Source organism: Tupaia chinensis, unplaced genomic scaffold, assembly GCF_000334495.1.
Source record: "Tupaia chinensis unplaced genomic scaffold, TupChi_1.0 Scaffold000429_1, whole genome shotgun sequence".
NCBI lineage: Eukaryota > Metazoa > Chordata > Mammalia > Scandentia > Tupaiidae > Tupaia > Tupaia belangeri.
Genome location: NW_006159934.1, coordinates 3,561,176 through 3,627,264, shown reverse-complemented (window position 1 = coordinate 3,627,264; position 66,089 = coordinate 3,561,176). Strand labels below are relative to the sequence as shown.

General features: G+C 39.0%; 1 long non-coding RNA gene across 1 annotated transcript; it reads right to left on the bottom strand.

The window, feature by feature from the left end:
• Positions 1–16,135: 16,135 nt before the first annotated feature.
• On the bottom strand, positions 16,136–35,549 carry LOC102470032 (uncharacterized). Its single transcript, XR_335505.1, has 3 exons — positions 35,403–35,549; positions 18,101–18,244; positions 16,136–16,230 (listed from the first exon to the last, which is right to left on the bottom strand). It is a non-coding gene; the product is annotated as an uncharacterized LOC102470032 (long non-coding RNA).
• Between the last annotated feature and the right edge of the window lie 30,540 nt (positions 35,550–66,089).

The window sequence follows — 66,089 nt, the reverse complement described above, 5'->3', positions numbered from 1 at the left end:
GCGAAGCTGGGCGGGGGCGTGGGGGGGCCACCCGCGTGGGGTAAGCCCTGGCCCCGCAGAGTTGGTGCGCGAGGGTGTGGAAGCTGTGGAAAGATCCCGCCAGTCGCACCGGGAACGCTTGCGAGCCCCTGTGCCCTTGTTGCTCGGCGCGCGCACCCCGACCCTTCTCCGGACACTTGCCCCTGACCCCCTACCCCGGCCCGCTAGGGACGCCGGGGACGCCTTCTCGGGAGATTCCCCTGAGTATTTCTGCTGGCGAACAGCGCACCGAGGGAAGAGGAGAATTCCGAGAAGGGACACAAGAGGTCTTCCCTGGGGAGGCGGGGGTCTTGACTACAGGCGACGGAAAAAGGAGCAAGTGCCAGAGTGCGGCCTCTGCTCCGCTGGACGCACCAGGAGGGCGGACTGGCAGAGTTGGAAACTTTTCCCCCCACGTGGTACCACAATGCGTGGCCGAGTGACCCCGCGCTCAGTTGACCCTGGTCCCTAACGCTTTCCAGCAGGGGCACCAGGGACGCGCGAGCCACTTCGGAGCCGGGAGCGGGAGGCCGAAAGGCCCGAGCGCCGAACTTGAACCTCGTCAGGCGCTGCAGGCGACGGGGCGGGGCTGGCGTGGCCAGGCCCGCCCCAGCCGGAGGACCCGTTAGAGCCGCTAACCGCAGTCGGTACTACCTCGGGCTTCCCCTGCATTTTGGGTGGGGGACTTCCCTGTTTTTCACACCATTGCCCCTCCTCTCGCCGCGTTGCAGCTGATGCTTATAAAAAGTTGTATTAAATAGCGGCTGCAGCCTAGACTCGATCAACAAAAGCCACCAGTCTTCTCTGGGTCAAAGAGCCGTGCTTTTTTCAGGGCACTGAAATTGATCTATTGGATCAAAAAGACGCCACAGCCATCTCTCACCAGCGTCTTAGATACTCTCTTCGCTTTCTGCCTTGGCCCATCGCCCTTCGCCCCCTAGTAGCCCGCACTTGGAGAAGGAAAGGAGAATAAACGGACATTTATTAATTACAATGGGCCAGGCACTGTGCTAGGTCGCATTGTACATAATACCTCTTTAGAATCCAAATCTTAATGTTTTAGTAGGACCACAGGAAGGAGATGGTAGAAAACAAAGTTAAGGAAATGTTTTCTCTCACAGGCTGGCATACCCAAGACTGATTTACCTCCCATTTGGGCTTACCATAGTTAGGGACACAGTTGGGAAGACAGTGGTACAGTACAAAACTGGAAAGGTCCTCCTCTCTTTTGGATCTTACGTTTTGTCAGGTAAACCTCACTGGTCTCAACGCTTCCTGACAACAATTTAATGACTTGTCATTCCCTTGTTTCACATCATACTCTCAGCTTCATTTCTGAATTCCAGGCCTGAATCTTTCTGAAATCAGGGTTTCGGGGTGGAGGAGTGGTGGGAAGCAAGGCTCCAAGAGCAGAGGGCAGCATCCACTGTGAATAAGACAAGCTTTATGCCTTCCCCCGGAGCAAGCCATTTGACCTTAGGCAATACTTTAAAGTAACTACTTTTCTTATCTGCAAAGCAAGTTCAATTAAATGATCCAAAAGTTCCCTTTCAGGTTTACTATCAGCCTCAGAAGATGACATCCTCTTAAGTACATTGTGTGCTTTATTTCTTGAGAATAGTGACTGGTATATGGGATTTATATCAATTTATTAGGAACACAGTGCCACCTTCCAAAATTACCTACCTAAAATGATTGAACCTGCTACCCTTGGAGCGACTAGCTGAAACAGTCCCTCTGTACAGAGTGTACCTGTATTAACATCTAGGTTGCTGTTCCTGCAGCTCAACCTATCAAGCTTATCCGAAAAAATGAAGACAAGTTCTCTGTCATTTAAAACAAGGATCTGGGCTCAATTTTAGGATATTTAGGGGTGTGAAAGCTGTCTTAGACAGTGATAAGATTCCAGGAAAACTAAGAATGAATATTGCAATTACAGTCACTTTTCCACAACTTTGGGGATTGGGTTGAAGAAGGTGTGAAATTGGCAAATAAAAGGTAATATATTAGTGACATTCCAGAGTAGCCCTTGGCAGTCCTGTCTTTAAAGAGTCATGTCTGGTAGGGGGAAAAAATGGATGGTAATACACTGTATCCAAGAACCTTGCCTCTGGCAAGAGTAATTTGCAAACGTATTTTGGGATAATGTTTAATTTTTTTTTTCCAGAATCTAAGTGTAATGCTCAGAATTGGTAGAACTGGTAATGCCTTTGGGGTCAGAGTTTCATAGTTTTCTTCCATCAGAAAATTAAAACTTGTGGATTATATTTGTCCATATTTGTTTCTAATTCTTCATTTTATCTATGTTCTAGTCACTTATAATTAATAACTAAGCATTTACTATATACTTAGGACAGTGCATTAAATTAATATCTTACTTAATTCCCACAGATTTTGAAAAAAGGTTTTATTATACCTGTTTTGCAGTTGAGTAAATTGAGACTTAAAGTTAGTCACCTTGTCCAAGGTAACATAACCATTTAGTGGTGACCTGAATTTGTAACTCCAGAACTTCTTCTTTTAATGGTTATGCCTCCCCTTAAAATGATTCTTCAAGAAGTCAAATGCTAGGTATACAGCACATCCACTTTGGAAAAATGTTTAGCAGTATCTACTGAAGTTAAGCACATGAAAATCCTGTGGCCCAGTAATTCCACTCTTAGGAATATACTAATGTTTAATAAATACCAAAAGACGTATTAAACTGCTCAGAGCAACACTATTTGTAATAGCCCCAAATTGGAAATGACTCAAATGTTCATTGACAGTAAAATGGACAAATAATTGGCAGTATCTTCCTACCATAGAATAAACTCTGCCACCCTAAGAAAGAACAATCTGCTTCCAAATGCAGTAACGTAAATGAATCTCACAAATATGCCAAGTAAAAGAAGTGAGACATATAAGAATACAACATATTGTATGTTTCCATTTATATAAAGTACAAAACAGGCAAAACTCATTTACATTATTAAAAGTCAGAAAAAGTTATCTTTGATGGGGGGTAATAACTGGGAGGGGTCACAGGTAGATCTTCTGGGGAGCTGGTTCTGTTTCTGAAACTAGGTGCTAGTATGTTCAGTGTGAAAATTTATCAAGCTCTACTATTGTGATATATACATCTCTCTGTATGTACACTCTATTTAACAAAAAGTTTTCCAATACAGTGCATGTATAAATGAATGTATGTGGGTATTGTTTGTATACATAATGACTACCTATTTAGTACTTATTCATGTATTAATGACAATACCCAAATGCTCATCAACATTGAAACAAATAAGCTGTACTTTATTCACATAATGCTGTACAATGTGAACATATAACGGCATACTATACAGTAAACCAAAATAAAGCAAAGCCTATCAGATTTCTTACTGGGATGAAAGAGAAAGCTTCAACTTGAAATGGGCAGTGTGAATAAGGTCACGATTTGTAACAACAACAAAAAAAGCTTGATGGATTCTTTGCCCAAAAGAGTATAGCTGATAAAGAATAAAGCTAAAAAAATATTCTAAAGGAGGTTGGTTCTTTAGCAGGGAAAACACTCAAGTGGTTCTGGAATACACAAAGCAAAAAAAACTTACATCTGTATTCAGGAATAAGCTACTTAACCCAGGAGAGCCTCTCCAGTCAGTCGTGCTATCTTTTATTTGAATCAATGATTAATACTCAAACTACATCTTGAACATTCAACCTTGACTAGTTAGAGAATACTATTATAACTCAATGACTGAACCAAACTCTGAGCCTTCCACTAGTGTAAGCTATTTTTGGTACCAGACTTTGTAAATTACTAAATTTTTATATCCCTCTGTCTTGCACTTTGCACCCTGCCAACATGGCAGTTATTAGCACATCATTCTTGATATTACATACTGGTATATAATATTTGAATTTAATTTATTAGGAAAATTGATTTTTAAACTCGAGGCAGCTAAGGTTTATGTTTTGGTCGTTTATAATTTTCAGTTATTTTGTGTGTATGTCTGTTCTGAGAGCAGAGTAGAACTAAGGTGGTTAATAGATCTATCTCTATTCCATTTGCAAATGAGCAAATAAGGAGACTACCACATTTAACATCACTTCTTTAACCCTCAGATGAAAAGTGATAACTTGCATTCACTGACAGGTAGCCCATCAGCAATAACATTATTGTAACTTTGCCCTAATTATCACCTGCTGTTTTAATTTTTTTTTCAAATTGAAAGTTGTTTTCCAAATTGCAGATTTAATGTTCAAAAAAAGGAAAGGGCACGTGTGGTTCAATTTGCTAAATGTTATGTCTCTTTCCATAATATCATAATATTGTATAATAAACTCTCATCATCTCTGCAGGTGTTTCTGATGAATGACACTATTGATCAACCCATATTCTTCAGACTCTGTCATATGAAGCCAGTGAAAGATATTGGCCAGTGACCAAATGATGCTCATATAAAAAAGATGGTTCTTTGTAAAAATAGCAACAACACACGCAAATACACAGTATTTCTATCCCTCCTCTGGACAATGTTTTCTATGTGAAGTTTCATTTTACATGATCAGGTAGAAAAATTGATGGTTAGTCGACAACAACAACAAAAAACCCTTAAGTGACTCTTTAAAGCTATCAGTGAGAGGTAGTATTTATTACTTATCATGAGCCTGAGGATCAATTTTTGCAATGGATTTGGTAGGAGACTTGTGATGAATTGTGATTTTTATTTTTATTTTTATTTGAAGAGCAGTATAAGGAAAATGATCGGATTCGGATAACATCCTGATTGAAGAAAGTACTAACCATTTAGAATTATGTTTAAAAATGTAATAAATTATGAACCAGACCTACTTGCAAGCTCCTATTTATAAAACCTAGTAATTAGGTTATATATCTGCTGTGCTCAAGGCCTTTCACGGTCTGGTCGCAGTTACCTTTGTACATGTTCTTTTACTCCAGCATGTATTTTTCTATGCATCTAAAGTGGAGTTTTCCCCAGAACACCTCCACACCTTTGCCCACCTGTTTCATCATTGCAGAATCTTTTCTTGCTATCTGATTTACTGAGTTTCCACTTCATGAAGGCCAATTTTAACCATTAAGGCAAAATCACCTAGAAAGCTTACTTTAGTTACTGCTTCTACTCAGAATTAACAGCCTCTTCTCTGCTTATGTTGCCCTTTAATTTTTATATTTATGTATATTTAAACGTATCATTAAATTTTTTTAAGAGAGACTTTTACTATAGGGCTCATGCACTAGCCAGAGACAGAAAGTAAGAAATCACCCTCCCACCACCAGGGGTGGAAGATGGCTATACCACAATCCTTTTTCCTCCATTCTCCTCTCTAGATTTTGGGGATACACACATACACACACACACACACACACACACACACACACACACACACACAGCTGGCATGAATTTTTAAGCCATCAGATCCCAAACTCGAACCATGGTCGACCACGTGGGAGTCCTATGATGCACCCACTATGCCATCTGCTGGTCCCGTCATTAAGTTTTTAAAAATACTATTATAAACAATTACATATTCTCCAGCAGCTTAAGACATAAAACATTTCCAAATACTTGAGCCCTCCTATGTACCTTCCCTGGGATCGTGTCCACCTTTCCTTTCTCCTTTCTTTCCCCTCCCTCCAGGGGCTCATTATCACCCTGTGTATTTCTTTATATTTTTACCACACATGGAAGTGTCCCTAAGCAATATACAATATTGTTTTACATGTTGTAAAATTTATATAGATGGTATCATATCTATATGTATTCTTCTTAAACTTGTTTTTTACAGTACTAGACTTGTCAGAGTTGGTTCCGATACATAGAGTTGAACTAATTTTCACCATTGCCCAGTATTCCATTGTATGAATATTCAACAACCATTTATTTACACCTCGTTGATACACATTAAAGTTGCTTACAATTTTTTGTTTTTCTAAATAACATATGTCCACAAGAGGTATGGCCACACACACTCTCCCTTTTCTTGAAACTACTGTTACAGGACTTATCGCACTATTCTGTCATTTTGTTATTATATACACAACCTGTCATTTGGTAAACTCTAGATGATAAGAACTGGGCAGGCAATGGCAGATGCTCAATAAGTGTTAACTGATGACTTTTCTTTCTATTTTTGAGTTTAGAGTTTGTAGACTCAGATGGTTGTGTTTTAATTATAGTATAGATGAAGACTTGAATTTTTGGATTTTCATATGTCTGCTTAAGAAATTCTAAAAAAAAAGTCTAAAGGACTAGTTTATTTGACTTGACTCAAATTTGGTATTGCAATGAGCTTCTATCAAGGCACCTGTCCTTAAAAGGTAAGTTGATAATATTTCTGAGTTCTTCAATGCCTTTGTCAATTTTGAAACAGTGGAGGTTTTTCTACAAAATTATGACTATCCAGTGATCTAATATTTCTCAAGTGTCATTATTCTTTTGAAAGTTACTAATATGTAGAAATAACATTTTCATGTGTGATAGAAATTTCTTAATTTTTAAACAAATATTTTGTTGTTTATACTATACAAATAAAAAATATTGCCCAGTATTTAGAATAAGCTCTTATTACCAAAAAGTTTCATAAGAGTTAACTGGCAAGGTAATTGGTTAGAAACTAGGTATCAGAAAAAAATATTAATAATTTATTTATATATTGTCAATACAAGTCCACTTCATGTATGTTTTTTCTGAAGTTCTTTATTTTTTTAATTTAAAGGAGGAATATCATATGTACGAAAGTGTATAAATAACATTATAATTGAAGGAAAAAACCTGAAAAACATTGATGTTCTTTTTTTTGGAGAGGTTTTTGCTATAGGGCACGTGCGCTCGTCAGAAAGACAGAGAGAGACAGAAAGCAGGAAATCACCCACCAGGGGGCATGGCCACACCGCAATCCCTTCTTCTCCATTCTATTCTCGGGATCTTGGGCAAGCACGCACATGCGCCCGGCGTGAGTTTAAGCTGCCGGGCCCAGGACTCAAACCATGGTCGACTACATGGGAGTCCAGCGACATAGCCATTATGCTAACTGCTGGTCCCTCAATGTTCTTTTTTAAAAAAGAAGTATTTATTTTTTAAAATGTACTATCGTTATTCTTCAATGTGATCAGAGAGAGAGGGCGGGGGGGAGGGCAAGCAAACTGCCAAGTCCAGGTCTTGAACCATGGTCAGCCACAAGGGAGTCCAGTGCCATAACCACCATGCCACCTGCCAGCCCCAAACATCAATGTTCTATAATGAAGGATGATTAAGTAACTTATAACATGGAAATATGTTGGATTTTATGAATTTTATGTATGATAATAAAATTATTGTTATATATTAGTATTAAAATTATGCATACAATTTTGTAAGGATACATATTTGTTGACTAATAAATACAGAATTGTACATACCTTGTGACTATAATTGCCTTTGTAATCGCTAAAGCATATATTGCTGTGGGTCAGCTCTGCGATACAGCTGTAATGCACTGCTCAAGAGAGGTTTGATCCCAGATTGCAACCATGGTTGATATTCCCAACCTGGTCAGCCCAAAATAGACCAGGTATCTTCAATAGTGCTCAAGACCCAATATGCCTGAGGACAGGAGGAAGCAGCATCCGGATCCTGTTCAGGGTGCTCATCTTCTTCTACCTTTCTCCCCTCTTTCCTCCTCATACATACATGGATTCAGATGCACTCTATCACGAAAAAGAAAAATAGTTTTTAACATTAAATATTGTTCATATCAAGTTTAGAAGTAATATAACACATATATAGTTGCTTTATAGTGGTGGGAGTGTAGATGAAAATTTATTTTTAAATTGTTTCTCATGTTAAAATTATTTAATAACAATGAAAGCTTTTCAAATATAGCATTTCTTTTAAAGAGTGAGATGTGGGGAACCAGCAGTTAGCGTAATGGCTATGTCGCTGGACTCCCACGTAGTCTACCGCAGTTCGCGTCCCGGACCTGGTGGCTTAAAACTCACGCCGGGTGTGTGTGCATGCGTGCCCAAGATCCCGAGAGGAGAATGGGGGAGAAGAGATTGCAGCGTGACATCCCCATGGGGGGTGATTTCTCGCTTTCTGTCTCTATGTCTCTCTCTGTCTGTCTGGCGAGCGGACGCGCCCTATAGCGAAAAACCTCTCCAAAAAAAAAAAAAAGAGTGAGATATGTACTACAGTTACCAACAGTCCCAATTTCCTTAGAATTAAAGAGTTTCTCAGGATGCAATTGTTCAGTGCTAAAACCAGATGAATCCTAGGCAAACTGAAATGGTTGATCACTCTAAAATGTGCCTTTGTTCAGTTGGGAAAGGTGATAAGAAATTGTAATTTAATTTCAATTGTTAAGAAAAGAAGTAGGGTCAGACAGTAATGCAACTGAATGCACATGGGACGCCCTTGAGCACATAGGATGCATGCATCCATGCCCATAACCAGGCTGACTGATGGTGGATTGTGATGCGAAGACCTTGGGGGTGGCTGTGTGTGTGTGTGTGTGTGTGTGTGTGTGTGTTTCTCATATGGAAGAAATAAACAAACACAGACACAGAAAGAAAAGGTAGAAGGACTAGAGGGAGGGAGGGAATGAGAGATGAAAGAAGTGAAGCAAATGACTAGATACCAGTTTGGCCACTAACCAGAAAGTCTTTATACTCAAAACTCTACTCTGCCATACTGCAACTCATCTTGGAAAATTGCACACAAGGTCTTCAAGAGACAACCTTCTACTAATTATATATTCACCTGGTATCCATTTCAACAAATGAAATTACTCTCAGCACACATTAATTGACATAATTACTTAAACACCAAAATCAGATTAGCCACTGTAGCTCAAAGAAAAAAAGAAAAGAAACCATTGCTCCAGGAAATTGCAAAAATGTTAGAAAAAGGCCTCAAAAAGATTGTTCAACTTGTAAAGAGTTTTAAATAAAGCTAGTAAAACATGGCTATTTCATTATTCATTCACTAGACAAGGCTGGGTTCTTAACAGTGTATTTTGGCTATAACGCAGCTTAAAAATCAGTCTTTGTAATACCCTGCATTTTGTTGATTGTTCTTGTAATCTCCATTATGCATGTTTTAGTGGCATAGCACTCCTGTTCTAAGAAAAACTGTCTACTACTATTTCTGCTTTTATAATTAACAATCATACAGTTATCCTAGAAGCATGACGACAGCAACAATGACATCATTGTATTTGCAAAAAAGCTTACTTTTCCACTTTTTGGCTCTTTTTCCTAAAACACTGACATCATAGTAAAACATTGTTTTCCCTACTTCGGGTTCTAATCATCTGATAAGTAAGAGAAACATGAAGATCACAAAAGAAGACATATATTAGTATAATTCACAAGTCCAAAACTTCTCTGCTAAGACCTTATTTCTATTGCTTGATTACACAATCTATTATTTCATGGTCTTAATACTTCATTTCCTATTCCAGATTGTTTTTTCCACTTAACATGTAATCTCTTTCACAATTCACCTTCAATGCTCTCTGTTCCAGTTACTATACTATTATTAGAATACCTTTGCTTTCCAGGATCTTTTTATCACAGCTCATTAGCATTTTTTATCATCATCATCATTATTATTTATTTTTGCTCTTCTCTGCAGAACATTTTCCCTTTACTGCAACATTTAGTTTAATCTCCCTATCATTTAATAAGTAGTCCCACACATTGGTATAGAATTCTGCTTTTGTTGGAAATTAGCTCTGTTATACATGAAGAGAAACATGAAGAAAACAAATGCAGATGTATTGTGGTACAATTCTTCAAGATAAAAGCAGAGACCTGTTTAGATTTTTTTGTTTCTCTTGTATATCACAGGGAATCAAGCACTCCCCTATCTGTAAAGTCTATTACAAACTTTTACATCTCTCACTTTGATTACTGTCTTTTTTACTGCTAAGCCTAAATTTTTTCTGCCAAAAATATAAGGAAATTACAACCAAAATGCCGTGTGTGTTTGTGTGTCGGGGGGGGGATAAATAAGGGAACCCATATTCATCATTATGAAAGATTTTAATACATTATTTGTATTATATGTACCTAATATTTTCAAGCTCTAGGTCTTATACTATAGAAAAACTGCAAAGATAGAAACAGTATAGTGTGTTTGGGCTGTTCAACACCTAACACAAATTTTAGTTTTCTTAGCTTATTATCCATATTAGGCATCCTAATATCCTCTACTTAACAGTGTTTAAAATGCTAACATATTGTCACTGTACCTTCTTATTTTACCTCAGTACCTCCACATCTCTCTCTCTTTCACCATCTCTCTTTCTTCAGGGTGTGTCCGTGTTCAAATTCCCACTAACCAATTGCTTCCTCCATTCTGCCAGAAATTACTTAACTATGCCAATTCACCTTTGTAGAGGGCAATTAAAGCATAGTAAACCATCGCCTAGTAGTTAAGGGAGTCAGATCGCGCACAGTGGATGATGGTTTGAACCCCAGCCGCTTGACTAACACCCGAGGTGCATAAGCATGCCCCCAGATCCCAACAGGATGGAGAAATGGAAAAGAAGGTATTAACATGTGACCAGCCCCACTGGGGGATTGCTTTCTCTCCCTGCTTCTATCTCTGACAAGCACTGATGCTGTCTGGCAATAAAATAAAACAAAACATAGGAGCCTTACAAAGCTAGCAATAATGAACGCCAAAAACTTTAAAGAACAGGATATTAACAATCTTTGTCACTCTCTAGATGACTTTTTTTTAAGAATTATTTTATTTAACTTTATTTATTTATTTATTTATTTATTTATTTATTTAGGGGAGCAGCAAAAGAGAGAGAGAGAAAGTGCAAAAGCAAACCCCAGGTCTAGGACTCAAACTGTGGTCTGCCATGGGAGAGTCCAGTTCCCTTAGCCACCATGCCACCTTCCAGCCCCAAGATAACTTATTAATTTTAAGGAGAAGTAGTATTTGACAAATACTACCTTAACCGAACGATTAAACTGCAATCACCAATTACAACGTCATATGCTTTTGAATGTGATGCATTGAAAAAGTCACAGTAGCTATCTGATATTCCTTACAAAAATATAAAACCTGAATCTAGCCATTCGAACACAGATAAATCCATATTGAGAGACATTCCACAAAACAACTGGTCTGAATTCTTTAATAGGGTTAATATTGTGGAAAACAAATGAAAATGGCTAGAAAGTTGTACCTCAAGAGAAGGTTGAGAGATAGAAAAATTAAATGCATTAGATAATCTTTGATTGAATCCTGGGATACCAAAAAAAAATTAAAGCTATAGAGCATTATTGGGACAATTGGGGAATTTTGAATATTGAGTATATTTTAGGTAATTGTATTAAATCAATGTTAAATACCTCAAGTAGAAGAATGTCCTTTTTCCTAGGAGACACATGCTAGTGATAATGAATGCCAAATACATAGTATTTAGGAATGAAGTGTCATGATGCCTACAATAAATTGTCAAACATACAACAAGGCTTATAAAATCAAAACAGAGAGTAAAGATAAAGAGAAAACGAACAGGGGAAAATATTAACAATTGGTAAATCTGAATGAATGATGTCAGGTTCTTTATTGTATTATGACTAGAACTTTTCTAAAGATATGAAGTGTTACAAAATAAAAACCTTGGGAGGACCTCTTACGCCAAAGAGTTGCATTTCTTAGGAAAAGAAGTCTTGGAGTTGAATATATTAAACCAAACATGCTTTGTTCTAAGTCTACAAAGTAATGTGAAGGACTCCAAATACATGGCAAAATGAGGCAGGGACAGCACTAGCAGGTCATAGGACATTGCTTTGAAGAGTTATTTCAAGATAAAATTTAATATGATAATAGAGATGCTGTGGTCCATTGACAGATAAGTAAACAGAGATAGGGTCCCTAGACCAATGTCACATAGCTACACAGTCATAGAGTTGAACTTAGAAGCCAGGAATCCTGGGTTTAATTTATAGTTATTTCAACAAACCAAAGACAACATTAACAGTTAATCTAGAATGTCCCAAACTATTTCAGTTTAATAAAAAGGTTATTGTTAGGATGAGTATTTTTGTGTGTGAATGAATACTGCACATTTCTCTTCTTTTTCTACTAATCTTCTGGGAAAATGAGACAATACAACAGATATTTACATGACTTCAAACCTAAAACATGTAAGATTACTGGAAGTTAACTAAAATCGAACTTACATCAGAAATTATTATAGACAGAAAGTAAAGTTTGAGGCTATGTATTTCATTATATAAAAGTGATGGGACAAAAACACTATTAACCTATATCAACTACAAAGAAATGATTCTTCATTTTCAAATTTGAATGAATTTTTATTAACTTTGGAGATGTGGTTTACTATTTAATAGAATTTCATATGATCAAAAAATTAGTAAAATTCTGGCCTGAAAACATGTTTCTACCACTGTGCTTAACATAATTTATGATTTTTTTATTTTAAGCACCTCAAGCAGTCTTGACATGAAAATGTTATTTAAGTACTCCCACTCTTATTTTTTTAAGAATTATTTTTATTTAACTTTATCTATTTATTTATTTATTTTTTGGAGATGTTTATGCTATAAGGTGCATGCGCTCGCCAGAGAGACAGAAAAGGAGAAATCACCCCCCTCCAGGTATTTATCTATTTATTTTTAATTTGACCAGAGAGGGACAGAGCAAGAGAGAGACCAAAAGTAAGAAAGTAAGCCTCCAGATTCAGGACTTGAACCATGGTCAGTCATGTGAGAGTCCAGCATCCCTAACCACCACTTCACCTGCCGGCCCCAAAGAATTATTTATTTATTATTATTATTTTATTTGACCAGAGAAACAGAGAGAGAGAGAGAGATAGAAAGAGAGAAGGAAAGTGAGAAAGCAAGCCACCAGGTCCGGGACTCAAATAGTCAGTCGTATGGGAGTCCAGTGCCTCAAACACCACGCCACCTGATAGCTCCACTTCCACTCTTATTTGTAACTAAATAAAGAATACCTAGGAATGGATTTTAGTTGTTATGTTGTGTTGTTGTATCCATATTGAAACCTAAGCTTTCAACCCTACTAAGACCACCGTTACATGCATGCTCGTCATTAGCAAGGAGATTCAGGATTGTAGGGAAAGGGTGACAGCAGTATTTTGCTCATGAATGAGTACTTGCCCTCTTTTTCTACCGGTCTTCTGTGAAAATGAGGAGGAGAAAGGACAATAACAACATTATAGCCCAAGTGACCTTAAAAGCAAGCAAACCCTATTATTTGAATGGAGTAATGGATAGCCTGAGTATTATCACTCACTTTGGATGTGACAGAAGTACACTTCTTGTTAGAGCATCAGAGTAAAAACCTTTTCAGAATTGCATTTGTCTCGAGCAAGCAAAGGAAGGAGATGCACAGTTAAAATGCTGCGTTCTGTACCACACTTTAAGAAACATTTCATATTGGTGAGTGGAATCTGAAATAAAATTAATTTGCTTCCTTAAACAGTCTTATTCCTCCTATCCCTTTAGGTTGCTTTTGTTTTGCACGCTATATGTGGAATGCCTTAGAGATCTTTTCTTACCCTTGGTAATAAGGGTCCTTGTTTTTTTTCCTTGATGTATTATGACCATCTTCTCTGGTAAAATGTGGACATACTGGATAGATGAACAGAGTATGTATTTCTTTGTTTGCTTCCTCAAATACTATCCTGGGACAACTTAATTGTACCTAGCTAAAATAATAAAACTACACTCAGGCATAAAGTGCCATGTATGGAAATACCTTCTGCCTGGTGCCAGTCTAAAAATTCATACTCTTTTTTTGGGGGAAAAAAAAAGACAGTTGTTTAGGCACATGTATGGTGCTAGAATTTTAAGGAAAAGAGAAAAGACAGTCTTGGCTATATTAAAAATAATTTTATTCACTCTCAGCTAGGCAAACCTGGAGGAAGATTAGGAGATAAGTTGCCCACATTTATCATCATACAGTCAATCAATACATTCACTAGACATTTCCCCTGACACTCTATTAAACCAACCCCCTCTACTAGGAAGATAAAACTCTTTAAATAGAAAATAAGTAGACAGTGATGAACAGCAATATTATCCCTGCCTACAATTTAAGTTCCCAGGACTTTGGTAAACTTTTGAATCCTTTCTTCTCTAGACATAAAATTGCATTTCCCAGCTCTCTAGGGAAAATAAATTGAGTGACTTGCTCTCTTGTTTGAGTTTTATATTACAGAGCAGAAGAATGTCTCCCATGCTTACAGTATGGATAGCAATGGACTAGGGCTATGGATATGGGCAATATAAACCTACTAAATAAGGAACCAGATGGTAACTGAAGCCCAGCTTTTAAATTTTGGACACTGAGTTAGAGGTGCATGAGTAAACCTGTGGGTTCTTACTTTAAGAGTTAATGTATTTGTTAGCCAGTGTGGTCCAGAAAAATGGAACCAATAGGATCTGTCTATTTATCCATCCATCCATCCATTCATCTATCCTATTGATTCTGTTTTACATATTTACAAAGAGAAGGACAGAGAGAGCTTAGTCATAGAAATTTGTGCAATTATGGAACTGAGCAATCCCATAATTTGCTGTCTGCAAGCCAGAGACCCAGAAACATCCAGTCGTGTGGTTCCACTCCAAGTCCAAAGGCCTGAGAACCAAGAAACTGATTGTATAATTTTTAGCACAAGTATAAAGGCCTAAGAACTAGGAGTGGCAATGGTGTAAGTCCCAGTATAAGGGCAGGAAGAAAACAATATCCTACTCAGGCAGTCAGGCTGAGAAAGGGATTTCCTTTTTCCCCTACCTGTTTTAACTGGGCTCCTAGTGGGTTGGATAATGCTTGCTCACACTGTGAAGGGCAATCGACTTCACTCAGTCCATTGATTCAGGTGCTAAAGTCTCCCAGAAACAGCTTACAGACATACCCAGAAATAATGATTAGCCAAATATCTGGGTAACGTGTGGTCCAGTCAGGTTGACACATAAAATTAGCCATCACAGTTAAAAAATTGATATTTATTAACATCTACTAATGTGCCAGGCACTGTTTTATGTGTTTTACATATGTAATCTACCTCACTTAACTGGAAGCTTTAGAAACGTATGGACCATGTCTCTGCAGAGCACTACATTCACAGCATCAAGTATAAATGATAAACACATAGTAAGTATTTGCTGAATGAATAAACAAATAGAAAGGTCTTATTTCTCAAAACAATGTAAAAATTAGCAAAGAAGATTATATCTTCTAATATATATGCAGAAGCATTCTTTTGATATAAGTTCACCTAGAAGTGAACTTGTTGAATCACATGATAATTTTATGTATAACTTTTTAGGGAACTGACAAATAACTCTTCACAGCTGCTGCACCATTTTACTTTCCCGCCAGCAATGCATGAAGGTTCCAGTTTCTCCACATCCTGGTGAAATCGTTTTGTTTTCCCTTTTTTTTTTTAGAGGATTTTTCTTTTTCTTTCTTTCTTTCTTTTTTCTTTTTTCTTTTTTTTTGTCCCCTAAGGGGATACACGTGCTGGGGATAGAGATACAGAAACAGTGAGAGGAAAAGTGAGAAATCATATCCCCCGCTCCCCTGTGGGGGATGGCCAAATCACAATCCCTTTACCTCTATTCTCCTAGGATCTTGGGCACGCATGCACATGCCGCCCAGAGTGTTTGTCAAGCCACCAGGTCTGGGACTAGAACCATGGTCGGCCATGTGAGAGTCCAGCAACATAACCACTACACCATCTCTTGGCCCTGTTATTTGTTTTTTAATGACAGTCATTTTGTTTTTTGAGAATGTTGTGGACACAGGTGCTTCAGAGTTCTGGTCAGCCCACTCCTGCCCCGACTCACTGCTGTTTGCTCTACCTAAGGAATAAGTCAGTCAGGAAGCCGCAGCCATTGCTGTTTTTTTATTTGTTTTTAGAGAGAGATTTTTTTTTTCTTGCTGTGGGGTGCATGTGCTTAACAGAAAGACAGAGTGAGACAGAAAGCAAGAAATCACACACACACACACACCGGGGGGATGGCCATGCCACAATTCCTTCTCCTCCATTCTCTTCTTGGGATTTTGGGCATGCACACACATGTACCCAGCATGAGTTTCAAGCCTCCAGGTCCAGGACTTGAACTACGGTCAACCATGTGGGCGTCCAGAGATGTAACCATTATGCCATCTGTTGGTCCTGCAGCAGTGGCTTTCAAAGATACTGCAAAAACACCTGTAGAGCCAGAGGTGATCATTCACAAGATTAGAATTACTTTAACCAGCTGCAATGTAAAATCTCTAGAGAAAGTGTGTACTGACTTCATCAGAGGTGCAAAGGAAAAGAATCTCAAAGTAAAAGGACCAGTTCAGATGCCCACTCAGTCCTGAAATTGTTAAACGGATTACTTCCATCCATATTGAGCCACTGAAGATACTTAATTATTTTAATAAATTGATTGTCAGCTGTTAAAAATCCCAGCCATTCTAATGCATGTGAATTGGTATCTCATTGTGGTAATAAGTCTATTTCCTTTCTTTTTCAGGTACTAAGTTTTCCAGATATACTAACACCTCTGCTTCATGCCGAGCAATACATTAGATTGTCTAAAATAGTGATACTTTTCTGTCCAAAATAGGTCATGATTTTTCCAACCACCCAATATATCCCTCATACACGTATGTTTTATATTTTTCTGGGACTTACTTCCCTAAACCCTCCAATCTGTTCTAGAAACTTTCTTAGCTTGTATCACTACTGCCTTTCTTGGTTTTGGTTCACCATCATCCCAGCCTTTACTTTTGCCAACTTCTGAGTTGGATCCCACATTTCTTGCATTCAATGCCCACCCCCATCCCTCCATCCCCAGTTTCTTTCCTTTTTTTTTTTGTCTTGTCTTGGGTAATATACCTCCAGTAGGAAATACGGCAGATAATATTTATTTATTTGCTAGTGAGTTTATATGCTCTACAGAGAGAAGCAGACAGGGAGACAGAAGAGAGAGCACCCATCCCCCAAGATCATGCCAGAATCTCTTATCCTCCATCTTTCCCACCCTTTAGGACTTGGGGCACACATGTATCTGCTGTGTTTCTCAAGGCCCTGGGTAGGGAACTCCAACTACACAGTTGACCATGTGGGATCCAGCTACCTTAACCACTAGGCCATGGAGCTGGTCCAACTTTTAAATTCTTAAAGAGCTAAAAATACCTTTAGTCATCCTTACATTTGATTGGTAGTTTAGTTGGGAACAAAATCCTGGTTGAAAATAATTTCCCCTCAGGATATTGAAGGCAGTGATTCATTTGTTTGTGACCTTCTAATTTCACTACTGAGATATCTGATGCCATTGGGATTTTTAATCCACTGTATGGAATCTGTTTTTACTCTGTAAACTTTTAGTCTATCCTCCTTATACTTTGTCTTTTATCTCCATAATGATACATCTTGCTATAGTTTTTACTTTTTTTATAATTCTCTGTTTTCTGGAGCTTCTATATCATATGTTAAAACTTTTGAACTAATCTTGTTTCCTAATCCTTTTTTTTTAACTCTGTCTTCTAACTCTTTTATTGAATTTGGTTCCTAATTTTTAATTTTCAAAACTATTTATTGTTCTCTGTCCCATTGGTAATGTGCCCCATTCTTGCTATATGTAATACTGTAATACTGATTCCTTTTGGTAAGACTGTTTATAGTCATTGTTAAGTTTTCTTACTATCCAACAAATCTATTTCTTTTTATTTTCTTATTCTTAAACATTTACTTATTTATTTCTTCTGAGATAAAGTGAACCCCCAACAGTGTCTCAATGCCATGATCCGCCTCCAGCCTTCAGACTGTCCATGATCATGGGCAAACGTGTCCAGCATACTCAGGGAGGTCTCCCAACTTGAACCAGGAACCTCCCATGTGGGAATGCCTCTAGCACATCACATTCTACCACTGCACTATCTAGCTTCCCATTTCCTTACTTAACTCCCATCCTTGCCCTTCACCCTCACTGGCTGCTGTCATTCATGTTTGAGGCTTTACTCAAATGTCTCATTCTTTGGTTTCCCATTCATATTAAAGGATATGGCAAGAACTCTCTAAATGTAAATACCAGGTACAGAAAAGATTGGTATCCAGAAAGCTTCAGTGTGAGGAGACTTCAAGCTGATTTCATCCCCAGGTGGACCTCTAAATGCTGGCATCTGTTCATCTTTTCTTCTGGGGCTGTTTGGTATCTACAGAGAAGAATCGCCTCCTGTAAGTTTTATTGTGGAGAAGAGAGAGGTGTAAGCTTGGCTACTGGTATTCTAAGCATTTATCCAGGTGAAGTTTGTAAGGATCCAGACTCATGCTCTAGACCTCAGAGCACCTACAATTACTAAGCTAAGGAGATTTGATAGGATTCTTCTTTCCCCCCTCTTTTTCTCAATATAAATGCTTACTCAGCATGGAAAATTTCAGAAGCTAAAATAACTCCATTGCATATTTTAAACAGAGGAACAGGTTGGCCTTTTGTCACAATGAAGCAAAATATGCCTTGAAAAAAAAATGCCTGTTCTTTCTGAAGTTTGCCAGTTTGGATATTTTTCATGTCCCAGAAACTGCGGGAGACAGCCCAACTGAGTAGGGTGAATAAGTAAATATGGATCTGTCTGTGGACATTGGAACCGTGAAGCTCAGCCAAAATCTGAAGTCATCTTAAGGTCCAGGAATGGAAGTGAAAGCTTAGGACATCACTAAATTATAACAGATGAACTGGATTTCAACTGAAAATAGGCATATCCTATAATATTGTATTCACAAACAAAGGTCTACACTATTGTGCTGAGAGGTTAGAAAAACACAAAGGGAGTCTGAGCTTCTACTTGCTGCTGCCAACCAAAATATATGTTCTAGAAAACAAAAGGAATGGGTGTTCGAAGGGCAGAAAGAAAGCTGGTCTAACATTAAACACACCTGCATACAAGTATAAAAATATTGCCTATAGGGAACCAGCAGTTAGCGTAATGGCTATGTTGCTGGACTCCCACGTAGTCGACCGCGGTTCGTGTCCCGGACCCGGTGGCTTAAAACTCACGCTGGGCGCGTGTGCGTGTGTGCCCAAGATCCCGAGAGGAGAATGGAGGAGAAGGGATTGCGGCGTGACCATCCCCCCTGGGGGATGATTTCTCGCTTTCTGTCTCTATGTCTCTCTCTGTCTGTCTGGCGAGCGCACGCGCCCTACAGTGAAAATCTCTCCAAAAAAAAAAAAAATATATATATATATTGCCTATACAAAGTAGCCCAAATCAAAAGGGTTTGGATCTTGATTTATGAATCATAAAATAGCTAATAATGAGAGATGAATTTTTATCAGACTTTAGATCACCATTTTCTAAAATTTCTAAGATTTTAGACAAGCCTCCCAATCTATGTTTTATTCTTTAAAATTTAAAGACTGAGATTGAGTTTCTTGAGAGAGAAATTTGACCTGAGGGTGCTTAGAAAAAGCAAACTCTCTGGATGTTCACTTTTCTCCTTGGGCTACTCTAAGTGCCAATATTTTTAAAAGATGAGCTAATGTTACATTCTGAGCCTTTTATTCTAAGATGGTCCAAGTGGTCTAAACAGTGTTTGATCAAAGTCTTTTTCTGAGACACATTGTGTCCCATTTAACTTCTAGTTAAATGCTGGCCCATGGTTTGCATATCATCTCCTCTTCAAGTCACTGAATCTATCTTCAGTAAATAATTAATGATATGCAGAAAAATTTACATACAAGGAGTAATGATAACAAAAAAATTAGAGGCTACCTAAATGTCCAATTGTTAGGGATTGGGTATGTAAGAAATGGAGATTCTTGAGGTTGGTAGATGGAATGGTAGTTAAGGGTACTGGACTCCCACATGGTTGACCACGATTCAAGTCCTGGACCTGAAGACTTGCTTTTTCTCTCTCTTGCTCTGTCCCTCTCTGGTCAAGTTAAAATAAATAAATAAGTAAGTAAATAAATAAATAAAGTTAAAATAAAATAATTCTTTGAACAAAAGAAGTGGAGTTTCTTGTAAACAAATATATAGTAAAAGAAAAAAGTCTGCCACCTTGCCAGAGTTTGAATTATGATGTTTATGTGTTTACTGCTGAAATACCTAATATTCAAAGGACAATAAAAGCATATAAAAATATCTGGAAGAAAAATGAAAATCCAATTGACCCTGGAAGTCTGTTTACATGACATCTACTATCTGTTTGGAAATATAACATATGCTATAAAGTACACAGATCTTGCATGTATAGCTTAGTGAACTTTTATACATGTTATCACCATCTAGAGCTAATATACAATATTTCTAACACCCAAGGAGGTTCCCCCCTGCCATTCATCTTCTCAGTCAAATCATAATGCATCTCCAAATAGCTATGATTAATACTAATGGGTTATTTAAAATATTAATTAGCTATTATTAATATACAATTAAATTTCTAACATATACTTACATACTAATTATTAATATAATATAGTAACTGCATGTTAGTTATATAATTTCTTTGTTTAAAAATTTTAAATGATATCCAAATAGTTTCTCTATATAATAGCAGATATATGGCCTTCAAAGTCATAATCCATTTATTGTATTTCTTCTTATCTAGTATATATCTGTAAATTTTGGATTATTTGAGGCTGTCAATTTTTAATTTTTTAAATGTTTAATTTAATTATTATCACTTCAAAAAATTTTTCTATAAGACATGTGCACTCACCAGAGAGAGACAGAGAAAGAGAGGGAAAGTGAGAAAGCAAGGCACAAAGTCTAGGACTTGAACCTCAGCTGGCCATGTGAGAGTTCAGCACCTTCACCACAACACCTGCTGGCCCTGTTAATCAATTTTAATGAACAATTACGCATCATAAAATCATCCTCAAAGGCAAGATTTTAATAATCACTTATACAGATTAAGTAAAACACGATCTTTTAGAGAGTAATACCAGTGCCTTAGAGGCATACCTTCAAGTGACTTAAGAGGACATATAAATTCTTTTCGTTCAAGGCCTTCAGTTTTAAACAGATAAAGAAACAATTTCAACAATTTTGCTTTAAGTTACTCATAACTGAGCTAGGGCTTGAATCTGCTTATGATCACTTTCTTTTTTTTTTCTTTTTTTAGCCAGTTCCTATGTGTGCTCACCAGAGAAGTAGAGAGAGAGAGGGCCCCCAATGGGGCGTGGATACACCACAATCCTTTTTCCTCCACGCCTCCATCCTATCAGGATTTGGCACACACATGCACAGATGCCCAGCATGATTTTCAAGCTATGGAGGCTGGCTATGTGGGGAACCAGCTCCCAGTGCATGGCATTTCATTACTATGCTACAGGGCCGGCCAATGTTTACTCTATATTCTCTGCTGTTTTCCAAGAGCAGGTATCTAGCCACTACATGTGACAGTATTCAATTAAATGTTGTTGATTATTAATCAGAAAATTACTGAGCTTCTTAGGAAATGGATAAAAATAACTTCCAGACAGTTAAAAATAAGCAGCATCGCTGAACAAACTCATTTGTAGCTACCATATTTATTGTTCAGTTTAGAAGAATACTGACCCCGGTGGAGGAATCACATTGAAGGGAAAAAACTTGCAATCAAAACGTACCACCCGATAATTCATTATCCTTAGGAAAAAAACTTTCCCCTCAAATACTATCAATAAGAAGACATTTTATTGGGAAATTACATTTTAAAAATTCTCTTCTTCAAATCTTCTCACATTTATTTATGTATCCTACAAATGTAATACATACCTTTACAATTTACACACTATTTGTGTACTATCGAAGATTTTCTTTTGCCTTAGTACTTTTTTGTTCTTTTGACGTTAGATTTTAACAGCTGTTCTTTAAATTATCTAATCAGTGGGGATTTTCTACACCCTTTTCATTTTTTTCTCTTTTCTTTCCAAGAATAATTCTTATCTTTCTTCATAGCTTGACTAATCCTGTTCTCTTGCATATGCAATACCATACTTAATTTTGACCATTATTTCTTCTTATATCTTTTCAACTGCCTGACTCATTTCCCTTTTCGTACCTTTATTTCCAAGTTGACTCTCCATGTTTTTTCTAAGTATCTGTCATTTATTCACTTCCCTAAATTATTCCATTCCTTGTAGATCTCTGATAATCACTCGCTTTCACCTATCAATTCAGTAGTTTGAAATGTTTTACATTATAAGTGCTTTCCCATGTTATAAGATTTAGTCTCTATCCTCTATGCTTCATCTAGGCTTTATTTTAATTTTTTTTATTTTTAATTTTGCCATATGGTGCCTGTGATCTCTGGAGAGAGATAGAGATAGGTAAAGGGAAAATGAGAAATCACCCCTCCATGGATGGCCATGCAACAATCCCTTCTGTCCATTATCCTCATGAAGCTTTGGGCACACACACACAAGTCCCTGGTGTGATTTTCAAGCTGACAGGTCTAGGACTTGAACATGGTTGGCCATGTGAGAATCTAGAGCCCTAACCATCATGCCACTTGCAGGCCCCTTACCTATGCTTTTTTAACAAAATTTATTTATTTCTCCCATGAGTGAGAGACACAGAGAAAGAGAGTCTTGACACAGCAACCTACCCCCCCAGCTTTAGTCAGCCTTGGATCATGGGCATGCATGCCTGGTATACTCAAGGATATTTCTAGACTTGAACCTAGAAACTTCCCATGTATATCAGATTCAAAAGCATTGTGTTTTAACCCTGTTACACCCTATACTTCATCTGTGCTTTATGATATCACTTCTTTATATCATTTCTTCACTATATAGATGAAGAAATCTTTTTTTTCTACTACAGACTATTTCCGTCTCTCATAAACATCCAGTTTACAAACAACTATCCTACTCTTATGCACCTAGAACCATCAAAGTCCCAACTGAAAACTCTGGACCTTTTAAAGGAGCAAAGGAAAATATAAGACTGTGAGTAGTAGATATGGTTAGGACAACTGTTCAAAACATTCTTGCAACCTCTTTGTATTTCTGGACTGTTCTCCTTTGGCCTCACTTTTTACTGCCTTGTTGACTGTTGGCCTACTGAGACCTTACTACTGCACATAAATCCTTTTCATGACCTTTTTCTGGGCACACAAGTACAATCCCCTTGTCATATCAATATGAAAAATTTTATGTCCACTCATCATCTCTTTAGAATTTTGATGTGCCATCTCTGTCCTCTGCTAACCACCTTGTTTTTTTTTTTAGAGTTATTTTATTTAACTTTGTTTATTTTAACTTGAACGGGGCGGGGGGGGTGGGGCGGAAAAAGAAAGCAAGATGCCAGGTCCAGGACTTGAACCGCAGTAGGCCATGTGGGAGTCTAGCATCCTTAACCACCATGTCACCTGCCAGCCCACCACCTTGGTTTTTTTCCCCTTATCGATAACCTCAGGTTGTGTTAGCTCTTAACTGTGAAATGATAGTCTCCTGGGGCCAACAGGAGAATAAGAAAAGTCAAAGACCAAGGAAGTATGCTATGTCTTTTAAATTCCAGGATAGGGAAAATCATGACTTCCTGTTTTCTTGTATTAAAGGTGACTGTGTACCAAAGGTGTGGGAATCATGAGCATTTGAAATATAACAGCCAAGACTGTAAAGAGTTAGAGGCATAGTTTCCTTTCAAATCTCTTCTCTTGTTATAAAATGTCATTTTATCTCTTTGTCTTTGATACTCAAGTGTAGTTTATTATGGCCTTCACTTTCTGTTTAAATAACACTATGACTCAATGGCATATTGCAGAAGATTATTGCCACTCAAGGCTTTGCCTTACTGTATACTCAAGTACAGTTTAATGATATCCCTGTACAACACTACGTGGCGATATGCCTTAGTTATGGTTATTTTATTCCTAATTAGCACAGTAATTTAGGCTTTTTTATTTCACATGCACTTGCATTTCTTTTAGAAGTTATTTTCCCCCTTTATTCAAAGTAATGAGGCATTATGTGTTTGCATTGTATTTATTCAGCTCATACCATGTGCATTTCACATTTGTCATGTATTGAGTGCTTGGGAAATTGCCTGGCAATTTAAAAAAAAGCAGCTTTATTGAGATATAATTCACATACCACACAATTCACCCATTTAAAGAATATGATTCAATAAACCACCACTAAAATCAATTCTAAAACATTTTGATTACCCTAAAAAGAAGCCCTGCACCCCTTAGCTGCCACCCTCTAAGTCTCTTCCTCACATCCTCCTAGTGCTAGGCCACTGCTAATCTGCTATCTCTGTGGATTTGCCTTTTCTGAACATTTCACATAAATAGAATCATATAATGTATGGTCTCTCGTGATTGGCTTCTTTCAGTTAGCATAATGCTTTTAAAGTTCAACCATACTGTAGCATGTATCAGTACTTTATTCCTTTTTATTGTCAAATAATATTCCATTGTAGAGATATACCACATTTTACTTATCCATTCATCAGGTAATGGACATTTAGGTTGTTTTGCTTTTTGGCTGTTATGAACAATACTACTATGGACCTCTTGAGAATATATTTAGAAGTGGAACTTGGGTTATATTGTAATTCTAGGTTTAACATTTTGTGAAACTGGAAGTCATTTTATTTGTTTGTTTGTTTTTTTAAGACTGAGTCTTATTATGTTGAAATTCTCTTGCCTCTGCCTCCTAGCTGGGATTCTAAGCATGCCACACCATGCCAACCTCTTTCGGAGACAGTTTTACTATGTTGTCTTGAGTTCACAATCAGCCTTGAGTTCACAATCCTCTTTCCTTTGCGTCCTTGCACTGATAGAATTACAGACATGCGCCACCATGCCCAGCCTTTAGGTTGCACTGGGAATTGAACCCAGGACTTCCATGGATTCCAGACTATGGAGCACAGCATCAGTAAAGTGTTCACCAAGGCTGGGCCTGTCATATTTTTTTAAAAATTGACTATCTCATTTTACATTCCTATCACAAATGTGTGAAAGTTCCAGATTCTCTCTCTTCACCAACACTTTTTATATTTTTAATTTTTTAAAAGAATTACTTATTCAATTTTTTAATTCATTCATTTATTTTACTTTAAAGATAGAGACACACAGAGAGAGAAGAGGGAAAGTGGGGAAGCAAGCCACCAGATCTGAGACTTGAACCTTGGCCACGTAGCAGTGTCCAGCTCCTTAACCACCATGCCACCTGATGGTCCCATATTTTTAATTTTTAAAAGTGTTTATTTTATTCATGATAGATAGTTTGTGTGTGTGAGAGAGAGAGAATGAGAGAGAGAGAGAGAGACAGAGACACCTTTGACAGAGTCTTGTCACACCACGGTTTCCTTTCCATAGCCCTCTACATCCTCAGGATCTTGGACAGATGCACATGCACCTGGTGTGTTTTCAAGCAGACCTGGGGATCAAAACTTATAGTCAACCATATGGCCTCAAGCTCTGCAGTTCTGTTTGCTACTGACTATGCCACCAATACTTTTTAATGTCTGTCTTTTTCATTATAACCATTCTAGTGGATGCATAGTGGTATCTGATTCTGGTTTTGATTTGCATTTCACTGCTAATAATGTTCAACATCTTTTCCTGTGCTTAGTGGCTATTTGCATGTCTTTGGAGAAATGTCTATTTAGATCTTTGTGCTTGGCACATTTCAAGAGCTCATTAAAAATTTCAAGTAATGAAGTTAATTGTAAAATTTAATCACCACAGTAACTATATTAGATAGATTTTAATATCTCAATTTTGTAGATAAGGATTAGAAGGTGAAATAATTTACCCAAGGCCACACTGATCATCATTTGCTGATCTGGGCCTTTGGACCCCATATCTCTAATATTATGGCCAGTGTGTTTTGGGTGGTGGTTCTGAATATCTATGGAGAATACAATGATGGTGACTAAGTTCCTCTAAAATTGGTCACTTTTATGTCTCACAATGAATCCCACTTAAAACCAGAATATTTATTCTTGACCTTGAATTAATCTATTTGTCCAGTACATTTCATTCTTGTAGAGTTAATTTGTTACCTATCTTTAGTTTGGTTAGTTTCTCAAAACACATTTTAGGTGATTACAATCTGATTTATTTAGCTAGTTTCAGAGATAAGACTTAAAGAGAACATTTGAGTCTAATTATCCCTTACTTTAAATATTTGTAGGAAGATCATGCCTAGAGATGTCAAAGGTCACTTAAAAGACATATTTGTTTTAGGATCAAAGAGTAAGTACATTGACCTTCCTATCAGTCCTTGCTTTAAAGCAGCACAAATTATGAATTTCTAGGATCCAGTCAAGTAGAGGAAAACAATACTCTAAAGGTTGAGAGTCAGCGTTATAAATTGAGCGTTGCCTTTCAACCACTGCTGAATCATTTCTAGTCTGTATCTTTTTCCTTCTGCTTGCTGTGTCCCTCTTCCTGCTTAGTTTCACTGCAAAGCATAGTTCCAGAAGGGTGACAGATTTTTTTTTTTATTGAATTGTGGAGTGTGCTGTAAGCAGCACTCAGTAGGTCAGTGGTGGCCCTGTTCATTTGCCCCTGGTGAGGCACCACTGCGTGATGAAGAGCATTGCACGTTTCCTGCCATGTCGCCTGCCGACAGAAGCTTAACAGCACAGATGTGGAGAAGCCTTGGACATCCGCCAACGTAAATGAATGGAAATGCTCATCATTTATTTGCCCATGTTGCACACTGACCCGGGTGTTGAACTGAATCCAGGTCTGATTTGACTTCCTCTAGCCTTTCACTAACTATTAAAAGACTGAGATAGAATTTGTATTACATGGGCCGGACTGCTCCTCTTTAGTTATGGACTGACTATGGAGCAATGCATTCTTTTCACAGACCTCAGGTATGTTATTAGAGCTTTTTGTTTTTCCCAGATGCATTAAAATTGCTCTAGTCAAAATAAAACTCAGCTTTATTCCATACCAAGCAGTAGGAAAGAAATGTAACATTAGTACACATAGGGTAGTTGGGGGAGTTGTGGCTTTCTACAGGAAGATGTTAGTATGTAAAGTACACTGCTTTAAGGGACAGTGTGAGATAATATTTATCTATCAATTTAGTCAGAATCCTAAGAGCCCTAGGATCACAAAACTCACCCCTCTTATAACTGGCCAGCACCTCAGAGGCTGCCTCATGCAGCTTCTCATTCAATGAAAATTTGTCTCCACTGTGACCCACAAGGATGGCCACCCAGCACCTGCTGAAATACTTAGGGTGATGGAGAACTCTCTCTTTATGAGAAATCTATTTCACTGCTGGAAACATTTGGTCCTTAGAATGTTCTTCATTATGTTGAGCATTACACAGTATTCTCAGACTTTCTTTTCAAAGGAGGCCTCTATTCCAATAATAATATTGTCAGAAAAGCAATTTGTACAGAAGATAAATCATTAAACTTTCCACTTTAAAATGCTCAATGGGTGGTGAAACTGCAGAATCCCAAAAGTTAACTCCCAAACCAGCCATAAACCAATAACTCTACCACATTAGATCTCTGAAATTTGAAGATGCTGAAAGTACATAGATTCTGAGCATCTATGTTATGGAATGTATTGTTCTAAATGCTCAGTCTAGTCAACTTCTTAGATTGAAATTTTGAAGAGTTATGTCAGAACTAGTAGTAACAGAATTGATATTATCAACTAAAATTATTAAAAATAATGACTAGAATATTAAATATAAAATGTCTTATTCATTGCAGTTTAGCTTATTAATCTTATTTTGTTCTTTGGCAATATGTTGGATTATTTTTGTTTATTATAGCAGTTTGATTTGAAATAAATTTATGTACAAATTGGGTAGATTGATATATGATACACTATGTTTCCTCCTTGCATATTTTTTAGGAATTGCAAAAGTTTATAGAAAATAATTCAATACCTCTTCTTAAACTATTTTGAGTGATTTTTTTTAAGAGAGTTTTTTTTTCTATAGGGTGCGTGTGCTTGCTGAAGAGACAGAGAGACAGAAAACAAGAAATCACCCCCCACCCCGGGTCATGTTGCAACCCCTCTCCTCCATTCTCCTCTCTGGATTTTGGGCACACATGCACATTTGCCCAGCATGAGTTTTTTAAGCCACCAGGTCCAGGATTCGAAATGCAGTCAACTATGTGGGAGTCTAATGATGTAACCATATTATGCTATCTGCTGGTCCCTTGAATGACTTTTAATTTCTGAAATCAGGTAGCGTCTGCCTCTGACTTCTATAACAGTGAAACTGAGTTTAAATATCTTCTCCAAGGTAGCTATTTCTTGTCATGTTATTGGTTTTGTTTTTCCTTTAAATTCCAGAATGTCACTAAAAGTTTTGGGGCTGTTCTTGGGAGCAGGGGCCTTGTGAATCAGAATCCAGTGTGTAAAGGGACTTTTGGAGTAGCAAGCCCATGCATCCTGGTTTGCTGTATAGGTATCCTGTTAGGTAAACATGTTAAACTGGACAAAAATGTCCCATTTTTTTAATGATGCATTGTATGGCCTACCTTCTTAAAGCTCATTCAGTCCAATATTCTCATTTTATGAAGGCAAGAATTGAGGTCTAGGAAAATTTAGTAACTTGGACAAGGTCTCCTGTAACAAGTTGGTTATCTACCCCTCCTGACTGAAGTGAAAGTGGTTCTCCTGCCTTCTCAAATGAGCATATGATTGCTGGGGTGTGGCTCATGAGTCCCTAGGAGCCAGACTGCATGAACAAGTTATGAAATCAGTCCTAGCAGAGATCCCAGAGATGTATGATAACACATGAACATTGGCTCTCCACATCCTTGAAAGCAGTATTAGGTCATGTCTCTGATCTGTTCTCCTGCTCCAGTCTTTCTAAACCAGTTTCTTTCACACAAAAGATTTTTTTTTTAATTTTGTAAACCCTTTTTATAATAATGTGTGGATGTACATGACAGAGGGAGGTGGAGAGAGCCCTCAACAGGGCACAGGGTTCTGTCATGCAATGATCCTCTTTCCCCAGCCTTTTGGCTCCTCAGGATCCTGGGTACCTGTTTGCATGCCTGGAGTGATTTCAGGCCCACCCAGGAATCGGAACTTGTGGTTGGCCATATGACTGACTTCAAGCTTTACAAGACACTTCTGTTACCATTCTGTCATAGCAGCTAGGACACAGTCATTTTTAGGCAAAGTCTTGCTGTTGCAATCCCCCTGCCTCAGTTTCACTGAGTTGCTGGGATTACAGGCACACGCCGCCACACTGGGCCTTTACATTGGACTGGGAATCAAACCTGTGGTCTTAGTCTGTGGAACACAGTAACTTGGACAGTGCATGCTACTACAACTGAGCCTATTTCACAAAATTTTAACTGCTTCATGACGTCCATTTGAATCACTTCCATGTTTCTCTTTACTCATGTAATTCACATTAGAATATGCCATTCTTCAGGGTTGGCCACCATGGCACAATGGTAACACAATGCTCTGTAATGGTGGACCAGCATGGAAAGGTCCCAGTTTATATTCCAGGGTCTGCCTGGACATGCAGGGCATGCACATGTGCCCATGATCCAGGATAGACTGACTGTGGCATGCAGATCCTATTAAAGATCCTGTTGGAGATATCTGTCTCTATCTCTCTTGTGGAAGAAATAAATGAACTTAAAAAAAGAAAACCTATATATTCTATGAAAGATTGCCTAAACATTTTCTTATATAAAAGCTAAAAAGGGGCCAGCTGGTTAAGGTAGCTGGATCCCCCACATACTTGACTGAGCAATTTGAGCTCCAGACCCAGCAGCTTAAAAAGCACATTCAGTGCAGGTGCGTGTGCGCCCAAAATCCCTAGAGGAGAATGGGGGAGAAGGAATTGTGATGAAGCCATGGGGGAGGGCAGTGCTTTCTTCCTTCCCATCTCTCTTGTTCTTTCTCCATCAGGCACATACACCCTCTAGCAAATTAAAAAACAAAAAGTTAAAAAGAAAACTGGCTACTGATAATAGACTGTAGAGAGAAAGTATAGTGGCCAGAATGAGAGGAATGAACAACTGAACAATTGTAATAGTTTAGGCTTTGAGATAGAAAGTTAGTGTCCGAATGCTCTGAGGGGGTCCCTGGTATGAAGTGAGATCTTCTTGGTGTCAGCTATAGGGCAAAACCCCTCATTTTATTAAATATATATATTTTTTGTCTTCAGAGCAAAAGTCTAAGAAGAAATCACTTTGTCCCCTTGCCCTGTCTTGGATTACTATCTAGAATCTGATTTTTGCTATCTCATTCACGCATTTACACACAACCTAATAACTGTTGACAATTCTTTCAATTAACAGGAAAAGCAGGAAACTACCTTCAACACATCCTTTATAGATATCTAGCAATTAAAGACTGCTTCCCAAGACTGCAAGGAGGATGTGGTAGAGGTGGAAATCGAGGAAGGAGTAAGGGAGTGCTTTCTCTATCTCCAAGAATGTGGCTTTAACCAGGACTGGAAGAATCCTACAATGTCACAAACACTGCTTAGATATTAAAAGGAGAGTATTGTGTGCATTTCAGAAGTCTCTTTATTTTTCCAAACCCATTCATATATAAAATCTGTGTATATTTAGGAGACTCAATTGTTTAAATGACCACGGTGGATTCAAAGATTTTTGAAGCCTCCAAACCCCCTGCCTTGTCTCTAACTTACTGGCCATTGTGAGAGCACGTTTTTTTTCAGCTGTCCAATGCTTCCATTGGCAATGGAAATAAGAATAGAATTGGTTTCTTTTCTGGGATCTAATCAGGGTTAAGCTACTCAACAGGTGGCAGAATAAATAATAAACTACATGTGCCTTTGTGTATGCCTTTCTCATTGCCTGCAAAGACTTTGACCACCCTTTCTCCCATCACTCAAGACCAAGCTCTTGACAGTGCAGCTGCATTTCCCCAGCTGAAAGCTATCTGTCTCTTGAAACCCTAAAGCACATCGTCTGCACCACCTAATGCTTATAGCTACACAGCCTCCTTTCTCTCATTAAAAAAGAAAATTATTTGAGGAAAGATCTAAGTTTTGTGCATCTTCGTGTTCCTCAAAAAGTCTAATGCTTAGGGGTGGTAGGTAGTGTGGTGGTTAAGGGCACTGGACTCCCATATGGCCAACTGCAGTTCAAGTCCTGGATCTGGCAGCTTGCTTTCTCTCTTTCTTTCTCTCTGCCCCTCTCTTGTCAAATTAAAATAAATAAAGTTAAATAAAATAATTCTTTTTAAAAAAAGTCTAATACTTTTCTTGGCATGTAGGTACCTAGTAGATAAGTATTGAATAAATGGATACTAAATAGCAAATGCTTAATAAGAGAATGAGAGATGCATACTTCCTCTCAGTTTTTTTTTTTTTTTTTTTTTTAAGTCTAGTTTAGACATGAGCTAAAGTAGAAATCAAAAGAATTTTCTCTCAGGTCTGGTGAGATGCTGGTGGTTACCATATGAAAACTACGAACAATTTAATTATTTGAAGTCATAGTGACAGCTCCCAATTCACCCTGAAAATATAACAAATCCACAATTTCTTGATTGTTTTCTCCTGGCTCCATTTCCTTAAGCTTATGTATATAACTTGGACATGTAAAATCTGGAAGATGCTTATAGCCTCTCTCAAGCTGTGAGCAGAAAAATAATATTATTATGTACATTCAAATCTTTTACCTATTTCTTCTTGTTTTTCTATCTTGTCAGTCTTTTAGGTAGGACTAACATTTTTATCCTAATTAGACAATTACACATCATGATGCACTAATTTGTTAACCTATGTTCACAAATCATTTAATTACCACTGCTGGCTTTGATGTGCTGTTATTATTCAGTTATGGGAGTAAACAATTCGACAGCTAACAGGAAGAAACTCATTATTTTCTGAGAGATATTGTTGTTATTTTCGATGTTTTAAAAACACTTTAATCAAAACTTTAAAAAATACTTTAATCAAAATGTAAAAAAACTAACACTGTTCTTTTAACAAAAGTAAGTAAACAGAGTATTCATCGCTTTAATGTGGACAATTATTTGGGGGCGATATAATCACTCCTGCATTTCACAATGAATAGGATTCTTTAAAAAATAATAATAAGGGAAACTTCTATTTTTCCCTTCATGCTGATTCACAGATGATCTCCCATGATGATGTAATCTATAAGATGCAGTTTCTAATATTGATTTGTGGAGCATATTGGTGGTTGAAAATAAGAGGAGCAATCTCCTTTCTACTTGACGCTACTATTTACTGTTGCTCAAACTTTCCCGATCTTCTAGAACTGTTCATTTCATTTGGTAAACCCTCCAGGTTGTTGTCACTTTGTGGGAGCTGTAGGTACTTTTGGGTGCTTTCCGAGACTCCTTGATGAACAGAAAAACCAGGCTGCCAGGTGCAAACTCCCATCAGATTTCACAACTGTTTCTCAGGTAGTTTCCATACAGGATCAATAATATCATTATGCATTTATGTGAAAACATCAAAATTACCCTAAGGATTTAAATTTCTACATTCTCTGTACGCTCTCACTAATAAAATACCCTAGGAAAGGGGAGAAATTGTTACTTGATCGCTTGTAATAATATTGACTCACAGGATTGTCATCTATGGCATAGCAGGATGCAGGATCAGACTGTTATCTTCTAGGTTCTCATCTTTTCTCCACAACTACGCTGTGGATTCTCTAGGGTGGGGGACTTTTCCTTATCCCTCTTAGGATCTCTGTATTACCCAGAAAAGCATCCAGGACAGAGTAGGTTCTCAAAGAAGTATTTATGGTTAGTAGGCAATAAAAGTAACTCAATGAATAAAGTGAGCCTTCCCTTTGTAACTCAAGGTATGGGTGTACAGTTCCTTATTTTCTTGTTACACCAACATAGCCTTTTCCTAAATGTTTTATGGGAGACTTTTAGATGGCATTGCTTGCTTCCTTGGCGTGAAAACTCACTTTTCAACTACAGGAAAACACACCAAGTGAACACTAATCTCAAGCATAGAAATGCAGCCCTTCCTTATGTCTGTTCTGTTAGGATTAAAGAAAAGCCGATCTAGTAGTATTTTTGCATTTTTCTTTTATCCTCTATCAGTCAGCAGCTTTACTCGTAGCCCACACTTACTTTCTGACAGTTTGTATCTTCATTTCTCAGAGAACAGCAAGTAAAATGATATTAGCAGAAAGAGTTGACGACAGTCTTTTAACACTTGAAACTTTTGATAGGAATCTTCCCAAACATCCTATCTGTCTTCAACAGCATAGGGTTTAACTCCTTATAACAACAGCAGGGTAATACAGGTATGATTCCTCCTGACAAAGGCAGAGAGATAGGGCAGCCCTACTGAATACAATGCTGGGCAGCCCAGAGGCACAGGGAATGGTACGTGTCTGCTGTTCACCATTCCTGGCAAGAAGTTATTATTTCAGTGCAAGTCTAAAAACTTTCCTTGCTAGAAATAATTTACTTCCTAAAAATGCAGCTGGAAACTTCTTCCTTTATTTTAAGTTTCTTTATTTTTGAGAGAGAAATAGAGAGGTGCACCCTTAATTCGGTCTTTACCTCATGATCCTCTCCAACCTCAGCCAGTGCAGATCAAAGGCACACACAGTCTGGGGAGTACAGAGAGGCTCCAGGACATGAACTCAGGACCTTCCCATGTGGATTTAGTTGCATTACTTCTGTGCCACCAACAGCTCCTGGAGACTTCTTTAAATGATTTTTAAAACTCATAAGCCATAGCTTATAATCATGTGACACCATACTCCTTGCTTTGGCCAACTTGCCTGTGATTTTTTAGGAGGAGGGCCTGACGCTCCCTATCCTGTGATCATCTCAGCAGAGGAACCCACCAGCTTTCTCTTCTGGCCACTCCTATGTTCTCTTCCTCCCCACCAACTCCTTCTCTCAGAGTCCTAATTTGAGGGCAAATACATGGTAGGTTAGAAGCAAATTTTAGTTCACTTTCCTTTTCTCCATGCAGCCCTTATTGCACTTCATTGGAGTCAGCTGTGGGCATCTGTCTTTGCTGCTAGCTTGTGCCCTCCTCAGTGGCAGGGATGTTCCTTAGTCATGGTAGCCTAGTGATCAGCGCAGTGCTTAGCACATGGTTGGCATCAGTCAGTGCGTGCTGTTTGAAGGTATGTATGAATTATGCTCATTTGTGTGTCTTGGCTCCTGATGACTCTCCTTAGCAGATAATGAGGGGATTCAAGAGTCCTTACTGAGGAAGGTGAGGTGACGCTTTGTTTTCTGTAGACTGTGCCTCCACAACCTGTGACCTATGAGAAGGTATGTGAAGCAGGCAGAATGGTGTTTACCCAGCCTTGACCATCAAGCTTTTTCTGTTCAGATACTTTCAGGCAAGGAACGCTTGGTGATAAGCATGCCAACGTGTTAACTGATCACTGACATGGGGCTGATAAGGGCTTCTTGGGTAGTTTGCATTCTAATTGGGGAATCTGGATCTCTTATATCCTGTGGGAAGGGCATGCCTTCCTCTGCTTCCAGGCAATTTACATTTCTCACCAATCCAGGTTCTATTCTTGGCTTGCCCATTAAGCCAGAGTATCATTCCCCATTGCCCCAGACTGCCACGGCCCATTTGGTGAAGTTTTGTTCTATTCTTACATTTTCCCTGTCATGGAGAAATAAATCCCAAAGTGAAATGCTTTTTAGAAAAGATAGCTTTCTCCCAGGCTAGCTTGGTGGCACAGCAGTAATAGCTGATTAAGTGAAGCTGGATCCATATGGAAGATCACCACAGGTTTATTTCCCAGGTCTACATGTGCATGGTGGGCACACATGCCAATGATCCTGGTTGGCTGAGAAAACCGGGAGCGAGTTGTGATATAAGTTCGCATTGAGGGTGCCTCTCTCTCTCTCTCATTTATATATTTTTTAATTTAAAAGATAGCTCTCTCTGTTGGAGACTAGGCATTCGAGGTATCATCTTGTGTTTCCCTCTCACTGCCAGAATACAAAGGTGAGAGCAATTGTTCATTGACTACTGCCTATAAGACTGGTTCCTCTATCCCCAAGCCACATGCTTTGTCCTGTCTGTCTTCTTTGTACTGCCCCTTTTGGAGCTGAGGTCCAGATTAGACCCATGTGGCCTGACCTTGTCTTTTATACTGCCAGAGGTATGACATTAGCTCATTGACAAAACCTGAGTCCTATAGAAGGAAAAAATGGTCCTGCAGCCTGCAGTGGTGACCTGAGTACCAAACCCATCTCCTTGCCCTGACTTTGTCAGTGATATTAGGCTACTTTGATCGAGCAAGTCATTTTTATGCTTTGAGCCTCAGTTTCCCCATCTAAACAATGCCTTAGATTCCATTTAAAATCATTTCCAGGTCAAAAGTTGCATGAGCTATTCAAGAGTTGGATTCAATTTGAAATGTCTCATTTAGGTTTCGCATAAAAAAGATCTCAGCTGGCAGATCAATAAGGATTCTAAAGAGATCATTTTTCACCTGTGAGTCCTTCATTCATCATTATCTTCCTTAATCATCTTGTGTCTGGTGCCGGTCCTGGGCCAACAGATTTGTCCAGCTACACAACTCTTGCTCTTCTGGATCGGCAGAAAACAGCGAAAGAGGTGCTGGAAGAGGCAAACTCAGTTCAGTTTGGCGTGGCACAGAGAAAGACGGAAGTATTAATCAATGCAGAAGTGATTGTTGGCAGGAGATCAGAAGGCTTTGTCCAGGTTCATTGAGTGAGGAGAGAGGCCATGGACAGAGGCAAGAAAGGTACAGAGCATGAAGGCATTTGGTTGGGGCAGCCGCCACAGGATGCTCTATGTGGGGACACAGTGCCTGGAACACCTTGTCCGTACTAATGAAGCATGGAGCACCATGTGTTTTGTGTAAATGCAGGAGGCTAACTAATGGATTCATTTGGACAGCTTGTCTTCTCAGAGTGAAGGAAGTGGTGACAGAGTGCTAACCAGTTTTGAGAGGGTAAGTCAACAGAACAAAAACACTGTAGGTCTCACATAGCTTACTAGAATGCCTTCCCCCAAACCAGAGTGTAGACGCAAAGCTGCTCACCTGTTACACATCACTTGATAATTCACAGACAATGGTTTTGAATTAGAGTAGGTATTTTCACACATATCGTACTCTGCTGTTGGTAAGCACACATCTTCTCCACCATCTACTGCAGTAACTATGTAGGAATGATTCCAGAAGCTCAAGTGCAAGGGGAAAAGTACTTTTCAAAGCCAAATTCAGTGTCAGAATCAAAAGATGAAGTCAAACATTAATTTTTATCAGAGCGTCTCAATTTTTTAAACTATACATTGTTATTAGGCAAGAATGTATCACTATGTATGGAAATCTTATAGATTAACATTTAGGTGATTAAAAAAGGATAAATCCAGGGGCATTTATGCCTTCTACAAAAGGACTCCTCACTTTACTGAATATTGCCTTCAGGAGTTCTTTTTTAAAAATAGCAGCTTCTCTGAGCACTTCAAATGCGATCTGATTTACACACCTCAGTTGATTCTATTTCTAGTTCAACCCAACTTTAAATCATCTTCTTAGAGGCAAGGGAAATGTACTTCTCTCTACCTCTCTCTCCACCTTTCTCTCCATCCCTTCTCTTCTTTTTTTCCCCTTCCCAAGAAACCACGCCATTAACTGGGTCGAGATTTGCTACAGAGACCTGCAGTGCCAGGCTATAAGGCCTGGGAGATGTGATCTATCCCACATCCTGTTTGAGGAATGAAAAAGTTCCCTGGGAGATGAAATGACTTCACTGAGATTACCCAGCAGGTTTTTCTATTCTACAATATTATCTTTTTACTGTAGTCCCTCACTTCACACCTACCCATCTTGAGCATTGCCTCCAATGGCTCAAACATGTTAAGGAATTGTCCCTGGTGAAAAAGCAAACTCCTAGTCCAGGGTTAACACATTGTAGCTGCCATTCATTTTCAACATAGACTTGGGTTGCCAGGTCCTTGCCCTGTTTGATGGTACTGTAAAAAAGTTTTGAGGTACTAAGTTGTGGAACGAGGCCCAGTAGGCATGGAGCATGGGGTCAGCCTGGAAAGTTGAGTTGGTGGGGCAGCCTGAGAGGGTGACCCAAGAGAAAGGTAGGGTAAAATGTAAAGTAAAATTTGCTTTGCTTTTTGAGTAGTTTCTCATTCAAATTAAAAGCTAGCATTCATAGGCCAGCTGCATAGCCTAGTGGTTAAGGGAACTGGATCCTATGCGGACAACCATGGTTTGGGTCCTGGTCTCAGTGGCCTGGAGAATATGCTGGGTGTATTTGTGTGTGTGTCCTGGATTCCAATGAGATAGAGCAGTGGAGGAGAGGGGATTGCTCTATGACCGTGCCCCATTATGGGGGTGCTTTGTCTCTTTCTCTCTTTCTCATAAGTGTATGTGATATCCGACGACAACAACAACAACAAAAAACTGGCTTTCATTATTTAGTATTTTCCATACCCATTCTTTGGTTACATTTGTCTTAGAATCTAAGTATGCTTCAAAACCTAACATTGAAACTGCTGTTTATATTATGGTCTCCAAATTCTCAGCTTTCTCATTCTCTTCAAACCATTGCAATCTGGTTTCTAGCTTCCACTTCCTACTTTTTAAAATTTATTTATTTCTTCCATGACAAAGAGGGTGGGGAGATGCACCCTAATAGGATTTTCATGTTGTGATCCACCTCCAGCCTTAAGCAACTCAGAGTGCAGGGATGTTCACATGTTCCTGGTATGCACAGAGAAGTCCTGGGATGAACACCCAGGATCTTTCCACGTAGTTCCAGTGTGTTACTACTTCATCACCACCTGGCTCCCTGGCTTCTACTCTTAAGAGCCTCAGTGGTCTCTCTGTCCCCAAATTCAGTGGATATATTTTCAGTTCTTGTATTACTTAACCTCTCAGCAGCACTTGACTCAGTTAACAACTCCCTGATTCTTGAAAATCTTTTCCTTTATCATTCATTAAACCACATTCTCCTGTGGACTCTCTGCTACTTTTTCTTTTCCTCCTTTACAAACTCATCTTCCTCCACCTGGCCATTAAACATTGGCATGTCCCAAGCCCCTTTCCTTCTCACTGTATAATCCCCTCTAGGCAACCTGGTCTTATCCACAACTGTGGTTTCAATTATCACCTTCATGAACATGATTGACAAATTTTAGCCCACACCTCTGTGTGCCCCCTCCATAATCAACTTAACTTGGCCTTCCTGTTGGATGTTTTAAGAGTCTTGAACTCAACACATCCAAAACCTCATTATTAATGAGCTGCCTTTCACAGGCTCTGCGATCCAGCCTCACTGACCTTCAGTTGTCATGTTGAGCTTCTTCCCACCACAGAGCCTTTTCTTTTTTCTTTAATTTTTGTTTTAGCATGCATGTGCTCACTGGAGAAGGACAGAGAATGAGAAAGAGAGAGAGGGAAAGTGAGAAGTCCCCCTTCCCCCAAGGGTGGATGGCCATGCCACAATCTCTTCTCCTCCATTCTCCTCTTGGGATTTTGGGCATGCATGTACTTGCATCCAGTACATTTTCCAAGTCACCAGGTCTGGGACTCAAACTGTGTACTTGATCATGTGAGGTTCAGCCATCTTTTTTTTTGAGAGGGTTTTGCTATAGGGCGCGTTCGCTCGCCAGACAGACAGAGAGACAGGGAGACAGAAAGCGAGAAATCCCCCCCAGGGGGGGTGGCCACGCCACAATCTCTTCTCCTCCATTCTCCTCTCGGGATCTTGGGCACACACACGCACCCAGCGTGAGTTTTAAGCCACCGGGTTCCGGATGCGAACCACGGTCGACTACGTGGGAGTCCAGCGACATAGCCATTACACTAACTGCTGGTCTCAGGTTCAGCCATCTTAACCACCACACCACTTAGCTGACCCAACAGAGTCTTTTCATATGCTCTTTCCTGTGCTTAGATCACTGATCACTTACCTTTCCAGTGACTTAGCTTCTGTCGCCTCTGATCATCCTACTTCCCCCAGAAAAACTGTGCTGGGTCTCCTTGACAAAGCCAAATCCCCATATTCTAGGTTTCAAGAATAATTTATACCTCTTCTTTTCATGGAAAACCTGGTATGTGTGGTTTAAACACATGACTTATACAATATTTTGATGGAATATATGGATAAAAGCAATATGGAATTCAGCTGAAATTTTATATTTTTTGGCATAATTGTCTCTTCTCCACATTGATCTATGAGAATGAGAAGCAGGATCATATCTGCTTTTTCTTATCATTGTACCCCAGAGCTTGGCATGGTGCCTATCACAGAGTAGGTATACCATGAATACCTGAGCACGTTTTTATGAACAGTAACTTGGTTTCCTTGTCAAAAACTTGGAATATTGGGACCAGCAGTTGGCATAATGGCTATGTTGCTGGACTCCCACGTAGTCGACTGTGGTTTAAGTCCTCGACCCGGTGGCTTAAACTCACCCCGGATGCGTGTGCATGCATGCCCAAGATCCCGAGAGGAAAATGGAGGAGAAGGGATTGTGGCGTGGCCATCCCCCCTAGTGGGTGATTTCTCGCTTTCTGTCTCTCTGTCTCTCTCTGTTTTTCTGGCAAACGCACGTGCCCTATAGCAAAAACCTCTTCAAAACAAAACAAAATGAAATGAAACAAAACAAAAACAGAAAACCCTGGGAATATTATCTTGAACTCAACTTCATTCACAGGGTCTATAACAGAATCTAAGTAAATATGATTTACAAACTAAGGTGTTACCCAAATGTTAATGTCAATTACTGACATCAATGAAGGAAATGGGTCACTCACACGTAGCGCAGATAGAATATATTAAGGCATTTTATCCCATTACTTAAATAAGACAAAAATGATCAAGTGTCATGGTCTAAAAGTCTGAGGATTTTTAGCCTCAAAACTAAAGCTTACCAGACAACTTCTTGTCTCAAATTGATGATGACTCAATTTGGATACTTCAGGGAGCATATGTGATGGACAGTTTCTCAGCTGATTTCATCTATGAGATAGGGAACAGTCAGGCTTTGAGATAGTTCACATGACTACATAAACACTCATAGTGTGTAGATAGTTTAAACACTTAAACTGTGTCAATGTCTGTAGATAAATCATAACTCTTGAGATTATACATATTCTCCTGCCAATCTATAAGCAAATGTGGCCTGCAAGGCATTATCCCTTCAACTATGTAGTATTTGGAAGTTGATTTTCCCTCTCTGATTCAGTTACCTTACCTATAAAAGAGAAGTTCCTCCTGATACCTAACCTGTAAGTTAGGTAATTATAAAATATGCACAGAAGCACATATGTGGAAATATAATCTTGCCTTCCCTTAGCTAGACCTATGGGGACTGTGAATGCCAAAGGCTTCCATGAGCTATGCTCAGGCTCTACATATACTATAACCTATCTTGCCTACCTCATAGGGTCACTGGAGTGTCTAAAATAAAATTAAACAAGTGAAATTATTTTGTGAATCATAAACTTTAGTGCATGGGTAATTCATTCTTGTTAATGGTAATTGTTATGGTGATTATTAATGTCTTATATGCCAGTCATACCTATAAATAGCCGTAATGATTAATCAGGTTGTGATGTTCATGACCAAACACCTGCTAGGAACAAGGAATGTCTCTCAGATGAAGGAAAAAACAAAAAACAAAAAAACAAAAAAACAAAACAACCATCAGGAACCCAAAATGTCTCTAGATTAAGCATTTTATTTTTTCCAAATGGCTCTTTTCTTGTCTTTCCAAAGAATCCAGCTATATCTCTGAAAGAGATGAAGCTCTCTTGGTCAAAAATAAATACAATAACTTGATAGTGGCAATGTGGAGCTCCAAGCAGAATAGTTGGGTGCTCTGAGCATTGCTTCAGCTGGTGATCCTGAGTTGTGCTCTGGCCCTTTAGCCACGCATTCCATTAAAACACTGAGAAAATCATGTGCTTTAACTACACGTGCCAGGTTTTAGGGAATAGACATCTCTTTAATTATGCAACAGTTGGCACATTTGTTAGGTGCACATGAGGTGCTATTTTATAAATGTACAATTATCAGAAAGAAAAAAAACCACATAGGATGAATTTTGAGCACAAAAGAGGAGGAAACAAGACTGTTTGGAGAGAACAGCCTAGAGACCCTTTTGGCTAAATTCTGGTGGTTCAGAGTTTTGCACCTGTCAGTGTCTTTTATTTGCCTCAGTATATTTCTTCAGGCATATGGACAACTCTGAAATTGCAAAATATGCATGGAATCACATTCGTGGAAATGCAATCTTGTCTTTCCCTGTACCTATGGAGACTGAGTGCCAGAGGCTTCCATGAACTGTGCTGGGGCTCCATGTGCCAGAGGAATGTAGGAAACCTGAGCTGTCAGAGAGAAAAGTGACCCTGGAGAAGGAGCCTGGACTCAAGGGCTAGAGGTAAAGCAAAAGCATTAAAAAGCTCACATTTTTAGGTAACCAGAACAATTGTTAATAGAAAGACTGTCTTCAATGATGTGAAATAATAATAAAAAAAGGCAGCTGATCCAAACTCTCCAGCCAGCAGAATATAGTAAAAACAGCATCCTTTATTAAAATACAACTGAGGACTTCTAGGTTAGGTATCAGGAGGAACTTACTATGGCAATGGCTTGTTCAGTTCTGAAAACATCAGCCCAGGGACCAGCAGTTAGCATAATGGTTATGTCGCTGGACTCCCATGTAGTTGACTGCAGTTCGGGTCCTGGACCTGGTGGCTTAGACTCATGCTGGGTGCATGTACATGCATGCCCAAGATGCTGAGAGGAGATGGGAGGAGAAGGGATTGCGGCGTGGCCATCCCCCCGGGGGGTGATTTTTCACTTTCTGTCTCTGTTTCTCTGTCTTTCTGGCAAGTGCACACGCCCTATAGCAAAAACCCCTCCAAAAAAAACCCAAAAAACAAAAAACAAAAAACAAAAACAAACACACATCAGCCCATAGCTTGAAGCATTTTGAATAATGGTGTAGAGTAGCACTAGGCTAGTTTATTTGAACTATACTGCTGTTAGCTGAGTCCTCTTTCTTCTAGGCACACTAGCAAGTGAACTGGTTGGTGTCAGTGTGCTTGTGTTTGAAAACAGATCTACCACTCACTAGCTGTGTGACTTTAGACAAGTTACTTAATCTCTTGGTGCCTCAGTTTCCTCCTTGGAAAATAGAACTGATAATGACAGAATGTTCCCTCCAGTGTTATTGTGAAGATAATCTATGTAAAAGTCTTTAGCATAATATCTGCCAGGATGTCAGCCTTTTACACATGCTAGTGGTTATTATCCTTTTGTTGTTGTATTACCTATCATTTATCCTTGAATTTTTTGCCCTCCTCTCCATACACCACTCACTTACCTAATCCCAGACACATCTCTAGTCTTGTCCTCATTCCTCATTCACCTTGGGTTCTTGTCTTGTGTTTCTATCTTCTGGACATGTCACCCACTTGAACATGTTGTCATTCCCTCAAACCTAGCAAACTGCAAACAAAATTTATTTCCCATTCCATCTGGCATCCCCCCCAAATATCCAATTTTTGTTGTGAATATGGCATCATTTTATTGCTCTAGACAAAAACTTTGAAGTCTTCTTTTTTTTTTTTTTTTTTTAAATAGACAGGTTCTCACTATGTTGCTCAGTTTAGCTTCAAGCTTACCATCCTCCTGTCTCAGCCTCCCCAAGTTGCCTTTAGGTTGGACTGGGAATTGAGCCCAGATCTCCCACGTGGTCCTAGCCTATGAAGCTAGCCTATTAGTAGCACATACCACTTAAGCTAGGCCTTAAGTCTTCTTTACTTCTTCTCTCTTGTTCACCCTTGCTATTTTCCCATTTCTTTAAGATGTCCTTTTAGGTTCAGTCTATCTCTTACTGATTCTTTGATTTTAGCAAAAGATCTAAACCATGTCTGTGCCTCTTCCCCTGCCTCCCCCCCCCCACCTCTACTCATCCACATAGCCTCCCACTGCCAATTCATCTTAGTCTATTCAGTGTAATTATTATACCTCAAAAATCTTCCTAAAGTTCCATTTTGCCTTGGTGAGCCTCTTGCTTAGGAACCAAAAATGGCTTCCGACTGTTACTAGCATAAAATGTGATCTCCTTTCTAGGTACATGTTTTCTAGATGACCTTATTTTGGTCAATTACCTCTTTTTGTTTGTTTATTTATTTATTTATTTCTTCCACAAGTGAGAAAGACAGAGACAGAGAGTAAAAGAAGGAGAGATGACCCCCCTGCCCCCCCTCACCACCATAGCCTATTGACACTGCAATCAAATCCCAGCCTCAGCCAATCCCAAACATGTGCCTGGAGTACTCAGGAGGTCTCCAGATATAAACTCAGAATCTTCCCATGTGGGTCAGCTTCACAGAGCATCCTTGTTTACCTCTGCACCATGGTGTAGCCCCTACTTGATTAACTCTTTAAAGACCTTATCTTTAGATTTAGTCACACTCTGAGACACTGTGGATTAGGACTTCGGCATATAAATCTTGTGGGAACACAATTAACTTTTTAACAGTATACACATGTATGTTAAAGTTTATCATGCCGGTCTCTCAAGGTACATGTGCTTTATTATATTCACATTAATAAAATATGAATAAATATTATATTCATTTTATTAATAAAAAATTAAATTTGATAGAAACAACAAGCTCAATCTCCTCTGCTTGATTTTACATTCTATCTTCTCTCATTCCTGTCTTAGACAAACCCTCCTTATCCTTCTTCCTTTGTTCTCTCCATGCACTCGCTCACACACTCATCACCATTTTTGTTTCTGTGCCTGCACTGATGCCTTTTCTTCTCTTCAGAGCTATTAAAAGCTGTCTTTCAGGGCCCAGCTCAAATTTTCCTATACTTACAAATTTATTCACACACTCTTAGTATCATTCAATAAGCATTTGTATTTTATGTGCCAAGTCCAATGTTCTGAAAATGGACAGTGAGAGACCTTGCCCTCAGGGAATCTGCCATTGTGGAAGTGAGCCTCTTGCTTAGGAACCAAAAATGGCTTCCGACTGTTACTAGCATAAAATGTGATCTCCTTTCTAGGTACATGTTTTCTAGATGACCTTATTTTGGTCAATTACCTCTTTTTGTTTGTTTATTTATTTATTTATTTCTTCCACAAGTGAGAAAGACAGAGACAGAGAGAAAAAGAAGGAGAGATGACCCCCCTGCCCCCCCTCACCACCATAGCCTATTGACACTGCAATCAAATCCCAGCCTCAGCCAATCCCAAACATGTGCCTGGAGTACTCAGGAGGTCTCCAGATATAAACTCAGAATCTTCCCATGTGGGTCAGCTTCACAGAGCATCCTTGTTTACCTCTGCACCATGGTGTAGCCCCTACTTGATTAACTCTTTAAAGACCTTATCTTTAGATTTAGTCACACTCTGAGACACTGTGGATTAGGACTTCGGCATATAAATCTTGTGGGAACACAATTAACTTTTTAACAGTATACACATGTATGTTAAAGTTTATCATGCCGGTCTCTCAAGGTACATGTGCTTTATTATATTCACATTAATAAAATATGAATAAATATTATATTCATTTTATTAATAAAAAATTAAATTTGATAGAAACAACAAGCTCAATCTCCTCTGCTTGATTTTACATTCTATCTTCTCTCATTCCTGTCTTAGACAAACCCTCCTTATCCTTCTTCCTTTGTTCTCTCCATGCACTCGCTCACACACTCATCACCATTTTTGTTTCTGTGCCTGCACTGATGCCTTTTCTTCTCTTCAGAGCTATTAAAAGCTGTCTTTCAGGGCCCAGCTCAAATTTTCCTATACTTACAAATTTATTCACACACTCTTAGTATCATTCAATAAGCATTTGTATTTTATGTGCCAAGTCCAATGTTCTGAAAATGGACAGTGAGAGACCTTGCCCTCAGGGAATCTGCCATTGTGGAAGAGAGAGGTGAATAATAACCAGTTGAAGAGGATAATGAGGAAGACAGGTTGTCTTAGCCATCTTGGGTTGCCATAACAAAATACCATAGACTGATGGGGGGTACTTAATCCACAGGTATTGTTTTCTCACAGGAAGTCCAAAATCAAGGTTGCACAGGGACGTTCTCATTGTGTCCTCACATAGTACAGAGAGCGGGAGCTCTAGTGTCTCCTCCTTTTCTTATAAGGACACTAAGCCCACCCCTGGGTTCCCATTTTCATTAATGCCTTAAAATCATATTAACTCCTAAAGGTCCCACCTTCATATATCATCACATTGTGGGTTAGGACTTCAACACATACATTTTGGAGGGAACACAAACATTCAGTCCATAACACAAAGCATAATGGGAGTATAGGAGGATGACAAACCAGTTTTTGGAGGATGTTTTCTGGTCTCTGGTTAGAGACTGTAATGATGAGAAGGGGTTCAGTGAAGATGAGGGGAAAGGGAAGAGAGAACACATTCCATACAGAAGAAGCCTCTAGCAAAGGTCCAAGGTCAAAGAAGGCATGGCAAACTAGGGAACTGCTAGCAACCTAGTATTCCTGAAGTGTGAGAGTATGAGAAGGGGTGGAAAAAGAGATGGAAGGGGTAGAAAAAGGATGGGAAAAGATAGTGATAAAGCTGAAGAGAGACTCCAGGGACTACTTGGAGAATTTTAGACCTAACCCTGAAGGCAATGGTGAGTCACTGAAGGATGAGAATCAGTCAAAATTACAGGTTAGGCATTTCTTTCTGGCAACAAGGAGGAGGATAAATTAGAAGGGGTCCCATTGGAAGTTTTCTCTGAACATCCCAGCCCCTCTCATCCTGTTTGTTTATTCCTATTGCTCTAGATTCTTTACATTGGGTTTAGAATTTAATGGTTCTATTTTTGCTCCCTGGGCACTGAATTTCTTTCTCCTGCCTGACTGTAAGCTGGTTCATGGCTGGAATCCTGCCTTTCTGTAAGAGCACAGCATAAGTTCTCCACAAAAACACGATGGGATTCTCTTCTGATCTTTCCCTTCCATTGCCATGGTCAGATGTGCTATAACATTCTCCTTTCAGTAGAGAATGTTCTTTCTACACGATTACTGTACTCATTTAATCGGACTCTCTTGGGCATGTCCAGAACATGGTGCTGACTTCAAGTGCAAAATCACAGAGCTGTAGGACAGTGGCAGTAAGTACAGCAACACTTCTCAGACTTTAAAGTGTACACAAATACCCGGGGCTCTGTAAAAATGCAGATTCTGATTCAGACGGTCTGGGTTGAGACCTGAGATTCTGCTTTTCTAACAAGCTCTCAGATGCCACCAATGCTGGATGCAAATCAAGAGGAGCATCAGGGACGTGGAGGAAAGCACCTTGGGCTAAAGTTTTGAAGGCTTGGGTTCTAGTTCTGCTTTGCCAGTAAGTGGTTGTGAGATCTGAACCAAGTCATTCAACTTCTCTGAGCCTCTAGTTTCACCTTTAAATAAGGAGTTTGTCTGGTTCATCTCTAAGTCTCTCTCCAGGTCAAAAAATGAATCTGTGATTAGGTAAGTTATATTTGGGAAAGAAAAAAACATTTTGAGAATCTTGAAGAAAAGAGGTATATGAATTCAGTCCATTATAGTTATTAATGTTACTGATAGAGGGGCCATGGTTTGAGTTCCAGTGGATTAAAAAATAATCCTTTAATCCTCCTAGCATAGTCATTCACCACTTGGAGTGGCACAATGTAGATTATTGCTCTGAGTGAGCTGGGTTAAAACGAAAATCTCAAGTTGGGAATCTGTTGCATTTATATTGCATTTGCAGCCATGCTGTCTGGGATGCATATTGAAATAACTTTCAATCTCAAAACAAGCCTCCATTTACTTTAAAATAAATGTTCAAGGAGTTATATCCAAACCTTCAATTCGCCATGGTAGCCAGGGAAGAACAGGTGCAACTGAGTGTGGAGTTTTGAATTTAAATGTCTCTAACTGGGGATTTGGTTGATGTGATCCCTGAAAGTCTCAGTACTGCTACTGTATGTGGATGAAAAGGGTGGATAATGAAGAGAGGTATAATCTCATTTGTTACGGAATGCTATTCGTGACAGCTCACTGGAGCCATCACGCTGAAGACCAATGAAGAGGTTAACCATTTCTTTCTTTCTTTTTTTTTCTTGAAAAATACTGATTATTCAATGCAGCAGCAGGAGAATCAGAGAACAGCATCACAATAAGATAAAGGCAATACATGCTTTCAAATGCAGTCCTCCTCTGGAGAATTAACAAGCTGCCAAGTGGAGGAACATCTTTAAGACTGGATTCCCTTAATATGGACAAGGCTGATTGAAGTGAAATGAGAAAATGCAACCCAAGGAGCAGAAGTGCCTGGTGTGGGAGTGTGGGGGTGTATGCTATAGAGACGTGTGTGTATGTGTGTGTGTGTGTGTGGGGGGGTGGTAGTAAAGAAAGGCTGTGAGGTGGTATGCTCTAAAATGTACCATCAGTACCATCTTACCAACATGCTAAGAATCCGTACTCTGTAGGCTGGGACCACACGGGAGGCTTGGGTTCAATTCTTGGTCCAACCTAAAGGTAGCTGTGCCTGTAATTGTATGGTGGCTGTGCAAGTAATTCTAGCAACATGGGGAGGCTGAGGCAGGAGGGTCATGATATGAGAGACCCTAACTCGCAACAATAACAGACAAATACTATCAAGTCTCAAAAATGATTGAGTTGTTAGAAAAGTTATGACATTATTTTTCTGTTTTCCTATGCAAAAATGAGTCATGATTTTCCTGACAACCCAATATTTTTCTCAGAAACAAATTTAGACCTTTAGTTCAAATTTGGCTTTTGAGTTGCTTATCTTGGACCTGGCAGGTGTGGTGGTTAAGGCACTAGACTCCCACATGGCTGACTGTGGTTCAAGTCCCAGACTCGGTGGCTTACTTTCTCATTTTCCCTTTCTGTCTCTCTCTGGTCAAATTAAAAAAGAAAAACAACAAATAAAATCAAATAAAAAAATCATTCTTTTTTTTTTTTAAGATATTAGTCCTTTTCAATAAGTAAGTTCAAGGCAGTATATGCAATTAAAAAAAAATGTGGTCAGTAGTGTTCTTTCTTCTCTCAGCCAACCTTAGCCTGCAATTATAGCTGTGTATAAGTTGATATGACAACAGTAAAACTGGTGCATTGGCATGTCTCAGGAAAGGCTGCTTTCCCTATATCCTCTCCTGCAGAAGAGGATAGTGTCCCCAGTGTCAGAATTTTCAGGAGGTTGCCTGACCAATCTCAAATTCAAGACCTCAGTTCTCAGAGAACTACTTGCATTGCTAGAGAACTTGCATCTCACATCCAAGGCTGCTGGCCTGATATGTGTGTTATGTTGCTTCCATTGGGCCTGAATCAGTTCCTCTGGGTTGTGCAGTCTCTGGGGCCTGCCTGTAATTCTCTCTCCAAAATGACCTTTCTTCTGAGGTAACTCAAGGCCATTTGGCAGTTACTTTTATCTTTTATCTCACCATCTTGCTTAATCAGGAGGCAAATTCAGCTCCCACTTCTTTCTCTAAGTTACAAGGCTCCTCTTTTCTACACTACTTCTTCTAGAACCTAGCTTTCTTTCTCTCCATCACATTTCTATTCAGTAAATGCCTTTTTTCTCCTTGGAGTTTAGTTGGTCAATTTGATTCCAATCTTTTACTTTTCTCCAAAGCTTTTGCTAAAAAAATATGATATTGGGGGGGGGATTTTTTGTAATAGCGTAGTAGAAAAATAGCTCATCTGTGCATCTTTAATTTCTTCTTAGGCTGCCTTAGCTGCTAAGTGTTGAGAAGCAAAGAGGTAGGAACTGGACTTAATGGCAGAGCAAATGGACTGAGTATCCTCCTGTCTGTGAGTTCACACACTGCAGCACTTAAGCAAGACATGAAGGCATTTCACAGGGTGCAACTGTGGGAGAAGACCATCTATGGGAGCCTTACTCTTGTAGCTGTGGACAATCATCACACCTCTCTGAACTTCAGTATCTTCATCCATAAAATCATTCTACTTTTCACGGAGTAAACTGAGATATTGCTGGTAAACATGCCTGGCCCATGAGTATTCAAGGCATATTCATCCACTCATTTTTTCACTTTTTTCCTCAATGAGCAAAAAGGCACCAACTCTTGGCCAGTATCCTGAAAGCTTTACTGTTAAACTTCATTTGTAGACATTCTGTACACTAAGAGTCATTTGCATGGTCACGGTAAATAAAATTAAACTATGGGAAGTACCATGTTAAGACATGTACTACAACTTGCATGTGCTTGAACTTGAACATTCTACCCTGGTGTTCTACTATGGGAACTGATAAATCTTCTCCTAGGACTATTCCTCCCAAACAGCTCCTCCATAATAATTTTACCTCTTCATCTCTCTACCCTGCCCTGCTTTGGTCACAGACGGCACTTGCTAAACCTGGTGTAAAGGACTACAGTTATTGTGAGGCAGTTTGCTTCTGTAGTCTTCTGCCAGGCCAGAACTACCCGAGTGAACAATAATCATTATCATCTCTGACAATCTGTGAAGATTAGCTCTAAGGAAAAAAAATTGAAAAATTGCATGTGCAAGTTATATTATGTGTCTTAATTTTAAAGCCATGATGAAATCACAGAGCACTGTAGCATACTGCTATTTATCAAAGGCAATTATTAGAAATGCCAGTTTGCATAGTACATATTTGTGTCCATAAAACTGCAGTATATACTGACCTGTCTGGTCTCTGAACTCCAGAGTGCTCTTTTTCCTGGATGTCTTAATTTCTCCCAGTCCCTAGACTAAACCAGACAAATGACAAAGAACTATTTGCTTCTCTTGGTCAAGTAACAGGGTGTTCCAGAATGGTTTTGCTTGTGGGCGGTCCACCAAGGAGCCTGCCAGAGCTCTTGGCCTGAGGGAAAGGCTGAGGTCACAGTTTGGAGCAGGGCTTGGGCGGTGAGCCAGGCTCCCTCCCAGGGGAGCATGTGGAATACTTCTGAGCACTCCAGGGGGATCATAATGTGGAGTAAAATGCCAATGGGGTCAAAAGTCTGACAATTATTCAGATGGGATTTGGCACCCACTACATTTGGGGTTACCTGCTAATGTAACATCACTTGTACCCCAAATCACTTGTACCCCAAATCAGTAAGACTTGGGAAGCATTTGGGATTGCAGTAAGAAATGCAGATTTATACCACCTCCCTCTTTTAGGTAGTTTCTAATATGTTCTGGGGAAGGAGTGAGAGCCACATCTTTTCTTTCTTTTCTTTTCTTTTTTTTTTTTTTTTTTTGAGAGGTTTTTTCTATAGGTCGTGTGTGCTTGACAGAAAGACAGAGAGAGACAGAGAGACAGAAAGTGAGAAATCACTCCCCAGGGTGGATGGCCACACCACAATCCCCTCTCCTCCATTCTCCTCTTGGGATCTTGGGCACGCATGCACATGTGCCCAGCATGAGTTTAAGCCACCGGGTCCAGGACTCGAACTGCAGTCGACTACATGGGAGTCCAGCGACATAGCCATTACGCTAACTGCTGGTCCCGAGAGCTGCATCTTTTAGATCTACATTGTCCACTTTGCCCACGCAGGAGGAGTTCCTATACCTAAGTACTCTTCTAGAGACATATAGTTTCCTTCCTTGCCCCTCAGTCATAGATCAGATCGTAAGCCCTACTTTAATTTCGAGAGGGGGATTAAACTCCTCTCTGGCCCTGGTTGGTTTGTCTTTCTCCAGGTGACAAAGTGTCTTTTCACTTATACTTTCCTATCTTTTGACTTGGATAGAGTTAATTCTTATAACTCTCTCTCCCTTTCCTGCCTCCCAACCTTCCAACCTCCAAAATTCATTCTGGACTAGAAGTATCCAGGGACATTCCATAGATTGCCTCACTCTCATTATATGTTGCCTGCCTCAGAGCCAACCATCAATCCCCACTCTCAAAGGACCCTGGTGAGAGAGAAGTTACAGCTCCTATACTTTAGGGTATCTCCTAAACCTCCTAGAATTTGGCTCTGTCTCTCACACCTGGAAGCATTTATAATTCTCCAGCATTTGTATGAGGGCATGAAAACCAAGCCCTGTTCCTGACTCTTTCACAGTTACATTCTCATCACCATTGGGGTAGGTGGAGGGAGGAAGGTACAACTTTTCTATAGAGCCTCAAAATCACTCAAGCCTTCTGTGAGGGTAACTGAACTGTGTGAACACAGCTCCCTGCTGCTACAGTGTCACTCACCGTGTGCCATAGGCCACTGGCTACTCAAGTGCTGTGGTAGCCTCCATACCCTTCAGGTTCAGGAAATGAGTCTCAGAAACCTCTTAACTTGTCCTATCTCTACATCATGGGGATTATTAATAGCAGGAGATGAACAGTTGGCTACAAGACTTGACTCTCAGATCCCACTTTAGAGAGTAGCTTGCCTGCTACATGCTCTGAGCCCTTGCAACTTCCCTCTAACCAGAGTTAGACCAAACTACTAAATACCAAAAATTGTTGTTGCTTTTTAAGTTTATTTATTTTCTTGAGTGAGAGAGAGAAAGAGAGAGAGAGAGAGAGAAAGAGACAGGAGAGACAGGGAAACAGGTACTCTTGACAGGATATTGCCACACTGTAATTATACTCTCAGTTAGTCACACTCAGACACATGTGGGCTTGCCTGATGTGTTCAAGTCGACATGGGACCTGAACCCAGTTCTTCCATATGTTTCCAACATCATGCAGCAGAGCCCTACCACCTGTACCAATATTATGGGCCCTCCCCAAATGGTTTAATAACATTAATGATTTAGTACATTCATTTCCTGTATCAGATAACTCCAAAATGATTACTATGAAGCTAACCTTATATCTTTTCTTCATTATTTGTCTTCTCAATTAGCGAAAAGTAAAACGTTTGCAGTAGATATTTACAAGCACATAGGGCTGGATATGAGGCTTAGCGTGCCAGATTTTTTGTCAAGGTTTATTATTATTTTGATTTGACAGAGGATGTGTGAGCTCACTAGAGACAGAGAGACAGAAAGTGAGGGAAAAGCACCCTCCATGGGATACAATCACATTGCAATATCTCCCCCTCCATTTCTCTATTCTGTTAGGATTTGGAGCATGCACACACATGACACCCAGTGTGTTTCTCAAGCCACTAGGTCTTGGACTCAAACTGTGCAATTGACCATGTAGGATCTGGCTCACTTAACTGTTAGGTCATGGATCTAGCAGAGGTTTGAGGGTTTTGACTCCTATACCTGATCTCTCTTAACCAGTAATTCTGCAGGTCTGGAAACCACACTTTGAGAACAACTGGTATAGGCCAATTGTACTACAGAGAACCAACTTTAAGTAACTTTCATTTGGTTCTCTGTTTTGTGGTTGAATTGGGAAATACCATTTAATAAATTTAATCATAGTTCATCTGATCAGGAAGGGTGACTGACATGGTTAAGCTTGAACAAGTCTTCTGAAGGGTGTCAAGATCATCTTATAGTAGGACCTCAGCTAATTCATGGAAATTATTTAGCTTCATGATTATCTTTGGCTAGGGGATATTCTAAATAGACACTCTCACTCACACTTTTTACTTGAACAAACCTATACTTAAATTTTAATGTAATCACTATTTGGATATCAAGGAAAATTTTAAGAATAGATCCAAGTTAAGGGCCTTTGAAAGTAGAGAATCAAATATGTTCTAAAATCCTTTGACCAGTTAATTATGCCCTTGAAGAAAAATCTTTCACAAGTAAATAGCCGAAGACACAAAAGAATACGTGTTCATAAAGATGCTCATTATAGCATTACTTAACTCAATGAAAAAAAATCCAATAAACTAAAAGTGAATTGCGGACTAATGTAAGATATTAACAACAGGTAAAATTGGGTATAGGGTATATAGAAAATCTGTATTGTCTTCCAAATTTTTCTGTAAATCTTTAACTGTTCAAAAATAAAAATATATTACAGTATGGTATATCCAACTCGATGAACTGTTGCACAATAATTAGAAATGACATTTATAAAGAGTTTGTAAATAATGTAGAAAATTATTAAGCCATGTGGAGGAAGAATGGATGCAAATTATGCAGTTTTCAAAACTGTGAACTGGAGACAACTTTCAGAATAGCCACACAAAGAGATCTGTGGACTTTCTTCTCCAGCAAAACAATCATAACTGGTAAATTTATTTTAAAACAACTATTTGAAGTTTCTGGAAATTAACCCAAAGGCATACTACAGGTGAAGAAACATTTATTCAGGAAAATCAACTAAGTCACAATAAGAACAATGAGACTCTTAGACTTTGGAGCCATAACCTGCTCCCTCTCTCTGCTCCACTTTTTATTCCCCAGTTCATTGTGACAGAGACTCTATTATAGTTGGGTACAGCCAAGTATACAGGGCTCCCTCTCTTCTAAATTTCAGCTGAGAGTTACTATATTTTCTTAGGTGGGGCAGGATACCAGCATTTCTCACCCCTGTACCCCACAACATCACCTGAGCTGTGAGTCGTAAAAGCTCTTATCTAGGTAAGATCAACTGGGAATCTCTTGTTCTACTCAACCCCCACTTTTAGGATGAAAGTCCTACCTCAGGTATGGTAGGCCAAGAATGCCCTCACCCCAGCTTGCTGATAGAGCAGAGGTTCCATGTTGGGACAGGCAAGTTGAGAAGACTAGAGGCTATTGCTCCTGTCCAGCTCCCTGCTCATAAAGTAAAGATAGCAATTTGAAAGAGACAGGTCACTGTATCTACCCCACACTCTGAAGAAGTAAAGCATAATTTTGCCCAGGGAGAAAGGCAGGCTGTAAAAACAGAGATCTCCAGAGGGCTCTGCAAGGGAACAGACTTTGTTAGGACTAAAGGCACTCTAAAAAACAATGAGGATAGAGCCAGTAGATGGCATAGCTGTTATGTTGCCAGTTATGTCCCACATGGCTGACTGCAGTTCAAATCCTGGACCCAGTGGCTTAAAACTCACGCCGGGCATGTGTGTGTGCATGTTCAGGATCCTGGGAGGAGAATGGAGGAATGGCCAGCTCTGCTGGGGGGTGATTTATCATTTTCCCTCTCACTGTCTCTGTCTCTCTCTCCAGTAAGGCAAAAACCTGTTAAAAAATGAAACAAAACAAAAATGGGGATTTTGTTAGTAAGTCATTAAAAGGAGTCTAGTGACTCTATGAAAACAATGAGTTAAACCATTGGTGTAGCATGAGTTTACTAGAAAGAATCAAGAGACGTCCTAGAGCTAAGGAGAACCTTCCTGATGTCAGAATAGCCTCTCTTTAATGGACCAGCAGGTGGCATGGTGGTTAAAGTGGCTGGATCTCGCATGCTTGACTACATGGTTAGAGTCTCAGACTCAGTAGCTTGGAAAACATTTTGGGCATGTACTGGGCATGTGTGTGTGCCCCAAATCCCAACAGGTGAATGCAGGAGCAGGGATTATGGCAGGGCCATACCCCCTTGGGAGGATGCCTTTTCACTTTCTCTCTCTGTCTCTCTGGTGAGGGTACACATCCTATAGCTAAAAACAAAACAAAACAAAAAACAAAGAACTTTTTTATTAGAACAAACCTCGAAGATTGATCTCAAAGACTGTCTGTTGAAAGGTAACTGAATTTAAGTGCTCCATGGCATGTCAAAAACTAATGAAAATCAGTGGGCAGTTAGTGCAAGTTAACACTGGGTGTAAAACCTACCAAGGCAGACAGAATAACAGAGAGATCAAGAAAAGAGATAGTCAAAGGAAGGAGGCAGAGACTCCAAGAAAGCACTGCCCAAATCACTATCATTAAAAAAATAAATAAAAATGTTAAGATATGCAGTGAAAATGGAAAGTGTGATCAATACATAGGAGCAATAAAAGCAGGCAACAGAAGCTGCTTTTGGGAAGGCCTAGATGTCAAATTTAGCAAATAGGGGCCAGAGAAGGCACAGGAGGCTGGCGAATGAGTAGCACCCAAGTAAAGTGATGCAGATCCACATGGGAAGGTTGTTGGTTTGCAGCCAGAGACTTCCCTGAGTATGCCAACCAAGTGTTTGCCCATAATCTGGGGCTGGCTAAAGCTGGAGGTGGATCATGTTGCCAAAATGGTAATTAGAGTGCTGTCTCTCTGTTACTTTTTGCCTCTTTTTCTCATACTCATGGGAAAACAATTAGCAAAGACTTAAAAAATATATAAATACATAATTAAAATTATACTCAAAGGAGTAAAGGAAGGTATGATGACAATGGCTCATTAAATACATACCAGGTCAGTTATGTGGTACAGCAATAATGTATTGCTCAAGAATAGCCAGATCCCACATGACAATCATGTTTTGAATCCCTTGCCTGGTCAGCCTGACACATACCAGGCATGTGAGCAATTGGACAATCTAATAGGCTGAAGGACTAAAGGAAGGGAATCATGGCATGATCAGACCCTGTGGACTATACTCATCTATCTCACTAACGTTGTATCATGAGTAGAGGGATAAACAACCCCTTTGAAAATAAATAAATAAATATATATATAATACCAGTAGAAATAAAAATGATTTAAAAATGAGCCAAATGGAAATTTTAACAAAATTTTTATTTTGGAATTGTAACATAATAATTGAAATGAAAAATTCACTAAAAGGACATGATAGTAGATTTGAACTAGCCAAAGAAAGACTCTATGAACTCAAATATGGATTAAAAGACTATATAGCCCATAGACATGAACAGGGAAAAAAGAATGAAAAAAAAAAATGACCTTCTTGTATTCAAAGTGTTTAGAAAAAAATACTATTAACTGAGAATCTAGTATCCAGCTAAACTATCTTTCAGAAATGGAGGTAAAATAAAGACATTTTCAGATAAACAAACAAACAAACAAAACTAATAAATTTATTGCTAGCAGACCTGTCTTACAAGAACTACTAAAGAAATTTCTTCAGATTCAAAGCAAGTAATCCCAGACAGTAATGTAAATTCAAACAATAAAAGAAAAAAGTGATAAAGGCAATTGTGTGATAATGACACTTAAATACATATTTTCCTTCATTTTAAAACTTGTTTTAAGAGCAATTGCATAAAATAATATGAATATAATTATAAATGTAATATATTTAACAATAATAACACAAAGGAGGCAAGTGGGAGCAATGCTATATAGGAGTAAGAGTTAACAACAGATGGTATCTTGAATCTACACATAAACAAATGAAGATAATCAGAAATGACAAAGAGGTTAATATAAAAAATACTTTTTCTCATTTCTTCTCTCATCTTCTTTAACAGACAAAATATCAGATAACATAATAATTATATTAATACATTGTTGGGTTTATAACATGTACGTTGTAATATGTATATCAGTAATAGCATAAAAAGATGGAAAAGGAAATAAAATTATATACAGGTAATATTTTCATATTTTACTGGATTTAGTTTCTACAAATCTGAAGTAGATCCTGATAAATTAAAATGTACATGGTAAGCCATAAACAACAAGGAAGAAAATAGTTACATATATATTATATGTATTTATAAGACATGCAATGGAACAATCAATTTAATATGCCAGATATGTAGAATTAAAAAAACCCACATAATTATCTCAATAGATACAGAAAAAGCATTTCATAAAATTTAACATCACTTCATGAAAAAAATTGTTTAAAAACAAACAATGGACAAATTAGAAACAAAGTAACTTTCTCAATCTGACCAAGGGCTTCTATAAAAACCCAGAATTAATATTAAACTTAATGGTGAAAGTCTGAAAGCTTTCACCCTAAGAGGAGGAACAAGACAAAGATGTCTGCTTGCCTACTTGTTTTCAACATTGTACTGGAGGGTTCTAGTCAGGGCAATTAGGAAAGAAATAAAATAAATCAAAATAATGAAATAAAGTAAAATAAAATGAAGAAGTATCTGTATTGTATATAGAGAAATAAAGCTCTATTTACAGATGACATGATTTTGTGAATAGAAAATTTTAAGAAATGTACCATACACACACACATGCATTATTGGAAATAATAAATTTCAGCAAGATTGTAGGGTACAAGGACAATATACAAAACATCAATTGTATTTCTATGCACTAACAATGAACAGTTCAAATGAAATTAAGAAAGTAATTTCATTTACATTAGCTTCAAAAAAAAAGAGAAATACTTATGGATAAACTTGTTTCTATGCACTAACAATGAACAGTTCAAATGAAATTAAGAAAGTAATTTCATTTACATTAGCTTCAAAAAAAAAGAGAAATACTTATGGATAAACTTGAAAATGAAATAAGACTTGTATATCGAAAACCATAAAACACCAGTAAAAAAATCGAAGACTTAAATAAAAGTAAAGATATCTGTTGTTCATGGACTGGAAGATAGTATTGAGATGATAACTTTTCTCCAACTCTTCAACAGATTCAAAACAATTTCTTGCCTGTTTTCAGAAATGGATAAGCTGATTTATTACAGAAATGTAAGAGACTCAACAATGGCTCAATCAATCTTGAAAAAGAACATAGTTCTGGAACTCACACTTCTCTATTTCAAAACTTAGTAAATAGTTATAGAAATGAAGGTGGTATGGTAGTGACATAAGGATAGACATATATATCAATGGAATACAATTTAAAGTTCAGAAATAAAACATTAACTTTATGGTCAATTGCTTTTTGACAAGGTGCCAAGACAAATCAGCAGGGAAAGAACAGTCTTTTCAACAAACAATGAGAGACCAACTGGATAGCTGCATACAAACGAATGAAGTTAGATCCTCTCCTTCACACTGTATACCAAAATTAACTCAACAGATCAATAACCTAAATGCAAGAGTAAAAACTATGGAACTCTGGGAGGAAAACAGAGGAGTAAATCTTCATGACACTGGATTGGGAAAAGGTTTTTAGATACAACACCATAAGCAGAATCAACAAAAGAAAAAAAAATGAGTAAGTTGAACTTAAAAATTAAAAAAAATAAACTTTTGTGCTTTAAAAGACACTGAAGGACATGAAAAGATGATCCAAGTATGAGATAAAATGTTTGCAAATCACATAGCATAAAAGGGATTGTATCTAGAACATGCACAAAACTTGTACAATTCAATAGTACAAAGAAAATAACCCAAGACCTGGAAAAGACATTTCCACAAAGAAGAGATACAAAGGGGCAATAAGTGTGTTAAAAAATTGCGTGGCATTAGCTGCCAACTGGAAAAATGTGAGTCACAATCCCAATGAAATACTCTTTCACAACCACTAGGATGGTTATACTAAAAAAGAGAGCTAGTCACAATTTTGGTGAGGATGTAGAAAAACTGGAACTCTCATACATTGCTAATGGGAATGTAAAATGGTGTTGACACTTTGACAACAGCCTGGCAGTTCTTCAAAAAGTTAAGCATAGAGCTGCCATAAAATCCAGCCATTCTGAGGTATATACCCAGGAGAATTGAAAGTCCATGTTCACACAAGAACTTGCCCATGAGAGTGCATAGCAACATTATTTATAAATAGCCAAAATGTGGAAACAACCCAAATGTTCATCAACTGATGAATACATAAATAAAATGTGGTACATCTGGAATTTCTAACATGGCTGATACTGAGGCTGTCACTGGAAAAATTTTTCATTAGATAGTCAATGTTTCAGATCTTTTTATTACCCTTGTGTATAGATGAATTAACTTCCTAGAAGAATCCTAACAAGTTGTATGAGTTCTAGAAAGTTCCTCAACATGTTTCTGTCTCAGTTTCTTTATCTAAAAAGTAAGGTGAGTAATAGTACCTACTGCTGAATTATAAGAGAATTAAAATGGTATAAAATATAAAAATTATTGAGCTAGTTTCTTTTTCCAGGAGAGCTGGCATTTTGGAAGATCTTCATTGGTTGCTGTGTTTAGGAGAACTCTCTATTGGAAGCAATAACAATCCAGCACAAATTAGGGTTAGCCTATAGCACAGTGATTAAGCACAGTTCAGAAGAAGCTGGATCCCACAAGGTGGACCAGGGTTTGAGTCTTGCTTCTGCCAGCTTGAAAATACACTGGGCATGTGTACATGTGCCCAGGGTCCTGACAGGATAGAGAACTGGAGGAATAAAAAGGATTGCAGCATCACGTATCTAGCCTTGTTGGGGGAAAGGATTTTTCCCCTTCTTTTTCTCTTTCTTGTGTGTGTGCATGCTTCTTGGCATTTAAAATAATATAATTAAAAAAGAAAATTAGCACATACTAGATGAGGCCAAGAGAGAATTTGTTAGCTTATGAAAAGTAACTTGGAGTGCTGAGGATGACATGGGGGATGTGTGACTGGCCTCAGAGATGCCTTGAGTTAGAACTCTCCATATTTTGTCTTCATCTCCTTACATGTTCAATTTATTATCCTTCACTGTTTCCCAGCTTTTTCTGTTATAAGGTGAGGAATGCAGCCACTTCTGGACTAACTTTCTCCTACCTTGGTCTCCATTGAGAAAGGATTCTTTTCCCTTAGCTGAAAAGCTTTGAGAAGAACTCTGATTGTTCTAACTTCTGCAAAGCATCTACTCCCAAGACAAGTGTTACTAGGCTATTAACATCAGCAGATGCTGCTAGAGCTATGAGAGTGCAGTTGAGAGTGTAGTGGTTCTTCAAAAAATAGAAAGGTGTTGATTTAGGCCAGTGAAACAAAAGGAGTCAAAACTAGCATTTGTGGGACCAGTAGATGATGTAATGGTTACATCGCTGGATTCTCACATAGTTGACCATGGTTTGAGTCCTGGACCTGGTAGTTTAAAACTCATACCAGGCACATGCGCATGCATGCCTAAGGTCCTGAGAGAAGAATGGAGGAGAAGGGATTGCAGCATGGCCATCCATCCCCCTGGAGGTGATTGCTCGCTTTCTGTCTCTCTGTCTCTCTGGTGAGTGCATGTGCCTTATAGCAAAAAAATCAAACAAACAAAAAACTAGCATTTGCTTCTCTCAGTTCCAACACAATAGAGATAATAGAAATTTATAACAATTGATAACTATATCCCAACCTCCATTTGCCATCTTGGACACGAGACCATGTATAATGAATAATTTGTATTACTCTGCATGGTGGTCCTGCACTCCCAGAAACGCCTATTTTCATCCCAAGTGTCAGATGAACAGGATCCCCAAGTAGACACTATGAGCAAAGATCTTATGTTTAAGAATGAAAAACCTCCTCTGACTAGGTATACCATCCAACTACATCTGAAGGGTTTAACCAGGGAGAGTATGAAGTGATAGCATGGAAATGGGACTGGAGGGACACGCTGGATTCTCACATAGTTGACCATGGTTTGAGTCCTGGACCTGGTAGTTTAAAACTCATACCAGGCACATGCGCATGCATGCCTAAGGTCCTGAGAGAAGAATGGAGGAGAAGGGATTGCAGCATGGCCATCCATCCCCCTGGAGGTGATTGCTCGCTTTCTGTCTCTCTGTCTCTCTGGTGAGTGCATGTGCCTTATAGCAAAAAAATCAAACAAACAAAAAACTAGCATTTGCTTCTCTCAGTTCCAACACAATAGAGATAATAGAAATTTATAACAATTGATAACTATATCCCAACCTCCATTTGCCATCTTGGACACGAGACCATGTATAATGAATAATTTGTATTACTCTGCATGGTGGTCCTGCACTCCCAGAAACGCCTATTTTCATCCCAAGTGTCAGATGAACAGGATCCCCAAGTAGACACTATGAGCAAAGATCTTATGTTTAAGAATGAAAAACCTCCTCTGACTAGGTATACCATCCAACTACATCTGAAGGGTTTAACCAGGGAGAGTATGAAGTGATAGCATGGAAATGGGACTGGAGGGACAGAGCTCAAAGCACAAGGAGTGGGTAGATTTTAGATGAATTTACTAGGTGGAAGATCATAGCCCTAGCTGCATTTTAGAGGGATTCTATGGCCTAGCGTGGTTAGGGAAGGAATTCTCTGTGTTCCAGCCTGTCTTGTTCACAGCTGACTCCTGTGAGACTTTGATAACAACTCAGTACCCTTCCTAGGAGCAGCCAAAACAGGATCATGGCAAGCAAAACCCATGCACTTCAGCCCACCGGCTGCAGTTACATGTCCTTCCAAGGAGGATGGTCTGGAATGAGGATCAGCCAGGTGGCTAGAAATCGCTCAGGTGGCAGTAGCAGCCATAGCAGCAGAGGCAGCAACAACACAGAAGTACCTAGAATTGGTGGCAAATTCCTTGAAATGTCACCTACCTTCTAAGCAGAACTGGTCCAACAAAATAAAGGGGAAGTTCCCACTGGTTAACAGAACCTCTGATATTCATTTGTTAGTGTTATTTTGCATCCCCCTCAGTGGCTTGCAAAGACTCTCCCTAATTTTCCTTCAAGAACATACTTTCCCTTTCTCTTAGATGTATACAAGAAGGACTGGGCTGCCCAAGAATGCTTTCTAGGTCAGATGATTGGTTGCCTCTCCCCTTCAGCTAAATAAAGGACACCGTCTTCAAAGGACAAGGAGGCTGGTCCATCTGGTTTGCCTGATTGCACTGGTCAGGGAAGTTCCAGCCAAGTCCCAAGCTTCAGCCATGTGGACAGTCAGCTCATACCACCCAGAATCTACATCTGGCTGCCAAATGCACCTTGCTCTGGCCACCCACATACACTGGATCCAATGAGCAACAGCCTCAGCATTCTCCAGGCTGAACAAAGAAAGTGATTGCCACAAGCAGGGCTATTGTTCAATTGGCATTGGCATCAAAGGCTCAGGCCAGCTCCCCTTTGTCTGTTAGCTGCTATTCAGAAGGAAAAGGGAAGAAAAGCAAACCAATAGGTTTCTTAGAAAGAATCATCTGTGGACGTGGGACGTTTGCTGTAGCACCAAGCTAACGTGAGTCTAATAACAACTTGTAAAACTACTTAACATGGAGAAACTTACCAACACATATTCCAAAATGTCACAGCGCCTGGTTATAATGGGCACGCTGTTTCCCAGATTCAGAGCTGTTGAGAGTTGAGTCATCTTTGTCTGCCTACATGTAACAAGGTCTGTCTGTGGTGTTTTGAGGCAGGTTATCACATGCATGTTAACATTTTAGTGCTAAATTAGCATTAAGAACATACCCTCTTGTCTTTAGATATGCCTGAGAGCCTTTTTCCAGAATTTTTTTTGCCTGGCCCCATGCCCATCTCATGCCACCAATGGGAATGGGCTCTGGACACTTTCACATATGTCACAGCTTTGTCATGGCGTTCTTCCCCCACTGAATTATTCACCTGACTGGTTTATGAGAGTACTATAGTTTGAATATGTCTCCCAAAACTCATGTGTTGAACCATTGTAATGGGATTAAGAGAGTAGGGACTTGGCCCTCGGGACCAGCAGATGGCATAGTGGTTATGTCGTTCAACTCCCACGTATTCGCCCATTGTTCGAGTTGTGGACCTGGCGACTTCAAACTCGTGCTGTCCATGTGTGTGTATGTGCCCCAAATCCTAAGAACAGATTGGAGGAGAAAGGATTGTGGCATGGCCATCCCCCAGGGGGTGATTTCTTGCTTTCTGTCTTTCTATCTCTGTCTCTCCAGCAAGTGCATGTGCCCTACAGCAAAGATTTCTCTTAAAAAGAAAGAAAGAAACAAATAAACAAAAAACTGGTCCACTTACGGTGTCAAAAGGAGGGGCTTTTTGGGAAGAATTAAAATTAGGGTCATCAGGGAAGGTCCCCTATGATAGATTCCAAGTGGATTTAGGAGAGAGAATGAGACAGAGACACTTGTGAATACACATGGAACACAGACCACACTCTCCTGCCTCCACCACGTTGTGATATAGTCGGAAGACTCTCACCAGATGCGGGCCTTGGCCCTGGGACCTCCAAACTGTGAGCTGAATAAAGCTTGATTCTCATAAATTACCCTGACGCTTGTGATTTCTGCTTTTAGCAACAGAATAAATTAGAAAAAGAGGGGTAAAGGCAGGCAGAGCCCTCCCAAGCATGTAGAAACCTTTTTTTTTTTTTTTTTTTTTTTTGCTGGACTGTTACTTTATTTGCATTATGAATTTTTTTGACACATAGAAAAAGAACAGATAGTAACTATAATGAACCTGTAGTTTTTTAATATTTAAACTTCCAGACTTAAAAAAAAGGGACAAATAACGATGTCTTTGTAATGTTTTTTTAATTTTATTTTTTTCTTCCCTAGGAGCCACCACTCTGCCCAGCGTCTGTCGTGCCCACACATGTTTGTGTACTTTTACACATACCCTGTGGTATGTGGCTGTGGCATTTGATGTTTTAAAACTTCACATAAGTGGCAATAGAGCATGCAGGTTTCTGCAACTAGTGACATTTTGCTCTAGGGTTGTCCAGGGTACTACATGGAGTGCTGGTTCCTCTGCCTTCATTCCTATATGGTGCTTATTTCTCTGAATGACCCATTCACTACCTTCAGGAATTTTTTTTTTTTCTATAGGGCGTGTGGGTTCACCAGGGAAACAGGGACAGAAAGTGAGAAATCACCCCTCCAGTGGGGATAGCTGTGCTGCAGTCCCTTATCCTCCAGTCTCATCTCGGGATTTTGTGCATGCACACATGTGCACCCAGTGTGAGTTTTAAGCCTCCTGGCCCAGGACTAGGACCACAATTGACTATGTGGGAGTCCAGCAAAGTAACCATTATGGTCCCATACCTTCAAGATTTTTACTGCTACCAACACCACCATAGATAACATCCTCTGCAGGAGTATCTGAGTCCAAACGTTTTTTAGGATTACTGGTACTTGATGATGACAAAAAGCAGATAGACTTTAAGTCAGTTTCTTATTGTTTTTAAATGTCTAGAGACAATGCACCCTTTATCAAGTGCTCGGTGCAGCCCCCATCCACCTCCATTCCTGTTTTCCTATGTTCTTTTGGGTCCTCTTTGTGCTTATGTCCTTGGCATGTGTTTTTTGAGCTCAGAACATCTGCCATCCCTAACTCCTGGTACCAATTCTCTCTCACACTGGGCTCTGGCTTCCCTTGCCCCTTTGATTATACAATTTCCAGCTAATCTAGGTGAAAACCTCATGCAGTCTTGCCCCAGATCCTGTTCCTGTGGCTTAGATGCTCTTGGCAAGCATCCCTGCTGAATTCCTCAGGCCCTAAGAATAGAAATAAGAAGGGGAGATAGATAGCATTTTCTCTGAATCCTCCCCCAACCCTGCCTCTCACAGGGATTGGTGCAGAGAAAATGCTCAGTGATTGAATGATTTACTGAATAAAAGGGGAACATAAAAAAGGAATTTGATAGATGTGGTATAGGGTAGGGGTTACATAAGATCCTCCTAACAATACAAGTAGATTGACTCGCACTGAATAGAGAATCTTTTAGGGAAACACTATGGCGCATAAGCCAGGTTATTTAAGAGAGCATAATAAATTTGATGTTTCCTTTCACCTGACTGCATTCCTGAAGAATATTCAATGTTCAACACCCACACATACATACACATTCAGAAGCATGCACACCAACACTTTCATTTCCTGAAAAGACTCAGTGATAACCTATTTTAAGCACTGCTAAGCAATTTAAATAGAAGGCTACCAAGTTGTCTTTTTAAGTAAACTTTTATTGAAGTATAACAAACAGAGTGCATGAATTGTGGGTATACAGTTCAATGAATATTCACAAACTAAACTCATCTGATAATCAAATATCAGGTCATGAAACAGAAGATAACAGCTTCCCAAAGCATGGCTCATGCCCCATTTCAGTCACTACATACTCTCCCCAAAAGGTAACTGTTATGAGTAATAACATTATTAATTAGTTTTGTCCAATTTTGAAATTTCACCAAATAGAATCACATGGTATATCTTCTTCTGTTACTGATGACTTTTATACAACAATACATTTGGGAGACGTATCTAAGTAATTAATTAATTTGCATTCCTATATGGTATTCCATTGCATAAATGTGTGATGCTTTGTTCGTTTTATTGTTTATGGGCATTTGGAATGGGTCTAATTTTATTCTAACTATAATGAATAGTGCTTCAGTAAATATGTATTTTGGGGAGTATACACAGGCTGTTTTTGTTTGTTTGCTATAGAGCACTGGAGAGAGAAAGAAAGGAAAAATTGACAAAAAATTGCCCCTGAAGGGGGGTAGCCATGCTGCAATCCCTTCTCCTCCATTCTCCTCTTGGGACATGAACATGTGCTTGGCATGTTTTTCAGTCCACCAGATCTGGAAGTCCAACTGTGTTATCAGCCATGTAGGATCCAGCTGCCTAAACCTCCATATCACCTGCTGGTCCTAACACATACTCTTTTTGGGTATAAACATAGGAAATGCTGGGGCAGTAGCTATGCATTTGTTCAACTTTAATTGATATTGCCAAACAATGCACATACCATTTTACATGTGCACCAGCAGTATATGATAGTTCTAGTTGTTCCTCACCAACACATCACATACTTTGTCTGCGGGATACAGAGTAAACCCTGTGTCTGTCTTCCAAGTTGTAGTTCCTTTGACATCACAAAATCTTTTTTGTTCTGGTTCTACTTCCATTCTAATTTTTCTATTTCTTTTTTCTTGCTCCTCTTTCATTGTCCATTCATTACATGTTATCTTTTCCCTAAGGTGTCATCTTCTTCCTTCTTCCTTTACTCTCCTACCTATATTCTGGACCATTCATTTAGTTTTTCAGCAAATACCAAGTGCCTACTATGTGCTAAGTGATGAGTAAAATAGATAAAGTTCCAGTACTTACAGTCTAGTAAGGATGCAAGCATTTTACAAGAAAATTATATACATTTTTATATAATCACACGTAGCAAGCACTTCTGCAAAAGAACACAAGTGAGTGTCATGAGAGTAGTTTGGGGACTTTATTAGGATTGAAAAGTTCAGGATAAGTCCATTTGAGAAATTTGACACCAAAAGTGATGGGTGCTGGAGAGGTAAGAAGATAGATAGTATGTAAAGATTCAGTGGGAAGAAAATACTTGAAACATTCAGAGACCATGGGAAGGCCAGTATTGAAGCCAGCAGAACAAAGTTGTTATGAGAGGAAGGTGACAGATGGAAAGTAAGAGATAGAATGTATAAGGTCTTGTAGCATTGAGCATTTTGTATCTTACTGTAAGTGCAATGGGAAACCATTGATAGAACAGAGAGCAGAGTGTTCACCTGACCTGACCAGCTCTGTGTGTTTTGTCTGACTGTCTTGGCTGATTGTGT